The sequence below is a fragment of the Erigeron canadensis genome, chromosome 5 (assembly GCF_010389155.1).
Source record: "Erigeron canadensis isolate Cc75 chromosome 5, C_canadensis_v1, whole genome shotgun sequence".
Classification (NCBI taxonomy): Eukaryota; Viridiplantae; Streptophyta; class Magnoliopsida; order Asterales; family Asteraceae; genus Erigeron; species Erigeron canadensis.
In genome coordinates this window covers 44,499,731-44,571,819 of record NC_057765.1, presented here as the reverse complement: position 1 = coordinate 44,571,819, position 72,089 = coordinate 44,499,731, and the positions used below count along the sequence as shown (strand labels likewise).

At 33.0% G+C, this 72,089-nt stretch overlaps 5 protein-coding genes across 5 annotated transcripts; 3 read left to right on the top strand and 2 right to left on the bottom strand.

The window, feature by feature from the left end:
- Positions 1 to 19,281: 19,281 nt before the first annotated feature.
- Positions 19,282 to 23,223, bottom strand: LOC122599184 (protein FAR1-RELATED SEQUENCE 5-like). The gene is made up of 5 exons (XM_043771645.1): positions 22,797 to 23,223; positions 21,291 to 22,122; positions 20,891 to 21,149; positions 20,127 to 20,708; positions 19,282 to 20,012 (listed from the first exon to the last, which is right to left on the bottom strand). The coding sequence occupies exons 2-4, from the start codon at positions 21,686 to 21,688 to the stop codon at positions 20,355 to 20,357; spliced, it is 1,011 nt and encodes a 336-aa protein (XP_043627580.1). The 5' UTR covers positions 21,689 to 22,122; positions 22,797 to 23,223; the 3' UTR covers positions 19,282 to 20,012; positions 20,127 to 20,354.
- Positions 23,224 to 23,307: 84 nt separating this feature from the next.
- LOC122599183 (pectinesterase 2-like) lies at positions 23,308 to 25,605 on the bottom strand. Its single transcript, XM_043771644.1, has 2 exons — positions 24,592 to 25,605; positions 23,308 to 24,165 (listed from the first exon to the last, which is right to left on the bottom strand). The coding sequence occupies exons 1-2, from the start codon at positions 25,460 to 25,462 to the stop codon at positions 23,477 to 23,479; spliced, it is 1,560 nt and encodes a 519-aa protein (XP_043627579.1). The 5' UTR covers positions 25,463 to 25,605; the 3' UTR covers positions 23,308 to 23,476.
- A 21,525-nt stretch (positions 25,606 to 47,130) lies between these two features.
- LOC122600380 (axial regulator YABBY 1-like) lies at positions 47,131 to 51,784 on the top strand. The gene is made up of 7 exons (XM_043773089.1): positions 47,131 to 47,425; positions 47,822 to 47,995; positions 48,409 to 48,517; positions 49,606 to 49,654; positions 50,643 to 50,718; positions 51,142 to 51,216; positions 51,519 to 51,784. Exons 1-7 carry the CDS (start codon positions 47,312 to 47,314, stop codon positions 51,585 to 51,587), a joined length of 666 nt encoding a protein of 221 aa, XP_043629024.1. The 5' UTR covers positions 47,131 to 47,311; the 3' UTR covers positions 51,588 to 51,784.
- Positions 51,785 to 54,986: 3,202 nt separating this feature from the next.
- On the top strand, positions 54,987 to 58,218 carry LOC122601900 (protein RGF1 INDUCIBLE TRANSCRIPTION FACTOR 1). The gene is made up of 5 exons (XM_043774634.1): positions 54,987 to 54,992; positions 56,781 to 56,966; positions 57,056 to 57,130; positions 57,231 to 57,371; positions 57,961 to 58,218. The coding sequence occupies exons 1-5, from the start codon at positions 54,987 to 54,989 to the stop codon at positions 58,216 to 58,218; spliced, it is 666 nt and encodes a 221-aa protein (XP_043630569.1).
- An 8,671-nt stretch (positions 58,219 to 66,889) lies between these two features.
- Positions 66,890 to 69,267, top strand: LOC122599935 (scarecrow-like protein 6). Its single transcript, XM_043772554.1, has one exon. The coding sequence runs from the start codon at positions 67,011 to 67,013 to the stop codon at positions 69,039 to 69,041; it is 2,031 nt and encodes a 676-aa protein (XP_043628489.1). The 5' UTR covers positions 66,890 to 67,010; the 3' UTR covers positions 69,042 to 69,267.
- Positions 69,268 to 72,089: the final 2,822 nt, after the last annotated feature.

The window sequence follows — 72,089 nt, the reverse complement described above, 5'->3', positions numbered from 1 at the left end:
GTGCCCATATCTCGTGCTAAACGCCGTTTTCGGTACGTCTTCTTCACGAACTCTTAACTGATGATAGCCCGATCGAAGATCGATTTTTGAGAAGTACTTTGCGCCTTGCAATTGATCAAACAAATCATCGATGCGCGGTAAAGGATATCGATTCTTAATGGTTAACTTGTTGAGCTCACGATAATCAATGCACATGCGAAAAGATCCGTCCTTCTTCTTTACAAATAGTATCGGTGCGCCCCATGGCGATGAACTTGGTCGAATGAATCCCTTATCTTGTAACTCTTGCAACTGTGACTCGAGTTCTTGCATTTCAGAAGGTGCTAAACGATATGGTGTCTTTGCTACCGGCATAGCGTCAGGAATGAGATCGATTCGGAATTCGACTTGGCGAGACGGGGGTAATCCCTGGATGTCATCAGGAAAGACATCGGGAATTCACGAACTATTTGTATATCAGCTAGTTTGGTTACTTCAGTTGTAGTGCTCATTAGGATCTGTTTGTGTGACTCGGGTTTCTCGCCTTGAATCTCTAATACCTCTCCCCCACTTAAGGGGATTCTAAGAATTTTTGCACGACATACAATGGTTGCATCTACCCGAGATAACCAATCCATCCCCACTATCACATCAAAGCTGCCCATTTCAAACGGGATTAGATCTATATAGTATGAATGAGTATCTAGTGTTAACACACATTTAGGCACAAATTTGTCAAGTTTAGAGGTTTCTCCACTAGCTACCTCTATTTCATAGCAAGCATGGGTACGGATGGGTTTCACGTTAATAATACCACGAAGTTAGTGGAGATAAAACTATAGTCGGCACCCGTATCGAATAACACAGTAGCTAGATGATTATTTAAGAGAAATGTACCCGTGACAACGTTAGGATCGTTAGCAGCTTCTACCGCGTTCAAGGCAAAGACTCGGCCCTGGCCTGCTGGGCTTGGTTAACTCTGGGAGGATTTGGTGCTGCAATCTGCAATGGATTCTGATTAGCTGCGGTTGGAATGGGTCGTCTAGCAACTCTTGGGCAAACATTCTGGTAGTGATCAGTGCTACCGCACTCATAGCATCCTCCGCGATTGACTGGTGGGTTTCTAGCGTTCAACGGTGCTACATGAGGTGGTGCTGCTGGAGCTCTGGCAATTCTGCAATCTCTAGCCAAATGTCCAAACTTCTGACAATTCTGACAAAATCGGCATGGCACTGCTGTTGAATGATGATAAGTACAAGTAGCACACTGTGGAAATTGGCCAACATACGCCTTCTGTCCCGGCTCAACTGCTGCAAACACCTTCCCAACTCTGGCCCTCTTGTCAGCTCTGAAGTCCCTTCTTTTACTGGGTTCACCAAGGTCTCTCTTCTTCTCTGCAGACCTTGTCAGTGTCCCAGCCCTAACCAAGTCATCAGTCATGGCACTGGTTCTTCGAATTGCTTCTTCAATCGAGTAAGGAGGAATGCCAGTCAGGGTGTTACGGATCTGAGGAATGAGACCATAGATGTATCTCTCAATCAACTTTGACTCAGAACTCACCAAATGTGGTACCAATCTAGCCAATTCTTGAAACTTGCTAGTATACTCTGCATGGCCAGATCCCACCATGGTGTGGTGCCAAAACTCTTGCTCAATCTTCTGCATCTCATTTAGTGGACAAAATCGGTCCTTCATCATCTCTTTAAACTGATCCCATGGTGTCTCGAAAGTAGTAGTTCTTCCACGGGCTCTTAACAAAGTATTCCACCATGACAGTGCATCATCGGTGAATGAACCTCCAGTGAATCTTACCCTCTGATGAGATGGACATTCACTTATGTCCATGACTGCTTCCAACTTCTCCAACCACTTCATAAACACACCAGCTCCTCCTTTCCCGTTATAATCTGGGGGACCACACTTCTTAAACTCGGTGTAACTGCAACCTCTTCTCCCCATAGCATACTCATCATTTCTAGGAATTCTTCTGGGTCCAGGGCCCACATACACACCATCATCAACAAACTCCACTTCGGGGTCAGAGTTCTCTGGTTCTTGATTCACTTGTTGCGGTGCAACTCTTACAGATTCAGCTTCAACTTCAGGTGCTCTTCGGTTCTGGTTCGGGACAACACCCAAGGCAGCAGTCACTTGTTCGATGATAGTAGGCATTGAAGCTGCCAACTGTTCTGCAATGATAGTAGCTAAATCAGGGTTCTCGCCATGACCCATGCCATCACCACGACCACCACGACCTCTACCACGGCCTCTTCCTTGCTGCCCTCCACGACCTCCTCTCGGGTTGCCACGACCACCTCCAGGGTTACCACGACCAACACCATTATCTTGTGCTTCGACATTCGGGTTTGCTCTTGTTCGCACCATTTTTCCTATATTAGGAAAAGACGGGTTCGGCGTTAGAATGAAGGAATATTCGTTCGTGACGTCAATTACGCACTCTCAACACACTCGTGTTAGTTTTCTAGAATCCTAAACATTTTACTTTCAATATCACATGTAATTCAAGAGATTGAGCATTATGTCTGAAAAGTGAACATCATCATCAATATCAATCATGCAGCACAGAGTAATATTACAATAGAATCTTCGTTTCATGAAAGATAGTTTGCAAGATGAATACTACAACCATTTCAACTTAAATGAAAATTTTTAATTCCGATTACTTTTCGACAGCCAAAGTGTGGTCCGGATCTAACACCTACATCCGTTGCACTAGCGGTGTATGTATACAGGGTGTACCAGCGGCTAACCCTCCACACCTCTAGTACATCTAATGCAAGGTCGGCTCACGGTACTGACATGCTCCCTAGATATTGGCAAAGGTATGTATACAGGGTGTACCAGCGGCTAACCCTCCACCCGACCAATACCTATTGAACATGCCAGAGTTGCTGCCACACTCTAACCATCTAAGGCACGATCTATGTTGCCATCAAGTCCATAGTAAATATACCACACGCGAAAAGTTGATCAGGCTTTTCTGTGATGATATATCGCCATACTTCCTTGCTAACAATACTTCATATCGCTAACTTATTATTATTATTTAAATTTAACACATCTCATAGATCGAATACCAATAGTATGAGTACACGTGGTAAGGTAGCATGGTTCTAGGGCCTGCGCATGAATGAGTATAATAGCATGAATATCGCAGATATAGATAAAATCCATAGAGTTTGAATGCACACATAATTCCTATCATGCATGCTACGTGCGGTTCCTAAGTTATAGTCTAGGCTAAACCACCTAATTCACTATAACCACGGCTCTGATACCAATCTGTAACACCCCGACAGCGGCGGAAAACTCGGGATGTAAGATAAAGCACACGCGCACATGGATGTTACATAGGAATACTAAATGAGTGCTTAGAATAAACATAAATAGTCAATTTCACAACCAAACAAGCATAGTAGTAGTTATTACACACAAGTTCAACAAAGATGATCAAATCAAGTATGAAAAGTCCCACGCAGGGGATACGATTGGGCATATTGCCACCAACCACAAATTACAAGCATGCAAACTCCAACCCTAAATCCTGAAGTCTGCTAATAGTCCCATGCTACCACTCCTAGCCACGATTAGCCTGTTTACCTGAAAGGAATACTTAAAAGAGTCAACACAAAGGTTGGTGAGTTCGTAGGTTTGAGTATAAACATGTAGTATAAAAGCATTTTGTACCGCCAGTAGATCTCAAGTATTAAGTAGTATGTAGTGGCTAGTGACCAACTTGCACATAAGTAAGCGAGCACACACAATCCTCGATAGGACCGGCTAATAGTATCAATAGAGCACACACAATCCTCAATAGGACCGGCTAATAGTATCAATAGAGCACACACAATCCTCAATAGGACCGGCTAATAGTATCAATAGAGCACACACAATCCTCAACAGGACCGGCTAATAGTATCAATAGAGCACACACAATCCTCAATAGGACCGGCTAATAGTATCAGTAGAGCACACACAATCCTCAATAGGACCGGCTAATATGTAACAAGTAGTCAAATAGCCAAAGAGTAGTAAAAGTAGTTACGGCATGTGTAAAAGCATGAGCAGTATTCCTTTCACCCCGAAATAAGTAAAGAAAAAAGGGGCTACGAAGACTCACAGTGATCTGCTACAAGCGTAGTTCTACAAGCACAAGGTATAAGCACAGATATAGTAAAATATATCTACTCGAATCCAAGTATGTCTTGATGTCAACCTAATCACAAACCATTGAGCATAGATGGATACATATATTAGTTCTCGTGATTATTTATTTACTAAGTGTCCTTGATGTACTGATGATTTGGTTCACTAAAGATCCTTAAACGTTTGACTCAACAGTGTTTTTCATACACTAGACTCGTAATGAACGTCTTTAAACACGCACTTTGATAAACAAGATCGAATATGTCTTAATTATACCTTAATTAGGGTTTCCTTGTACATGATAGACTTGGATTACAACTAAGTATAAAATCTGATTTCTACAACTAACGAAGATAAACCTTAAATTCGTTAGGTGTATCTGAACGAAGATAAACCTTAAATTCGTTAGGTGTATCTGAACAAGATAAACCTTAAATTCGTTAGGTGTATCTGAACGAAGATAAACCTTAAATTCGTTAGGTGTATCTGAACGAAGATAAACCTTAAATTCGTTAGGTGTATCTGAACGAAGATAAACCTTAAATTCGTTTGAGGACTTAAGTTTGTTTGGAGCTTAAGTTCGTTTTGAAGCTTAACTTCGTTTTGGAAGACTTAAATTCGTTTCTAGGATACTAAATTCGTTTTAAGTGTTTTTAGGACGAATTTGGGACTGTTCTAACAAAAACGAGGGTTTTGAAGATTAAAACATGTTTACGACCCAAATTTGATCACGAAAAGGTTACTAAACACTTTTAGACACAAACCCACTAACTTTTAACACGATTTTTACACCAAAAATGGACCAAATCATCAAGAACATACACTTGAAAAGTAAACTTTTATTTTGATGAAAATCTCAAAATTTGCTGTCATTACCTGAAAATCGATACTAGAAATATGTTTTGATTATCACAAGGAAGCTAAAAATGCAAGAAATCTTGGTTTAACAACTCAAAATCAAATGATGAATTTTTGTGGGTGAAGATGGTGAATGTATGTGTGTTTTTAGAGAGAGAGAGAGGTGAGATGGAAGAAAAAATGGTGAAGAAGTAGAGAAAATGGGGTTTTTCTAACCCTTTTATAGTTTTCCCTTAATTAATGTTTCTAATAATTGTAGGGTCTAAATAAAACATTTTTGGACTAGAATTTCTTGAATACAATCGCTTACGTCTTGAAACCTAACATTCTTATCATAATAGACCATAGACGCGTCTTATAATTTAAGATTTAAGAGTGAATAGACCTTCATGTGAGCACATATTCGAAACTAGAACATATCATGGATTTATTCAAATTATTTCTAAGGCGGTTGTTACAACTTGATTTTGAAGAAAGTATGAAATTATGAAACGATCTAAGTTGGAATGAAATGAAACGATCTGAATTGAAATGAAAATGAAACGATCTGTTTTGAAGTATGAATGAAACGATCTGAATTGGAATTAAAATGAAACGATCTGTTTTGAAGTATGATAGAAACGATCTGAATTTTTAGGAATGAAATGATCTCAATGTGCAGGAATGAAACGATTTCATTTGAAACGATCTAAATTGAATTAAGAATGAAACGATTTAAACTTGAGACGATTTTCTGAAGAAGAAAAATTCTAAGTATTCTGAAATGATTTGGGCAGAGTTTTGGTATGAAATGGAATGAAATGAATTGAGCAAAACCAACCACGAAGATCAGTTACCCAAGATAAGTATGATTCTCAAACACAACTCTTCACAAATTACTCAAACCAGCGAATGTTCAAGTAAAACTTGAAATGATCTAAAAGAGATCGTTCTAGTTTCAAAGAAAATTGAAACGATCTAAAAGAGATCGTTTTGGTTTCTTTTCTGGATTTCTCAACAACTTGTGTAATTTCAAGAAATTGAATTGACCAAAACCAATCCAAAGGATCAGTTAGCCTTAATCAACTCTTCACACTAAAACCACACTTGTCAAAACGATCACAATTTGAATCGTTTTACAAGCCACAATACTGATATAAAAGTATCAAGGGTAGAAAAACTGAAACGATCTAAATAAGATCGTTTTAGTTTCACACTGTCGTCTTCAACCTCTGAACATGAACAACTCCATTGACGATATTTAAAACTTCAATATCTTTTGATTTTCTGAGAATTGGAGCATGAAACCACTTGCAAACAGTTTGTTTTCACCTCAGCAATGATCCGATTAACACAACTTAGCTTATAGCACAACAGAATCAAATCCCAAATTTTAGCGCCAAAAACTCAAAATCTGAACTTTTGATTTAGATCGAATTAGAACATGAAACTTGAGAGGATTATGGTATTAACTATGAGGAATCGAACGGTGAACAAACATCTGTGATTTTATGTGATTTGAGAGGTTAATTTTTTTAATTTTCAGTGAAGAACAAAAACGAACAGAAACAGAAAAAAATAACAGAATTAAAGATGATTTTTGATGAAATGTGATTGAATTCAGTTATGGATCGAGATCAAAACGATGTTTTGCTCTGATACCAAATGTAACAACATGATTTTATCACTCGAATTCACATCAACAATGGTGTTTGGTTAGTGTGTGTGTTCTTGGTGTTTGTGTGTGTGTTGAGAGAGAATTGGGATCAAGTATGTGTTATTCAGGTGTAATTGTATGGAATGTATGTCAAGAGTTATGCTAATGTTATGATTTCTAAGGGATTGAGGGCTATTTATAGTTTAAACATATCAACTATGTTAATTATCACAATTAGCCCCTCAACCTTAGAAATCATCAACTCATGACTTAACTATAAGTAAGTCCATAACTTAAATTACAATGTATCACTATTTTTGGATTTCTAACAAGGTTATTTTTCTGCATTTTTTGCTATATTTCTGACATTATTCTGTATTTTTTGACTGGATTTATACTGTATATGTGTGATGTTAGTTAATTCTGTTATTTAGATCTGTATCTTATAAGAAATTTGTGCTTGATTAGTTTAATGAACCTTATCTAGTTCTGAATTATTGTAATTGGCTAGGTTTTGTATGGAATATCAGTTTAGTTATTTCGTGTTAAAGCGGATAAAAAAATTCAAATAGTTTTTTCACACAACTAATTCAACCTATACAAATATGTGACATGTTTTAGAGAATACATTTGTGTTCACTGATAAAATCTCAAATTACGACGTAGCACATTATACTAAATAGGAACAAGTTATCAATGTCATTTGCTACTTCGATGGACGCATATTTTGATTGTTCCATCGCCAATAGGACCTGCAGAAGCAATTATGTTGTCTTTCGGTTGTCAATTTACAGAAATAACTTGATCAGTATGGCATTCTAAATTCTGCGGCTAGTTTTTCGTCTGTAGATTCCAAATGTACACACATGTTTTGTATAATTCCAAATGTTTTGTTCACATGACTTGTATAATTCTTCAAGAACTTTCAAGTTGAGTAGTTCAAAAGCTTCTGCATTCATGATAATAGAACAGTACAGTCAGGAGCTGAAGTCACTCAAATCACACACTTACTGTCTTTTCATTATTTCATTCATGATTATAAAACACAATGTTTTCTAGAATTAGAAACACCTTGTGTATGGCCATTGTAAGAACTATCTAATTCAAAACACAATGTGTTCTGAATTAGAAACACCTTGTGCATGGCCATTGTAAGAACTATCTAATTCAAAACACAATGTGTTCTGAATTAGAAACACCTTGTGCATGGACATTGTAAGAACTATCTAATTCAAAACACAATGTGTTTAGAATTAGAAACACCTTGCGTATTGGGCCTTTGGCCCACTATTGAATTTAATTTTCAACACATATTTGTAAGAAGTTTTTTTTTGTTAATCTGAATAGTTTGTTGCGTAATTTTTATGTCTTTTGTTTGTTTGTTTTTTTTTTAGACGAAACAAGTCATAAACCAGATTCTAAAAGACTGAAGCAAAACATTGTTAAAATCGAGGATGATAAGGAAGATATCATCCGTAATATTAGATTAAGGACATCACCAGCTCAGTTTTCTGCTGTGATGACTTCTTTGAATCATATTCAACGTCAGTTTGTTGAAGAAATTGGATTCAGTAGTCTTTTAGGTTTTAGTATAGATTCTCTTCCTGGAAAGTTGGTGTATTATGTTGTTGACAACTTTGATAGGAAAGACATGGTTATTAGAACGAGTAAATGGGACATAAAATGCGACAGGCAAGCTGTCCATGATGTTTTTGGACTTCCTATGGGTCCAACAAACATTTTTGACATTGAAGAAAGTTCAAGTGATGCTTTAGAGAAAGAATGGCTAGGACAGTTTAATATAGGTAAAAAAAGTGCGTCATACAAATATTGCTTCACTAATGATTATGAGGTTGGTGACATGTTTAAGATCAACATCGTTATGTTGTTTGTAAGCACGATGGTTGAGTTTGACAGTAACGGGTATATAAAATTGGATTTGTTGAAGCGTCTTTCAAAAGATTCTGATCTACGATCTTTTGATTGGTGTGGCTTCCTTTTAACTACATTGGCGTCCAGTAAAGACAAATGGGATAGAGATCACCCAAATAAAAATCCTTATGCTGGTCCAGCAACATTTCTAAGTGTGAGTTTATGTCTTTTTATATTGTTTTGCTTACTAATAGTTTATCATTTTTTTTTTTTAATAATTGTATATATTTTTTTAATGTTTATAGCTGCTTTATGTTGATCGCACCTCATGTGAGAACGTCCCTGTTTCTTGAAATCGCCCGGTCTTCAAAAACTGGAATGGCCTCCTTCAAGCTCGAGAACGTGTGGAGTGTTACATGGGATCGTTTGGCATGTTGGATATTTTGCCGCCTCAAGAGTATAAGAATGAAGAACTTGATGTTGATGATGATGTTAAGAATGAAGGAGTTGATGTCGCTGACGATGTAAAGGAGGAAGGTCTTGATGTAAAAGAGGTACATTCTGTTATGCCTTTCTTTTAGGTTACACAGTTTTGTATTTACTTGAAGTTTTATGTATAGATTAGATCACATTCTGTTCAACACAATGTGTTTCAGTTTAACCTTTTTAAAGTAATTTATGAGTTCCTATATTTTTAACCTTTTTTTAATTGATACTTAGGATTATTACAAGGTAATTGAAGAAAACTTTGAAAAGTCTTTGGAAATTAAGAATTTTTTACTGAGAACTTTGAAAGATGGTTTATCAAAGTATCCTGAAGATCCTATTCTAAACCGTCATAAACTAAGGTTTCGTGATATATTCTCCATGAACGATTGTGTTCATGATCATGAAGAGGGTGTGAAGAAGACGGGGTCAGGAGGGTTGTCATCTATTATTGATCAATTTGGTGATGAAAATGAAAAGTATGAAGATGAGGATGCGGTTGACGGAATTGAAGTTAACCTTGATTCTGATGAACATGTTTCCGAGCATACATCCTATCATACTGCTGACAAGTCAATTGGTGAATCGAGGGAATTTGAAATGAAGACCGCTGATGATGTTATGGAGGTCCACAATGTTACCAAAGCTGATGAATTTGAGGCTGTGAATGTTGCAGCGTTGTCTGTTGATGTTTCTAACGACAAGGTTGTTGATGATGGTAATAAGGATGAGCTTGTTGATTGCTGGAAGATTATAAGGGACAAATTAGGGTCTGTTGATGTTTCAAACGACAAGGCTGTTGATGTTGTAAATAAGGATGGGCTTGTTGATTGCGGGAAGAATATAGGGGACAAATTAGGGTCTGTTGATGTTTTGAACGACAAGGCTGTTGATGTTGTAAATAAGGATGAGATTGTTGATTGTGGGAAGATTATAGGGGACAAATTAGGGTCTGTTGACAAGGCTGTTCTTGATTTTAATAAGGATAAGATTGTTGATTCCGCCGAGATTATAGGGGACGAATTAGGATGTGTTAAAGAGGGATCCAAAGAATCAATACTATCTGTTGAGGCTGAAATGGTATGTCTTAGCCAGTGGTGGATAGAAAATGGTAAAGCTGTAATTGATCAAATTGACAAGGAAGTTGAAGAATATAATAGGAAAAAGAAACAGTCCAATGAAAAGACAATCTATTTCTTACCCGGTGCTAAGAAGGTTACTTTTCCACGTCCCAAGGTAAGTAATGATGAATTTCCAAGCTTTAAACTTCTATCTCAGGAGGATTTTAGTCCACCATCTTCTTTGGGTCGACAAATGGTTCCCCGTGAAAACTTGGGAGAGTTGTCAAGTGAAGGGACTGGCGAAGCACCACTTGAAAAAAGGAAAGTTATACCATCTGAAGTTCTTAGATCGCCATATATCAATAAGAAGATTTGTGTCTCAGATCGCCTCACAGGTTCTGAGTATGCATTATCAAATCGCATATTCTCTGCCATTGGTAATCGACTGTGAGTTTTTCTCTTAGTTTTTTCTTTACTATATCAAGTTCTGCTTCATTAGCAAATATATATGCATGTTTGTTTAATATCTGTATGGTCATTTTGTGAACTAGTAGAAACCAAGACACAATGTGTTTTAGATTTAAAACATCTTGTGCATGGCAATTGTATGAATATTTGAAACCCAAACACAATGTGGTCTGTACTTGAAACACCTTGTGTATGGCCATGTTAGGAACTACTAGAAACTGCAACACAATGTGTTTTTTAATTGAATGACATTGTAGGAACTACTAGAAACCATTGTTAATCAACTGAGTTTTTCTATAACCTTTAACATTAAGTATTTATGATTCAGTTTGATTGTAAGGAAGCTAATTTTGTGTTTTTTCCTATGTTTTCTTTGTCTTTCTATAGTGATTTTGTGTTTGAAATATCACAAGGAAGTATTCAAGGATATCGTGCAAATTTAGAGTCCGTGTATCCCTTGTCGTATGTTGATGCTATTGTGCTTGACATTTGGGCTTTCATTTTGACTTATGAAGAAAAGTTCAGGAGGCCAACGTCTGTACGTCGATTGTTTATCCCTTGTACTTATATCGTAAGTTGTTAACTCTAATATCAATTAATGTTCTCTTTAATCTGTTTTTTGATTTTTTAGTTTCTAACAAATTATATTTTTCTTTTTTGACCAGCCTTTTGATGTGTATGACACAACAAGTAAGTTGACCAAAGATGAAGCATACACAATATTCTATCATAATCTGTTTCCAATTCAGCAAGAGTTGATTCCTTTAATGACAAAAGAAATTGACCTGGTATAATGTTTTTTCTTCTACTTTTGTTACTTTTTTTGATTATCTTTTGTCAAATACCATCTTTTTTACTCACAAATTACATTTTCTGGAAATCTAAAAACATTGTGTTTTGTGTTTACAATCTTTAATTACTTGTATCTTAATTACTTTTTCTGATTTTTGACAAACAGATTTTCTTCACCATCTGCAAATTGGATCATTTTTTCCTGTTGGTGTTTGATATAAGGGAGAAGAATCCATTGTTGCATATTATCGATAACAGCTTTGCAGGCTCACAATTCAACCAGAAGTATACTAGGGTTCTCAACTTTGTAGTAAGTATAACTCTTTGTTAGTCTGGTTTAATTTATTATATGTATTATGATAACGGCTTCGCAGAAACGCAATCCCTAGTTATTGAATTTTGTTTCTTAAAACTGTGTTGAGCAGAAACATTTTGTTGCAAGGCTGCTTCATAAGTATCATCACCCGGTTGCTACACAAATTGAGTCATTAAAGGCCAGACAAATGAAAATCAGGTGGCATACAAATAACAACCATATTGACTGTGGTATTTTTGCCATGCGTCACATGGAATGCTATATGGGGCAACCTGATGAGAACTGGAGTTGTGATCTGCCAAATGAGTCGGGTGAGCAAGTTGTAAAGCTGAGGAGGCGCAGGCATCGCTATGCAGCAAAGATTTTGTCTCACGAGATGAACATGCATTCTAAAATGAATTTGGAACAAGCAATGAAGTTCATCAATAGTTATGACCCACTTGAAATTAGAAAGCTTGTTATTGAAGCTCAATTAAATAGGGACCAACGTAAATTCTAGTCATATTAGTCTTTGATTCTGTTTAAAATCATCAATAGTTGAGATGTATAGCACGATGACTTAGGAAAATGATGGATGTGAATGTTATAAATTCCTTTATTGCTTGCTTTTAGTTTTTCTTTAATATGTCAACTTCTCTTTCATTAGAAATCATTCTCCTGCAAATTGAATCTTGTTTAAAATGTTTATTGGCAGTGTATGAATTACTTAAAACCAAAACACAACGTGTTTTCGATTTGAAGCATCTTGTGTTTGGCCATTTATGAATTCTCGAAACGAAAATACAATGTGTTTTGGACTTGAAGCATCTTGTGTTGGGCCATTTATGAATTCTCAAAACCAAAACACAATGTGTTTTGGACTTGAAGCATCTTGTGTTTGGCCATTTATGAATTCTCGAAAACAAAACACGATGTGTTTTAGACTTGAAGCATCTTGTGTTGGGCCATTTATGAATTCTCAACACCAAAACACAATGTGTTTTGGACTTGAAGCATCTTGTGTTTGGCCATTTATGAATTCTCGAAACGAAAACACAATGTGTTTTGGACTTGAAGCATCTTGTGTTGGGCCATTTATGAATTCTCAGAACCAAAACACAATGTGTTTTGGACTTGAAGCATCTTGTGTTTGGCCATTTATGAATTCTTGAAACCAAAACATGATGTGTTTTAGACTTGAAACATCTTGTGTATGGCCATTGCAAGAATTACCTGAACCGAAACACAATGTGTTTCGTATTAGAAACACATTAAATAACAATTAATTTCATAATACAAATAAATACAGAAATAGCAAAAGAGCAAATTTCATATATATCAAAACAATGTGTTTTATACAACTACAAGTTGTTTTAAAACTCTAAACTTAACCATAAAAGTAAATTTCTAAAATTAACCATATCAGAGATGATCTAAGTTTTGACAACAAAAAGTTTGATGGTTCATCTGCCTTAATAACTGGATGAAGAGGGATTGGTCTATCCTCTCGGTTGCCAATGCGGTTTTCAGATGCTGCAAGACACCTTGAGCAAGCTTTTGCCAATGCGGTTTTCAGAAATAGCATTCTAGGGTTTAGCATTTAGGGTTTAGATCCTTCAAATCGGTTTTTAATGGGTAGCTTAGGGTTTAGGGTTTGAATCCGTAGGGTTAGCCTGGCTAACCCTACGGCTTCAAACCCTAAACCCTAAGCTACCCATTAAAAACCGATTTGAAGGATCTAAACCCTAAATGCTAAACCCTAGAATGCTAAAGGCTACAAGAAGGGGACGGATGTATACGGTACGCTTAGGGTTTAGGGTTTGAAGTTGTAGGGTTAGCCGGGGTTTAAGGTTTGAAGCCGTAGGGTTAGCCTAACGGCTAAGGCTAACCCTACAGCTTCAAACCCTAAACCCTAAGCTACCCATTAAAAACTGATTAGAAGGATCTAAACCCTAAATGCTAAACCCTAGAATGCTAAAGGCTACAAGAAGGGGACGGATGTATACAGTACGCTTAGGGTTTAGGGTTTGAAGCTGTAGGGTTAGCCGTTCAAACCCTAAACCCTAAGCTACCCATTAAAAACCGATTTGAAGGATCTAAACCCTAAATGCTAAACCCTAGAATGCTAAAGGCTACAAGAAGGGGACGGATGTATACGGTACGCTTAGGGTTTAGGGTTTGGCTAACCTTACAGCTTTAAACCCTAAACCCTAAGCTACCCATTAAAAACCGATTAGAAGGATCTAAACCCTAAATGCTAAACCCTAGAATGCTAAAGGCTACAAGAGGGGGACGGAAGTCACGGTACGCTTAGGGTTTAGGGTTTGAAGCTGTAGGGTTAGCCGTAGGGTTAGCCGGCTACGGCTTTAAACCCTAAACCCTAAGCGTACCGTGACTTCCGTCCCCCTCTTGTAGCCTTTAGCATTATAGGGTTTAGCATTTAGGGTTTAGATCCTTCTAATCGGTTTTTAATGGGTAGCTTAGGGTTTAGGGTTTAAAGCTGTAGGGTTAGGGTTTTTGGGATTCCTATTGGTGATACACCCATAACTGCTGTGAATGTTTCTAAGGAATTCGTGTTTATTAATGGATGGTTGGCATAGTATAAAGTTACACCGAAGGAGGAATCTGAGAACCAAGTTACGGAGGAAACAAGTAAGCCTGGTAAGAAACCAGCAAAGAAGCATGGGCCAAAGCCTTCAAAAAATGTTATACCTTCTGTGCGTCCGGCTGCGATTGCTAGTAAGATTGCGGAAAATATGGGTGAAGTGAATCATTACTTCAAGATGAACTTCGTTATGTTGTTTATCACCTCAGTGATATACTCGGATCATAGTGGGGCTGCAGATTTGGATACCATATATCGTGTTAGCAATGATGCCGACTTTAGAAATTTGGATTGGTGCTCATATGTTCTTCAGTTTCTTGGTAAATGCAAGTTTTGGAAACCAAACTCTCAGAAGCACTATCATGGTCCTGCAACTTTGTTAACCGTGAGTTTCTCTTCTTTTCCTTTCCTTAACAAGGGTATTACATAATTTCTGTTATTATTATTATTATTTTTTTAATTTTACGTTTACTTTTTTGTAGCTTCTGTACTTGGACAGACAGACTTCTGTCAAATGACTATTCCGAGAGTCCGTCCAATCTTTAAAAACTGGAGCCGGTTTCTATTTGCAAGGGAAACCAGGGAAATTCAGTTAAGAGGTTTTGGAAAAACAGGATTAAGGCGATCTTATGAAGTAAGACTATGTTTATTTTTTTTATCTTGTTCCATTTTGGTAGCCTAGATGATAGACATTCAGGGATCGTGGCGATTTCTGTTTCATTTCAAAGTTAGGGAACAGTATTGCAATAAGACCAAAGTTTTATTAATGGTTAATAACTTCTTGTGTATTCTAAACCTAGACCCAATGTGTTATACTTTAGAAAGCACTTTGTGTCTGGTGATTTTAGTAGATATTCTAAACCCAGACACAATGTGTTTTAGAAATTTCTTCCTAACCCAAGGTCAGTATTATTAATGGTTAATAACATCTTGTGTATTCAATCATAAATGGTAGACATATGTATTTATTATATTTTTATTAGTATTTTGCAAGCCTTGATGTACTTAGGATATCTATATTTTGCAGCCTTTGGATGATATTGAATATAAAATGATCGAGATGTCAAATTTAAAGAAGAGTTTGTTCGATGCGTTTGATAAACAAAAACAAACAGATCCAGAGAGCACCAACTTACAATTTTATTATTCAAAGTTCAAAGAGGTGTGTTCAATGAATGATTTGTTTTATACTGGCCAGAAACCAAATGAAGTTTTAAATCATGTTCAGAATGAGGAGGCTAAGGAGGGAACAGATGATGTTGAAAATCAAGACAATCTGGAGGCTAAGGATGGAGAAGGTGATGTTGAAAATCAAGAGAATCTGGAGGTTAAGTATGGAGAAGGTGATCTTCAAAACAAAGACAATCTGGTTTTAGAATCAAATGTGCTTAATGAGTTTCACAGTGAGGTTGAGAATTTGGCTGTCGATCCTAATGTGGTTGTTTCTCAAGTAATCAAAGATTTGCAACATAATGATGCGGTTGATAAGGCTGTTACCGAAGCGGCTGGTGTGCTTGTCATTGATACTGGTTTGGTTGATATAGAGTCCGCTAAAGCTAAAAGAGTTGTTGATGATATTGTTGGCTCTCAATCTGGTAAAGTGTCGGGCATTCCTTATGTTAGCAACAAAATTGAGAAACTCACAGTGTTACGAAAACCACAAGCAACAGCAACTGTTGAGGATGAAGAGTTGTTGACGGGTGAGGCCTCAGGTTCTTGTCTTCGAAGAGAAAAAGATAACACAAAACAGTTGGTTGATATTGGGTCTCATGTAGAAGTTGTTCATAATTCAGAAAAGAAAAAGAAGAAACTTATCAAAAAACACACTGATAAGGTTGAAGATGAACTTGTTGAGAAGGAACGGTTGGTAACTGATCAGGGTCAGGTTAAGAATCAGGCTGCAAAAGATGTTGTTATAGTATTGCCAAAAAAGGGTCGCGAACGTCCCTCAAAGACTAAAGGAGTTGCTGGTGATGATTTGAAGAAAACAAAAGGGAAGGATGTTGCTGTTGAGGGAGAACGGATGGTGAATGATGACGCTGAGGTTGAGAATGAAATTGAAAAAGATGATGATGATGTAGTCTTGTCTAAGTTGGTTCCTAAAAAGGATCGTGGACGTCCTCCCAAGGTTCAAGAAGATGCTGGTGTTGATTTACAGGAAAAGAAAAAAAAGGCTGCTGCTGTTGAAGTTCCGCCAAGGTAAATTCATCTTCCTTATCCATGATCTTCTTGTACATTGTTCAGTTCTTGTACATTGAATTATATTGCATTGGCAGAACCTTTGGAGATGGAGGTTGGTTTTTTTTTTTTTTTTTGTCTTTCATGTTTATAAGATCTTTGGGTGTGTCTTTTAAAAAAGCAGGACAATGTATTTTGGAATTTACACACCTTATATATGGCTTTTTTAATAAATGTCGAAACAAAAACACAATGTGTTCTTGATTAGAAACACCTTGTGTATGGCCATTGTAAGAACTATCGAATTTAAAACACAATGTGTTCTGAATTACAAACACCTTGAGTGTGGACATTGTAAGAACTATCGAATTCAAAACACAATGTGTTCTGAATTAGAAACACCTAGTGTATGTCCATTGGAAGAAATATCTAATTCAAAACACAATGTGTTCCCTTTGTTTGTTCTTGAGTTATAAGGAGACTGTCTCATTTTCTGTTGTCACATTATGGTTCTTGTCTGGCTTTAATGTTCCTGTTTTTTATTCTGCCTGTCTAACCAGCTGTTAGGGTTGGTTATCTTTAGCAATAGGTTGGGTTGTCATGCAAGTATGCCTTTTTGCTTTTCTGATTTCATACGGGAGGTGTGGGTGTTACAGTGTATTTTGTGTCTTGGTGTTTGTTTTTTTTTGTTGTGTGGTCTGTGTTTAGAGTCAAGTCACGTTTTTGGTCTCTCAACTATCATAACCCTAAACAAGTGTTCAGTTCAATTTTCCAATATAAATTAATTATAAAATTTTAGCATTCTAGTAATTGAAATCAGTGATAGGATATCTTGTGTTCTTATTCTTATATTGCGTTTCAAGGGGCATTGACGTAATATTATCTTCAAAGTGATCGGCATATAGCTTAGCATTATATGTCAGTTTGTATATATACATTATATGTCATATAGCTTAGCATTATATGTCAGTTTAAATAATCAAGTTTATTTTTATAATTTTATTATTTGTAATATATTTATCGTAACTTTTTTCTTTTTTGGTGGCACATAGCAGGAAGCATTCTGAGAGGATAACTAGAAACAAGATTTCAGTTAATGTTGTCACCAAGGATGGGAAAGGCTTGGATCCGGAAAAGCCAGTCATATTGAAGTAGATAAACTAAATCCAATGCTTGTTACTTTGTTGCATGAAAATGCAATGCTTGTTACTTTATATATGTTGAATGAAAATGCAATGCTTGTTACTTTGTTGAATAACTTTTATACTAATGTAGATGTTGCTTTAAATATCTTCAATGTAAATGCAAGACTTGTTACTTTGTTTTGTATTCTGTGATAGATGTAGAGTACAAAGACATTTTTTTCGTGTCAAAGGGTTGCATGATGCTAAATTTATTGCCAAATCACAAGGTCTATGTTGCATTTTTTCACAACACGAGGTGTTTAAATTCTTATAATGCTCAGGTGTCTGTTTTTATGGAAATGGGTATGGCCATTTTTCGTGTGTGACCGAAACAAAAGGTTTATGTTGGATTTTTTTCAAAACACAAGGTGTTCATATTTTTATAATGCACGAAACACAAGGTGTCTTGTTTTGTAGAAATTGGTATGGGGCATTTTATGAATTCTTGAAACCAAAACACAATGTGTTTTTCATTTGAAGCATCCAGTGTATGGCCATTTTATGAATTCTTGAAACCAAAACTGTGAGTCCCTCGATAGCTACAGATCGCTCTTGAGATCGTCTATGATTATGTCGTGAGTGCGGAATCCTCACGAGATAACTAGTTTGATTAGTAAACGGGTATATCGCTAATTATCAAGTAAATAATCAGCCGTATGATGCTATATTCGTTTCTATAAGCTATAGAACGAACTTAGATGTCTGGAGTACGTATCTGTCGAATGTTATTATTTATTTTAGGGTATTCATTCGTATATATATGTTTCAGGTCGAACTGGGCTTGCTGGGCTTTGTTCTTACGAACTTAGCTGCCCAGCCCATGTAACGAAGTTTATCTTCGTTTGTACCAAACGAAGTTTATCTTCGTTTGCCTCTAACGAAGATATACCTTATCTTCGTTAGATATAAGACTTAGTTATATTCCTAAGTGTTATTAAGGAATCCTAACACATATTATGTTTGCACTTGTATATCACACAACAAACATCATACATAACACATATATATAACACCAAAACATGTAATCGATCATTACCAAAACATAAAGTCCATAATCTATCAATTACATATATAGATACGACATAAATTAACATAATGTCTCAATCTAAATGACATATCAAATCTAAGTTGCTGTTGTCACATCAACGTACATCAACAAAAACACGTTTGAAGCATCTTGTGTATGACCATTTATGAGTTCTCGAAACCAAAACACAATGTGTTTTGGATTTGAAGCATCTTGTGTATGACCATTTATGAGTTCTCGAATCCAAAACACAATGTGTTTTGGATTTGAAGCATCTTGTGTATGACCATTTATGAGTTCTCGAAACTAAAACACAATGTGTTCTTGTATTCAAAGCATTTTGTGTATGACCATTTATGAGTTCTCGAAACCAAAACACAATGTGTTTTTGTATTCGAAGCATCTTGTGTATGACCATTTATGAGTTCTCCAAACCAAAACACAATGTGTTTTTGTATTTGAAGCAGCCTATGTAAATGACCTGTAAACAACTGATAATAACCTCATACTAACCTCGACAAACAACTGAAACCAAAAAAACATTATTTGAAAAATGATCATAACATGTTAATAACCTGGACAAACAACTGTAAACCCATAATTACAATGTAAATGACTTTGAAACAACTGGAAATCCATAATTGTTTTTCAATTTCATTGATAATAACCTGGACAAACAAATTAAATGATCATAATGGTGACAAACAAAATTATTGAAAAATTAAGAAAGTATGAAAATAGAAAAATCCATCATGGATTGTTGACATAAGCCTCGTTTGAATTGTTTTATTTTGCAGCATCAGTTGAAGTGCATTGTTTCTTTGTAACTTTTTCTTTACCGCACGTTCTTGCATTGTGGTTTGTACCTCCACAGTTTCTGCACATCGCCTTTCTCTTCTGGCTTTCTTTTATTCCCAACTCTTTGCCGCCCATTAATCTTGTCTTTTTCGCACACCCTTTATATGATCCTACCGGTGGGTTACTTACAAGGATTTCGCCAGGCCTCCTGGTCCCAGTCAAATCTGCCATAGTATCTTCTTTCTTCTTTGGTGTCTTTTGCACATTCTTCTCAACATCAATCTTCAATGCTTTAATCTTGTCAAGAAATTCTTGGAGCATTTTCTCATCGGGTACAAGGTTATCAATGCAATCTTCTACAACTGTATTTATCTCATGAACATACTTTTGAACACCATTATTTGCATTACCGTATTTGTTTCTTCGTGATCTCAGATCTGGTGGTATGATATCTCTCCTCCAACGTCTGTTGATGTATCTTTCTGGAATCTCATTGATGTTCCAGATGAAATTTAAGATCCAAAAACAATGTCGACACAAAAGACCATATCTCAGGTAGTGTCTACATGTACATGTTACCAAACCATCCTTACGGTTATGAAGTACCTTCACCAACAACAGAAATGAATATTGTAGTGATTGTAATAATGGTTTTATATATATATAATTAATCTACAGAAATGAATATTGTAGTGATTGTAATATTGTAGTTTCATCTACCTTGTATTGCACAGTCTTTGAATCTTGCCTATCCTCTTGTATGACAGCAACTTGCCCAGACTCCTCTGTAGTCATCCCTGCCAATGAACACAAATATATAGCGGCCTCAATCTCCTTTTGAATCACCTCAAACATCGTGTGTGTATACACGTTTGCAGCATGCCTTTCTATATCGAGCTTTGTGCAATACTCTCTGGTGGTTTTAATTGTCTTGGCATCCAAATCCTCCTACTTTGACCTTTGCTTCAGCATCGCTGATTTGAACCCACTCATAAAGTTGATCAAGTTTGAACCCGATCTTGTGAAATGGGAGAAGAAGGCATTCTCACTTTCAGACCTTGAGGTCGTTCGCATGAGCCCAAACATTGAGGTGTCGATAAAATAAGCTGGTATCCAAGAAGTCCTGATCTGGAACATGAATTTAAACCACTTATCATTTGTCAGTGAGAAGTCGATCATCAACTGTCCCCATTTTTCTTCAAACTCTTTCGGTTCCATGTGCATGTTCCATACAATACTGTCGAATCTCTGCTTGAAATCTCTTTCTGCTTCATCTTCAATGCTTGGAATCGCGTCCTTAACCTGTGATAGGAAGTTGTGTTTATATTTTTGAAAACGATACACAATGTGCTTTGGATTTGAAAACGATACACAATGTGTTTTGGATTTGAAGCATCTTGTGTATGGCCATTTATGAATTGTCGAATCCAAAACACAATGTGTTTTTTATTTGAAGCATAGTCAAATAGTCAATGGAATCATACCTTGGTTGGTAGCTTCTGTGTAATGTGCCACATGCACAACCTGTGTTTGGCTGTTTTGAATACATTCCTTATGGCTATTTCCATTGATTTGTCTTGATCAGTCACCACCATAATCGACTCCTTACCGAACGCATCCATGAAACTTTTAAGCAACCAAGTGTATGTTTCTGCCTTTTCATCCCTTATGAGCCCCGCTGCAAATGTCACACATTTACCGTGGTTATCTATGCCGGTGAAAGGCACAAACATCATGTTGTACCTGTCGACAAAAAGATCATGTGAATGTTGCTATTGTTATACAACTGAACAGTCTAATCATTAGCCACTGATAACTTGATCACAATGTGTTTTCTTCTATATTCAAGAAATAAAAATAAAAAACAAAAAGAGAAAACAAAACCTGTTCGTTTGGTATGTGGCATCAAATGACATAATGTCACTGAACTCCTTGTAGTTGCACTTAGCAACTTCATCTGCCCAAAACAACGAGTGCAACAAGCTATCTTCAGCCTTGTAGTAGAATGAAAAACTAGGAAAATACTCTTTCTTTTCTTCCATTTTGTTTATCAGCATTTGCGAATCGCTTTCACTGATATAAACATTGAGATCCCTTGACCAATTCCTGAAATCAGTTACAGTTCCATTCACATTTTCATCACAACCTTTTATGGTACTATAAAGCTGGTGTGCCTTGGTTGGTCCTATATTGCATACTGATGCTTTGTAGACAAACAATTGTTCGGCATATTTGAGCTGCCTTTCATGCTTTGATAGGTGTCTGTATTGAGGTGGAACCATTAGGTGGTTGTGTATTTCTTCGAAAACAGCGAGCCTGAAACATCATTTCTCACCTACGGCATCAAATCTCACCATAGCCCTGCATCCTGTACGCTGTATATTGCTTTTCCTAATTTGCCTTCCACAATTTTCTAACGTGTCCACTTTCATCTTTGGTGGAGTGCCAGCTCTGCTGCAAATATACCACTTCTGGTATATCCTCCCACTATTAGTCTTTTTGTTATTTGACTTTCTAACATCAAATCCCGCCCTATACGCATATTCATGGTACATTTTTTGGCACTGTTCCAGGCTTCTGTAGATAGTTCCTAAAACTGGCCTATACTTTATATCTACACCGGGCTCCTGAAACACGGACCCTTCTGGTGTTGTATGCTTGATCGTTATACTAGTTTTTGGTGTAATGTTTGAACTGCCAACACCTATGTCATAACCTGTGACACGCAATTCCTATCAGTCATTTTCATCAAACACTTTATGACCAAAGACAAATTAATCAGTTAAATACAACTCTTCAATCAATAATAACGTGAATCCAAACAATCCTTCTTTCATCGAACACATTAAGCTATACAAACATCCTGTGTTTCACCCTCTAATCATATTGATGATCAACCAGTTTTATTCGAAACTTCAAATAATTACATTTTCACTAAAACTAACTGTCATTAACCAATAAAATACGATAATTCGGTACAATCCTTCTTTCACTAATACATACAAACACCTTGTGTTTCACATTCTAAGCATATCAAACATCAAACAATTTGAATTAAACCTGCAAATAATCAGAATTACATGAAATCTAAGTGTCATTAATCAACAGAAACTTATAAACACCTTGTGTTTTACATTCAAAGCATATGAGAGTTTCAAACAGTTTGAATCAAACCTAAAAAATATCAAAATTACATGAAATCTAACTGTAATTAAGCGAAACAAACACTTAGTGATTCAGATTGTTCATCAATTTTGAAATTCTATAAACTGAATCTAAACAAAAAGCTTATCAGATCGTCTCCGTGTTCTTCATCGATTATAAACAGGTATAAAAAGTTTAACAGATACAAAAAGCTTAACAGAAACAAACACTTAGTGATTCACTTACTTTTTGATATCTCTTCGAGTTCCTAATCGCTTATCAGATCTTCTTCCTCCATTGATAAACAATCGGAATTAGTTACTGATTTAATTGGCGTCGGCGAGTTCAATTGAACTTGAATTTTCCGGCGACGATTACAAAATAGAACGAAGGACTGAGATTACGGCGACGTTGAAGGTAGATGAAGATGAATATGATGTCGTTGAGAGTGAGATTACGGCGTGGAGTTTGTCAAAGAGGACGTCCGGCGGTGTTTTCCGACGAGTTAGGTATTTTATCGGCGGAAGGAAGGGGGAGTGGGGTGTTATTTACGGTTTATATACTTCGTGCAAAATGACTCTTTTGTCCCTCCATGTTTGTTTTAAAAAAATGATCCTGGCCTTAGATTAGATCTGATCCAACGGTCCAGATCTATTTCCTGGTTTTCACCAAATTCTTTGTTTTTATATGAATACAACTCATATATCTTTACATCCAAATTTCAGTCGGTTAATCCGTACGGATGACATCTTATATATATATAAAGAATTCTATTCAAAAGTAATACAGTACGTACAAAAGAATACAACCGACGTTAAATATACCATTGGACCTTTGATGTACCAACCCCTTTATTCTTAGCTTTAATAATGTATTTGAGAATCAATTCAAAGTATATAAAAGTATCTAGTGATTTAGTAAATTAATTATAGGCCAGATGTGAAGGGTACGTTGGTAGACGGCAACCATGATCCACCCGCAATGAAGTTTGAAACCGTGAACTTTGATGCCTCCGTGGCACTAGTGATCACCCGGTAGCCCTTCCAACTGACACGTTTGGCGGTTGATGAACCAGGGCCCGTGTTCGCGTATTCTCCATAATACAAGGTATCAAGCGCAAAATTGCCACTCCAAGGCAACCACCCTGCGGGGTCCACTAGACTATCGAGGAATGTTTTCATAAAAACAGTCCTCGAATATTGCTTCCATGGCCTACCAAGATATGTCTTAACGGACCCTGTGGATCCTTTTAGGTCCGAGGCGGCCATTACACGGCAATTTTGGATGGAGATTCCCGTGTTTTGGTTTGGGTCAGTCCGGCCTTGTGCTGTCACGGTATTTGTCTTGTTAGGAGGGTTACGGGCATAAATGTTGCAGTTTTGAAATACCACGGCAGCGTTGCCAAAAATGAAATCAACCGTCCCGTATATGTCACATTCCCTATAAAATTGTCTATCTGAGTGAACGTAGAGCGTGTCTTGGTAGCCTTCGAAGCTGCATTTGTAGAACACCGAGAGATCAGACCCACTTCGGAGTGCAACCGCCTGGTGGTTTTGTGGTCCTGCCGTGTTTCTAAACGTAATGTCACGACCTATAAATCCGTCTCCTACAACAGCTGATTTTTCATACATACATACAAATTAAAAAGTAGTGTTAGCTAGCTAGCTAGCGTGAAATATAAGCAATATATGATTAATAATCTCACTAGCTTAATTAAAGGAAAAATTAAGGTATCGATCGATATCTTTGATAATTAAATATGATATCTTTATATGCGTAGTACGTAACAACATCAATAATTCAATATCATAAAATTAAAATATATGTTAATTATTAAACTGTTTCTTGGTGACAAAAAGTGACAATGATCGATTAATACGTAGTTTTGAAAAACATATATAGCATGATAAAAGTCAGCTTTAATTAGTTTAATATTCAATTCAGATAACTTGTATAGATAGAAAAGAAACGAATATGGTCACTAGTCAACTAGTTTATTTCAATTAGTTACATTTAACTGTATCAAAATATATATACTTACCAACAGTAGCAGAGTTGAAAGTTGTGGCACCTCCCCCGACACTTTTACTACCGGTTATGATGGTCTTTCCGATACCATCTCCTAGTAGCATTATATTTTTCAACTTCGTTCCGATTTCGATATTCTCCTTGTAAGTACCTGCCTTCACATATATGACGTACCTCCCGCTGCCAGGCCGTTTTCCAGCAGCGGCTATAGCCTCGGCTATTGTCTTGTAGTTGCCCGAACCATCTTGGGCCACCACGACATTAGCTTGAGAAGCTGGGCTCGAAGATTGTAATAGCTTTCGATCACCTGGTTTCACCCAACTAGGGAACCCTTTTTGGTAACTAGTTGGAGGTGATCCTCCTTTGTTCATTGCCAAGGTGTTGCTAATTAAAGCAGATACATTATTGTTCATGAGTGGCAAAATGTGGCCACCAACACCTAGCTCTTGAAACCCAGCCCTACACGTCTCGAGATTTGTGAGGGCTGTGCTGAGCCAGGTTTGCATCTCATACTGGCTACACGGCTTACGAGGATCAATAGTCATATTGATCCTCTCAACTGTGTTTTCGTAAAGCTCAAGGCAATCTTCCCAAGCTTCCTTTTCAAGCTTGTTACTACATTTTGGGCCAAGCCCACGAGTACTCGACTCAGCCTTTCGTGCTCGCTCTAAGGTCACCTTGATTAGCGCCTTGATGAAATCCGGTTTATGCTTCACTGGACCAGCTAAACCTTTGTTCTCGGACAAAAAATACTCACACGAATCCGGGTGAGGTGTTTGAGCGCACCATGAACCGATCTCCGTGTTTGTGTAGCCATATACCAAAGGAGATATAAGAAGGAACAGACATAAAACTAAGGTTGCTAAAGATGGAAAGTTTGACATCTTAAAATAAAAGAGCAATTAGAGACTTGTTTGTTTTAATTTTGTTGTGGTGATTTGTTTGCATGCAAAGGGTTGATTTATATAGAAGTAGAATCCAACGAATTGTCTACACCGGGCCTATTCAAGTCGCCGGTTTCCTCCAAATCAAGTGGTGCCAACTTTTCAATTTCTAACAAAAAAGCTAGTTATATTTAAAGAGGGGAAAAGTGGAATTTGAACATTATAAATTTACATTATTGATTACGAGAGCAAGTATCCGCGCGTTGCGGCGATGAGATAGTGATGGTGATAGGTTATAGAGTATGATAGTTCATAGGAGGTGATATGTCTTAGACTTTTTATACACTTTAAATTTTGTTAAGTTTGGCTTCATTACATTTATTGGTGAATTCAAATCCATCTCATGAATTTCAAAAGTTCTGTCCTATATTTAAAAAAATAGACCCTTTAATTATCATATAGAACATTTGAATGTCTAAAAATAAAACTAAAAATTGTTCATTATATTATAGTTCCATATGAAAGTTGTTATTTTATCTTCATGTCTCGTTAAAAATATTACATTTTGAATATTCAATTTCTTTTATTAGCTTTGACTTTCAATTATATATTGTGCTATATGATATTTGATGAAAATCATACTTAATGAAATTTATCTAAAATTTAACTAATTCATATAATTTTTATCAAGTAGTATATAAAGTCTTTAAAAATTCAAAACATGATAATGTTAATGAGAATGGAAAGAATATCACAAAATAATCTTAGAGATCGAACGAATATATTTAAAAAGTATAAGTAACAAATTTTCCATTAACTAGCCAATTGAAAGTCTGTTGGTTTGTGACAAAATAATGGTATTTCTAAAAATTTAGTAGTTTTTTTTTTTTAACTTTTTTATTTTAACACATAACTTTTTAATTTTTTACTTTTACCATAGATTTTCATCTTATTTGATTTTTACCTTGCTTTGACTTTTTACAATTTTTCTTTTACTCTATATTTAAGTTTAAAGAATTATGTTAATGTTTTGAAACAATTATATCTTCATTTGAATAATTATGTATTGTTTTCCGACAGCTATGTTTAATTTTCAAGTTTCCTAGATATATTTAATATTCTATTACATATAAATTCATAAGTTATTACTTTTATATATAAATTCACCTATCTGATATCTCCCTGATTTTTGAAAAACTCCTCACTACAACAAATATGTTATATCTTAACACTCATTTTTTCACACCTTTTAAAAATGTTTAAAAAATTGTTAATTTGTTCACACTTATAAATGTGTGAAAAAAACTCATATTTAAAAGTGTAAATAAAGTTAAAGAATCAAAATTTTTTCATAATTATATATGTAGAAACAAAAAGTACACATTTAATTTCAAGTGTGTAAAAATATATAATTGTTCACACTTAAAGTGTGGAAGTAACTTGTGACACCAAATTTTCTCACACAAGAAGAAGTACGAGGAATTTGAGTGTGACAAATTAGTTCTCACACTTTTAAGTATGAACATTTTGTTTATACATTTATAATTGAGAAAAAAAATATGTTTTTATTAATTTTTTCACACTTCTGAGTGTGAATTTTTTTTTTATACAAATTTTAAATGTGAAAAAATTAACATATTTTTTCACACTTTTTAGAAATGCGAGAAAATAATTGTTAGCAATTAACATTTTTATTATAGTGCCGCTCTCCCCATCTTGTCGATCCGATCTCAATCCACGAGTTCTATAACCTTGCTCACGGAACATGTATATGCGTTATATATAGAAAGAGATTCTCTATACCTAAAATTTCTTTTAACCAACTTTAATCGTAGCCTAAAAAAAAAAAACAGGTCAATCCAAGAATCGAATATTCACCTCATGGATAAAATGTGAGTGTCTTAATTACCAAATGAATCATGATGACTTACAACAATAATTTGATTCTATTGGAAATTATATATGCACACAACTGAAAAAGACCTTGACTTTTAAGTTTCAAAGCAAAAATTGAATACCAAAGAAGGAAAAGATATCGAATAAATTATAATATCTTGATAACTAAAAGGTATCCCATTTCGTTTGTACCATAAGTTATATATTACGAGTATTTTATATATGTAACAAAATATTTCTGCAGTTCTAATCCTAGAGGGACACATTATATTAAATCTATGAAGATCATTATATCTTCCGTCTTAGAAATGTTTTGTCTTATGTTAAGATCTGAACCCAAAAATTTTCATTATATTGTTAGCTTCTTCGAGCGAGTGTCAATCCATCTTTTAATGGTTGGTATAATTGTAACCGTTTAAGCCTCATACTCTAGATCTTGTTTCGATCTATATACGAACAATTAAAAACTAGTTTCTCTAATTTAAGATAAAAACTTAACTTTTATTTTATCTTGATTTATCTTTTATGTCTTATTAATTAGTTATACATATTTGTAACCTGTGTTCCTTTTAATTAATCGTTTTGTGAACCATATAAAAAGGATCGATGATAAATGTTTGCAGACATAGCTAGACGTACATAGCATTGTTTAACTAACTAGATTAGTATCTATTAGATTAAATAAATATTTTCAATGCATATAGGGAGCTGTTTATTAATTATATCTAGTTTACTCAGAAAAAAAAAAAAAATTCCGATCCGTTGTCTTTTCAAATTTTCATTTTGTGTTTCAAAGTTTGTATGGAAAAAGCATGCATATTTAATGCATGTTGTTTAGTTGATGACAATCGATCGAGAAGCAAAGCACGTAATTTCGCAAGTCGTCAATGTGGTGCCAATATATATTCTGTTGGAGCTAGCTAGCTAGGAGGGATGTTTTTGAATAACTTTTTGCATGGCTACTTTATTATGTCCAATGGATTTAATAAATTAAGCGGAAAACCAAAGCAAATAAATATCTATATCCAAATATAATAATGTTTTATATTAATCAACTGTGAACCATTATTTTCTGTCTATCTTTCGGTCAATATACATAGCAGCTTGAGACTCGAGATAACTTAATTATTAGTATATCAATTTATTTGACTCTCTTTACATATGGATGAGGACCAATTACGTAGCTACATTAATCAAATCTAATACGATGTTAAATTTTCGAATGATAGAAAACAAAATTCTAGCTAATATTTGAGACACATGTGATACTTGTATTACATGCTTTACAGGTTGTACTATATGTCGAAAGTCAAAAGATTGGCTTAAGTTATTCCACAGCTCATTATTATTCTAGAATATACAATTTATCATAACCAGTTTGAAACATTCAAGAACGACCTTTACTTTATGATTTATCGTATCGTATTATTATGATAGAAATATATAGCTAGAGATTTTTATTTTTATTTTTGCAAAGCTTTAATAAAGAATTAAGAATAAATTGCAATTAAAGAAAATAAATGGAAATAATTCTTCATGCATATCATTTCATAGAATGAATTTCTAGTTAACATGTCTCGATCGACCACTGGTGCTGTCGGCTTACTTTTATCAAATCAACGTAATTCCGGATTTATATATATATCGGGGTCTCTTAAAAAAAAAACTTAAGAACCATTCTGGACCACACATTATTTTCTTTTTTTTTTCTCTTTTAATTAAATAATAAAATTCACCCAAATCATTCAAAATGTTCTAACTCACAAACCGTAAATCGTTAGACAAAACAAAAAACATGGGTAGTCTTAAAATTTCGTCCTCTTTCATTAGAGATCCAATTCGATATAGTTTTGACGACTTTTTAATTTACGTTTTCTTTTTGGTAGTTACACATAACTTACACATGTGTAGGTTGAAATTACACATGTGTAAGTTGAACAAAAATTATGATTTGAAACGGGCTTCGCCTTTAAGGATATTCATAAACCAAAGCTAGTGGGGGTGATAAGTCATAGAGGGTAATAGGTCATAGAGGGTGATAGGTCATAGGGGGTGACCAGTGAGGGGTGATCTACCTAACGGGCTTCACCCTTAGCCGCTATTTCTCCGCCATGGACTGACGACTCCGTCCTTGGCTACCATGGCTCTGCCATGGATTAACGGGATCCGCCCTTGACCTTCATTGTTGTGTACATATGTTCATTTACTAATTTACATGTGAAAACAATGATCTTACACATGTGTAGGATGAACCTACACATGTGTAGGATGAACGCGATGAGGAAAAAAAACAAAAATTAAAAAGTCGTCAAAATTATATCGAATTGGATCTCTAATGAAAGAGGACGAAATTTTAAGACTACCCATGTTTTTTGTTTCGTCTAACGATTTACGGTTTGTGAGATAAAGCATTTTAAATCATTTGGATGAATTTTCTTATTTAATGTAAGAGAGAGAAAATATAAGAAAACCGGTGGTCCAGAATTGTTTTCGCGTTTTTTTTTATTTGTGAGTTCTCAAATAACCCTTCCTCTATATATATAGGAGGACAATCAAATAAGAACAGTTTTAAAATAAGAACGGTGAGAACACCTTAAAATCATCATTTTGATGCATTAAAAGTCCATAAAACTGACATAGTGCATAACTAATTATCATTATCTAAGTGTTTAACAACACATTGATAAGTCAAAATTGGAAAATTACGATTTTTGTTGAATGCATCATTTTGATGAATATGCATCCAAGATGGATGAACAAAACAAAAAACATGACTTTCTCGATTTTGACAGACCAATATGTTGTTAAACACTTAAATAATGATAATTAGTTTTACACTATATTAGTTTTATGGACTTTTAATTCATCAAACTGAAGTTTTTAAGTGTTCTCACTGTGTTTTTATTTTAAGGGTGTTATTATTTGATTTGTCGCCTATATAAAGATATATATATATACACGTACACAATTACTATTAAAATATTTGTAAAATTTATACTCATAATAAATAAATTAAAAATATAGAAACCTAAATTGATCACCTCATTCGTCCTTTAACATTAACTAAGTGGTTGAAAGGGCATCCATCTATTCAAGAGGTCTCATGTTCAAGTCTTATGGTGGATATATGATGTCCTTTTTATGAGAGTTTAGTTTGAGTATAGTTATATACCCAGGTTCAAGTCTGGAGGCAATGTTTAACTCTATTAATCGTTGTGTCTTCGAGTGAATTAGCAGGGGGTTTTCCCCCAATTGAGTATTTGAAATAGGCATATTGTACTTCAAGTTAGCTCTCTAACGTGAACCCGATTAAGTCAACGTATGCTAAACCCTGCACTAGCGAATTACGACGAATTTCACCTTTCAAAGAAAAAATTTTTGATCACCCCATTATTATTATTGTTTTTTGACATGAAAAATTTTAAATTGCAACTTTTTTTTAACGGCAAATTTGGGATTAGCGGCATGTCTTTTTATATACCAACTCCAATTTCAGAGGAAACCCATGTCTCCATTCTTGAAAGCATTTTACTCACACCAAGATTTGAACCCAAGACCTCCCAATCTCAAGTTTCATCATATACCAATCCATCTATTAATACATAAAATAATAATGAGCTTCTAATAATCTCTTAAAATATTGTAAGTTGAATTGCCAATAATTTTCACTTAAATTGAAGTTTTTTATTGTTCGATATATATTTTTCTTGTATTATGTTTGTTTTCGTTGTAATAACATTAAGATATGTTTGGAAAACATGTGGTCGCATAATTATTTTTTTAATTTGACAATATTTTAAGTTACGTACGTTACTTGTTTTTGCATGGTGGATTTCGTTTTCAAAATCGAGTTTGGTAAATAAAGATAAGGTTTGCGGCTGAAGTCAAATACTCGTTAGATTGGATTTGAAAATTGTCAATGAAGAAGAGCAACCAAAGACGATTAAGAAAATTCATATAGTCAGAATAAAAAAATAAATAAAACAAGATGTATGTCTTTGATCGAGGATATTATTTACAAGGTAAGTTATTGAGTTAATAACAGTGAAGAATCTGGATAAATATTGTAGTAAAAGTAATTGCGGATGTTTTCAATTTTGAGGTCCCGATTTATACAAAAATTACAAATAAAAAAGAAATAAACTGCTCAGTGCCGCCTTTCGTGGGTTTTTAGCCCCAATACCTCGACGGTGTATGGGGGAGGTGAAGATGTAGGCAGACATTACCTCTATCTAAGTGGTAGAGCGGCTGCTTCCGTTTCTACCTAAATGGTAGAAAAGGTCATCCAACCTTTGCATGTGATGGGGATCGAACCTATGACCTCTGTCTCCAGAGACGAGGGTGTTTACCACTGATCTAATCATGCTGCTTACAAAAATTACAAATACATAGTTGTAATTTAGATATTTATTTATGAAAATTCATCGTTTTTATTAAGAGATGCATAAATATAAAAACTAAAATATACTCGTAACATTTTAAATGTAGAAGACTTTTATAAAAGAGCAAAACTTGCACGAGGAAGCAAGCAATATAACTAAAATATACGTACTTTTAAAAATAGTACGTATTAAAAATATAGCACGTTTTAATTTAAATTTTATAAAATAAATTAGTAAATTACTATATAGCTTTTTGATATATTTGCGCTATTGTTAATTTATCTTGCTCGGTTCTCGAAATTCATTTGCTAACATTACATAGTGATGAGACAAACTAATATTTTCACAAGATATTTGAAGATCGAACCTTTTTAGGTACTATCTGAAGGTCGACAGAAAATTAAGGGTCGGATAAATGTGACGTGATACTTTGATGAGTACTCCGCAATATGAAAAATTCAATATGATGATTAGAAGTTGATTTATGGTTCATTTTTGTCATGTAATTTTTACCAATGGTTTTCTACAAGGTACATGCATGCAATTCGATAGATGATATATTTTTACCAATGTTTGGCATTTTTTTAGAATCTGAAATCATGAACTTTATTTGGTGAGCCAGTTTACATTCCGTTGGATTTGAAGCATTTTATTTGTTTGAACTATTTATTATTGGGTTTTGCTAAATGAAGCCTTAAGCGTTTTTGTTATGGTGCATTAAATAGTTGTACACTTATCATAAAATTTAGGGGACGAACTTTTAATATGGAAAGATACAATCATTTTATGTACGTTAAGTGAAGCTTCATTTATCATTTTCCTTTTATTCTTTATTGCAATTTTCTTTAGCAAGTTGCAACAATAATGCCATAATAGCTGGCAAATCATGATGAGCACTTAAGAACATGTTCAACAGTTAAGTGTTGCTTCTAAAGGCCTGGCCCTTTGGTTACAAAATATGATCAGTCATCAGTTCTTCGAATCATGGGCCTCTTAGAGATCTGCTTACTTTGAAGTCTGAAGACCACTTAAATATAAGAATCGCTTTAAAAACTAGTAATAGAACGGCCCATTTAGAGACCAGTACTAATAACTCGGCCCAATTAAATATCAACATAATAAAATTGGAAAATAAAACTATAAATGCAAGAAATAATAGTAGCCTAACGAGGGTGAATGTAAAATATGTAATTCACCAATTAACTAATAGTAATAAAATGCTGGCAGATTTTTACTATTAAATTGATGTTGTTGACACTTGACAGCATGTGATTTGGATACAGTAAAGGCCAATTACATGCAAATTATCCCTTCTTTTACTCTAACAGTACACAAGTTTGTGCAAGCTTGTGTGTTATTGACTGCACATAAGGTTGTCCCATAAAGAAATATGGTTATAAAATAAGGGGAAAGGTTAGATAAAGCATGCAGTATCTATCTTAGGTAAAGCAGAGGGTGATTATGTAAAACTCAGGAGGAGTTTATGTAAAATTCAGGGAGGTTATATATGTTTATTAAATTCAAAGGTTTAATATGTAATTTTTTTTAATGTAACAGTACCTAAACTTAGGTAAAGTCTGCAGTACGGATCATTTTCCCATAAAATAACTATAAATAACGCTAAGTTTAAGTAAAAGGAACTATGGGTTGAAATCTGAAGAACTGAATCAGGCTAGGATGAATTTTGATCATTATCCATATTCGAGTATAATTTATTCAGGTTGGTAGCTTCGATCCATTTTTAACTTTTTAACAATCTTTCAAAAGAAAAGTACTATTAGTTTGAATAGTAATTAACTTATTTATTTATAATTAATATACAACTAGTTATTGACCCCACGCGTTGCCGCGGGGTACGTTTTTAATATAACAAGTTTTTAGCAAATTTATATCAAATATTCGAACATAAACTTTAAAAATGACAACTAACCATCTAGCAATAACATTAAAAATATTGTAAAGGAATAATAAGTCGTATGAAAACACAAACAATAACTATATTAATGTTTTAAATGTTTCATGTGTAATCATTATGAAAATTATTATATATTAAAAACATTATATATATATATATATGTATAAAAACAGAAGAAAATAATCAAAAAACAAATCTTTAAAAGTAAAACCATAACTGTGTGCAGATTGTATGATGAAAACCTTGAAACTCAAAAGTTTAGTGTCAATAAAAATGAAAACGAAAACTTTGATGTGGATACAAGTTAAAAGAAAAAAAACTTTTACTAAAAAAACAACTAAACATGTAACAATACAATAAAAATAATGTAAAAGAATATTAAGATGTATAAAACATAAACGAAAGCCGGTACTAATCTAGCACAGTTTAGCCCTATGATTGAATTGCGATAGTTGGATTCCCAATAACTATATTAATGTTTTAAATGTAACATAAACGTAAGACGTAATGATGATAAAAGTTATTGTATAATGAAAACGATATATGTATAAAAAGACAAATGAAAATAATCAAACACCAAATATTTAAATATAAAATCGTAACTATGTGAAAGTTGTTTGATGAAAATATGAGAACCTAAAAGTTTCGTGTCACGAAAATAAAAGTGAAAACTTTGATATGAGATAAAAGTTTAAAAAATAAAAATTTAGCGGGTTAAAACGAAATTTTGTTAAAATTTAGAGGGCTAAAACAAAATTTAGTTAAAATTAATATGTGTTTTAAAAGCTTGTACATTCCACGCATAAAATACTTGTATATTTACATAGGTTTTTAATATATATATATAATGAGTTCACTAGTTAGATTACACATTTAGCATGTGACTTGAGAATATATATATACATATATATATATAGAGAGAGACAAAATGAAGTATGTAGTTGTTAGACACCCAAGTTTTGTTATAGAACCTCTCACATATTAATTTTTAATACATCTATAAATGTTTGGCACCCATGCTTTTTATGGATTAAAAAAACAAGATGTTAAGTGACTACACCCAAGCTTGGATGTCTAACAATCACATAAACCCTAACCTTATATATATATATATATATATATATATATTTTAGGTAAAACATACAGTACTTATCTTAGGTAAAACAGGAGGATTATGTAAAATTTAGGGGGGTTTATGTTAAATTCAGTGGGGGTTATGTATGTTTATCAAATTCAAAGGTCTAATATGTAACTTTTTTTTAATGTGACAGTACCTAAGCTTAAGTAAAGTCTGCAGTACAGATCATTATATATATATATATATATATATATATGGGGGATGGGAATATAAGGTTGTCGGGTATCTAAGCTTAGGTGTGGAACAATCACATATTATTTTTTTAATCCATAAAAATCATGGGAGTCCATGCATTTATTCATTAAACAAAAAATAATAAAATATTAGTATGTGAGGGGTTCCACGCTTAAGCTTAGATGTCAGACAACCTTATATTCCCTTTTTTCTATATATATATATATATATACCAAATCTTACAACAGGATTCCGAGAGTTCTTAAACAACACATGACGGGATTATTAGTTGAAACGTATTTTTTTAAATCTGTTTGTTAATTAGATTTTTTATTAATTTATGAGATATATAATGTTTACCTAATGTAATTAATATAACAGTAATATTGTTAAAAAAATATTTATATTTAGCTATATAAATATACATAATCAAACTATGTTTCTAATTATTTTTATTATTTACATGTTGTCCTACCACGGTGTTAAATAGAACTCAACAAACCATTGGGTTAAATCTCAGTGGACATGGGTGTTTTACTAAACTTGCTATGCGAGGCCTCGGTGGAGTTTACTCCAAGATCTCGACTTCGAACCTTGGTAGGTTCTCCTCGATGGTATTTTCCAATTAAGGAGGTGATATGGTAAGAAAGACTATTTAAGATCCGCTTAGTGTGAGACTCATTTATTGTGCGATTAACACACATCATACGCGTTTGAAGTAAAATTCACTTGTAAAAAAAAAATAAATAGAACTCAACAAGTAAAAAAGGAAAAAAAGTTATATGCTCAAAATTGGTATATGTAAGCCTTAAAGTTGAATTCTTTGGGAGCCATTCACATTTGGTGGCTTCAGAGGGTACTGTCTAGCCCACTATCATTCTTGGGCCGACTTTGTGTCAGCTAAAGGCCTAAAGCATGTACTTAATATTGGAGATAAGTGGAGCAACTTTTCAATTTTTACACTTCATTGTTAGACTTTTTTTTTTTATAAAGAATAGGAAAAAGAAAGATTAGAAAATTCTTTCATTTTGTATTTTTGAGTTTTTTTTTAAGAGAAAAAAAAGGGGAAGAAAAGAAAACAAAGGTATTTTGGATGTAAAAACTTTCCTCCCATTTTTTGGAGGATTTGGATAGAAAACTTTTAACTTAAGTGTATAATTACCAATTTACTCTTATTACTTAAAGACAACCTTAAGGATGAAAGGACATAATTGTAAAGTTATTACTTTTTTCTCTTTCTTTTCTTTTTAACTCAATAATGCTATTAACTTTATATTTTCTTTTCTTTTCATTAGTTTTCAAGTAACTCGAGAATACCTTTTTTGATATATAATTTTTTTTCTTTTCTTTCTCTATCCAATCTTTCCTTTTCTTATCATTTAAAAGAAACTCGAGAATACAGTGTTAGTGTTTAGACTAAAAATCTTTGAACACAATCTTTTTAACATATTACACAAGTACACACATCTAAATTCTATGTATTTGCGCCTTACATACATACATTACATGTAAGTCAAACCTAGCTATATATGTGTGTATGTTTGTATGTATGTATAGGTGCTAGCTGGAGGAAGGAACGGGTATAGGCATTTATACAGAAGTAGATATACACCTTGTAGACTTGTACCTATGGCTGACTTAACTGAATTCCAAAACTGTGCTCTCTCTTGTCCCTTTTAAACAACATACCAAGATTTAGCCCTTTCCAATGCTCTCCGTATATATTCGCTTTTCTTCCGTATATATATATATATATATATATATATATATCAAGATGATGCTAAAGTTATAGGAGAAAAGAAAACCTTTTCAAATTTGTGTTTTAAAATTAGACAAATTTTGAAACAACTTGAAGTTGCTTTATATTAAAACAATACGTTTTACTTGTTTGATACTATACCATTATCTACATCTATACTATATTATAAAGCAAATTTACTTTTGATTTTCAACAATAAACTTAAAATTTCAATATAGATTTTAAGTTTCAACAATGTTCACATTCTAATGCATGATGTACCATACATCATAGCCACATTATATGCATCAATAACTTCCACTACACACTGACGCCGCCACCATCAATTTCCGCCGCCACTGCCGCTCGCCGTCATCACCAACCATCACCGCCACCACATCACCGCCACCGTCGTCACCTCCATCACCGTCGCAACGCGCGGCTACCGTTCTTGTGTCTCTTTAACTCGTTTTTAACGTCAAGTTTTAACAATATGTTTCATATGATCAAGTTTCTAGACTTTTACTGCGTTTTAAATTAAATTTTTGTTAAAAAAAATTTAAAATTTTGTTTTTTTAAAAAAACATGTTTAAATTTGTTTTTTCACATTGAGTTTCCCTATAAAAAAACACATTATTTATATATATACAACCTTTATGTTTTTTGATTATTTGTTATAAATACAATTATTAAAGTTAATATTTTGTATAATAAAATTTTTAAAAGAAGTTCTTTTCTACATTAAATTTAATATGAATGTTGATATATATTTACAATGAATATATTTAAAATTAAGATAAGCAAACAACACCTAATTTATAATGGGAAAAGGGAATATAAGGTTGTCTGACACCTAAGCTTAGGTGTGGAACCCCTCACATACTAATATTTTATTATTTCTTGTTTAATGAATAAATGCATGGACCCCATGATTTTTATGGATTAAAAAAACAATATGTGAGTATTCCACGTACACCTAAGCTTAGATACCCGACAACCTTATATTCTCATCCTCTATTTATAATTCAAGTTAATGTTGAAAACATATATATTCTGAAAAAATAAAAAAAAGTTTAAAAAAAAAAAAAGAGACGGTGATATATAGTTGCGTGTTTCCTATTGAAGGGACATGGCCGCTGAATTCTACAGTGAGCCAACTAATTAATTTTACCATTTTAGGCATGTTTTTAGCAAACACTAAAATTATTACAGCTATCAGGATTAGTAGTAGAAGTTAAAAAGGGGGATATATGTTTTTGATGTGATGGTACCTCATTATTATATATTGAAAAGTACATGATTGCCCTTGCAGCATTAAAACTTTCTTTTAGTTTCACATAAAAATTTCTTAACGAAACTTAATACTCTATTTTAATGGGGGACTCGACGAATACAGCAGTGGATGACGCAGGCTAGCTAGGGACTTCGATGCATGATGAAAAAGATTAATGAAAAAGAGATTTTTTTTTTTTTATCACGGGTAATCATATAAAGATACCATATAAAATGGTAAATGAGTCATAATGTACATGCTAATTAATTTACAACATAGGATATACTAAATATGTAATGTAATTAAAGTTGTGGTTTATTCATTGACCATTAATTAATTGATCGATGTAATATATATCAGTTCCTTTTATTATTATTTTAGGTGTGATGTGTGAACGGAATTGGGAAAAAGAAATAATACGAGCAATAACAAACTGCAGGCTTAAAAAGAATTATATTTGGCAGACGTAAAGGACAAAAAGGTGGCGAATGAGGAGTGAAATTGATTAACCCGCGCGCCAGCTGATACTACTCGACTGACCAATCTTGTTTGGTGTATATTGTGGTGGGATCGAGACCAAATTGAGTCGTCAAATCATCATGAAATTATATAATTAATATATACTACTAGCTGCTAGCAATTCGTATAATAATTTTTATTTTTCTGTTGTACTTTTTGCCTTCATATCTGATACATGGGGTACAAATGTTTTCTGGAATTTTCGCATTATATAAAAGATGTTTCAGTCTACGGATCTTAATGTACAAATTAAGGCAACTACATGCCAAGTGATCATACCAATATATATAAACATTAATTAGATCCTTTTTTTCAAATTTTAACGGCTTGTGATCAGTTTCATCCAACGGCTATAGCAAGTCGACACATCAAATTTCAAGTACAACAGAATTCACCGATATCTATACTACATTATAAAACATGTATAAGCAGTCATTTTTTTTTGCTAGGTAACTTGTGCAGAAAATCAAATTTAATTACTCTATATCAGATACGTACACAAGATCTAGCTAGAACATGATCACGTTATTCACATAGACAATGAAAATTGTGGAATTGAAATATCAGATGATGGATCTTATTCCATGGTTAGGTTAGATTGCAGAAGGTTGTTTTCACATGGGGTTAATTATATGGAGTATATCTTTCAATTCCATGAGCCGATCGATCACATGCCTCAGAAGTATTTATTGCTAAAATTTGCACATTATTATTTGCCCATCAATTGACAAATGATGGATGGTACGTACTATGGTAGTATATATAGATTCCATTCACAAAGCTATATATCCTTAGATTTTAAGAAACAATTGAAAAAAATACTCAATAGTTATCCTTTTTTCTAATCAAGTTAAGCAGATTATTGATAAACATAAAACATATGTACATGGTAAAAAATTGAAGTACTACCATAGCTTGTAAAAACGAACGACGACTTCTAATTAATTGTATATACTTATAACAAATTAATCATGCGTTAAGATTGGATAGCGCGAGTTTCATTCGATATCTGGCATGGTTTTTGGTGTTTCGAAGAGAAACAAAAGGCACATTTATATCGCAACCACAAGATATCAAAACCAATATATTATCTTTGTCTTTGTCGATGACATTCTAATAAAGAAGTGGGGTGGAAGAAGTGACCATGACATAGTGGTGGCCATGTGTAGAAGATTACGATAATGTCCTATACATTATTGCAATACATATATATGCTAACTACAATACAAGGACATCCTTTCTCCAAACATAGTAGGGTTGTTATGATCCTTTCTCTTTGTGGTGGGCAAAAGAGAGAGACTTTTTAGATAGTGTCAACTCAAAATCAAGACACCACACGATTTAGGGTTCTGATTGAACACTTGATGAAATACATGGGTAGTGGGGCAAGCATAGACATATATTAAAGGAGACGACATTATATAGTTATACAAATTAAATAACATATTGGTAGTTAAACACATGTACCCACGTTCGAATTCCTGCAAAAGCACATTCATCCTAACCAAGGGTTTCATCATCAGGCAACGTTGCAGGACAACAAGCTAGGTCGCTAGCCTGAGAGACAAAATTCTTTTACCAGACTAATTAATGGGTTCAATTGCGATTACCCTTTTTTAATTGTATACTGTATATGTTATTTTGTATAAATATATACGAGTATATAATAAGCATTTGTAGTTAATCAAATTGATATGATCCTTACATCTACATATAACCCCATAAGATATGTATTACTTATCACATATATTTGAGGTGGATAGTTGACTCTTACACCCCTTCGTAATGAATCGATCACTACAATAAATATTTAGAAGCTATTATATATGGCATGCATAAAATCGACATTTCTATAGAGCAATTTGGTGGTCATTTTAATGATTTATGGTTTCAATTGAATGCATTGTACTTGCCGGCAAAGGGAGAAGATAAAGAAATTAATTAACGGAGTAATTGAACTAGCTAGTGAGACCACCGTACGTAAATGGTTTATTTATATTTGGTTCTATTTGTTATAAGAATGATACAAGTAATTAAAATCAACCATGTAAAGGATAAGAAGCTCAAAACCTGTAAAGGAGACCAAAAGGAACAAATTAATGGGATATTGATTATAATATTGATCTCTTTTGAGCGATAAAATTTATTTAATATATAGAAATTTATCTCATATACATAGGTTTCTATAATTATACTGTTACGTCAGCCTTCATTTCTATTTTTTGGCGAACATAACAACATAAACTAATAAAAGTTACCAACCAAATATGAGGATCCAAAGAACATGCAAATGACCGCACAGGGAATATTTTCTGGTTAATTGGAAGCTCTTACTTTTTACCCAGATTAAAGATGGGCCTATCCTTTTTTCTAACATAATTTTTATTTTATTTTTGAAAGATAGTAAACTTATATATAAACTGTTCATCTTAATGGAAAAATGAGTTACAAGACCCAGCTGATAACGAATACTGGTCTATGAGTAAAAATCTCTCATGCCTTTGCACTATCTCTAAGACAATTCACGGTTGATCTAAGTTTTATTGGTAACATCCATAATAAATTATTATTGTATAAAAAGTTTTAGAGGTTTTATTTTTCTTTATCCTATTTTAAGTGTCATAGTTTGAATTTTAAAGTTTTTTGTTTGAACTTTGAACGTAATTCTTTTTTACCGTGTTATATAATACTTGATATAATAAAATATATAAATTAATTAGATTTTTAATGTATTATTCAGTGATATAAGTTTTATCAAGTATTTATAAAATATATATAAAATATTTAAAATCAAAGTTAAAAGAATAAAACCCTAAAAGTCAAAGTATGATATTTAAAATGGACAGAAAGAATATTATTTTTGATATTTCACAAAACTAAAACTTTGAAAGGTCCAAAATATATAACACATGCATATTAAACTTCTATCCTTCATGCTTTATAATACTCACAATACTCTATTTCTAAGATATGGAGTATCAATTGAAATTGAAATACTTACTCTTCCCGTCCTAATTAAATTTCCTATTTCGACTTTTGAAGTCTTATTTCGTAACTTTGACCGTATTTTTGTTTTCTTTTGTGCTATACAATACTCTATATAAAATATATAGATATATTGATTTTTAGATGTATCTTTCATTGATATAATTTTCATTAGTTAGGTATTATACTATACAAACAAATATACTTACGGTCAAAACTAGAAAAATAAAATACCCAACAAGGCAAATTTAATTGGGACGGAGAAGGTATAATATTTTCATTCTCTAAAAAGACATGCCATACTCTCATGCATCCTGTCGCCATCGTCACTCGCACCTCAACTCATCTCATACATTGTCGCCGACGACTCTACCAAATCGTCACCAGATTGCGCGGATATATATATATATATATATATATATATATATATATATAACCACCCAGTTTTACTTAAATCAAGTTTTAATATGTTTGACTATTTTGAGTAAGACCATAGTTAAATAGGCTTGCATTGGGAGACTCATACTGAAAGAGACGGTGCGAATTGGCCAGCAGTACATCCACCCATCGATCTCAAACCCCACAACAAATGCAGTATATATGATTCGTCCAGATTTTAGTCTAGCCAATTACGATCTTAATGTGCAGAAAAAGATGGCAAAAAGCCTTTCCGACGCTCAGTTCTTGTACGAACATATATATATATAATGTAACATTTATATATATATATTTTTGAACGGCATGTACCATTTATATATGGCTCAAGTTTTGTAGATACCATAAATCGAGAAAACAAGCTCCCTCGTGATCAGTTCATGCAGCTAGTCGTGACATTAATGTAGAGTACAGTCTAAAGTTGCGGGATCTGCCAAAATGGGCCGGGTCAGAGCAACAGCGGATAGAAAAATATCAAATGTTACAATTTTGCCAACATGCTATATATTTTGAAAATTCCGTAAAGTTTTATTGATTGTATTCATTACTATGATATTTCATATTTATACTCGTACTTTATAGTGAGCACTCTATACCTCCATTTTTATTGTCATGAAGAAAGATCGAAAAACATATAGACATATGGTTGAACCATAAAAGTTCTTAACTTTCACACATTCTCTCATTATGATCCAACAGTTTTATCAACTTGACCACATATATAGTTACGATGCGATTCATTAAAATTAATTAGTGTATTCAATCTTTGAACCAACTTAAAACCAAATCTAAAACTGACTTGAGGAAAACCGGGTTAAATTAAAGTTGTAAAATCTTCACCTGTCGATCCACCAATCCACTAGCCTGATTCTTTTTAGAGCTAGTTCGAGATGGCCACTCGGAGTAACATGTCAACCAACCAATCTAAAAACATCTTAAAATAATACTCGTATAACTTTTTTAGCTCACTAACCAATTTGAACCAAGAACCTTACAATTCACGACCTACGTAGTTGACCTGAAAGCCACCCACCAATCCAAAACTCATATGACATGTTTGACCTGAAATCAACACATCAATCCTCCAACCCATTTGACCTGCTAACTAAAAACCAACTGCCAACCTGATTGTTACCAAGTAGCTAGTGAGTTGGTTTCGGGTTAACGTATTAATAGGTTCGGGTCAGATTGGTATGTTCAGGTTGAAATTTCAACCCGATTTTGTTATCATGTTAGGTTCAAGCTAGGTATTTTCAATCCACCAACCTGAACCCATTAACCCTCATAATTGAAATCAAATGTTACCCACTATTTAGCTATTATAGGATACTGGAAAACCATTATTAAGATAGTTTAGCGATTAGATACCATATTTTATTTTTATAAGAGGTTTAGATTATTTGAATTATTTTAAATCAACATTTTAAAATGATTTGAAAAACAACGGAAATGGTCATGTAAATATCCCGATCAGATAACGTATATCCGAGCAAAAGACAAGCCATTCGAGGTACCCAAAGAAGAAAAAGTCGTTAGGTTGTAGTCAAGCTGAGATAAATAGCTATACATTTAATATAAAATTCAAGGGTACATGGAATATTTACATGAAAGGTATATTTTTTTATATATATATATACACGTTAAAAGAAACTTAATTTCATTTAGCATATTCCTAAAAATATTTGTCGTTATAATGTGTCGAAGAATGAAAAAAATCAGAAATGATCTAGCGAGTTGAATTTGTATAAACATAAGTGCTTAACAATATAATTATTAAACAAGTATAATACTCGATGTACCATTTATTGAAAGAATTTTCGAAAAATTAAGTACATAAAAGCTATAAATGGAAATACGATTTGTTAAGAAGCATTGTCACTAGACTAAAATGTTTACAATATCTCTAAATGCTAAAACCTTAAATGCAATCATAAAGACGTTCAAAGTTTTATATGGTTATTGCTAAATATTTGCATATATATGTACATAATCGTAGGTTGCAGGCCGCTCGATAGCAAAATGACAAGCTGGTAATCCTTAGACAGTAGGGTGGTGGTGATATTTAAAAAAGTAGGACATAGCAATTTGCAGAAATAGGTGCCCGCTATTTATGGCTTTATCGATCATTTCATTTTATTTACCGTTTTGATCGAGATTATTTATAGACAAGAAGTTTGGTTAATTAAGGTAAGCCCGAAACATCACATTAGTTTCATCATTTCATTCATTTTTGGACATTATGATTGCAGATAAAATATATCGCAGAATTGAACATCATTCTTTTAATGCGCGCATTATCTAAATTAGTAACTTCTTTGTGACGACAGTGGAAGATCTTGGCATGTGCAATGTAGGCTAGCGCACAGGGCCCTCGATTTTTAAAAAATTGTTATATTTATTATTAAATTATTATTCTCAGTATTTATAGATATTTAAAATAAAGCAATGCAGAAAGAAAGTTTTCAAAAGTTAAGCTATTAAAGTCATACTTGTCATCGATAATGTCACAAAAGAGGTTGAATGGATTGACAATGATAGCAATTGAGAATGATTTATAGATAGTATTGATTATAAAAGTTTGATCAATGATTTTGCTTCAAAAACCGTTTTAAGAAAGACATTATTCAACCAAAAATGAAATCAGTAGTAAGTTCTAACTAACTTTATGATATGAACATTTCGTGTTTAAGAAATCTTATAAGCAGTTAGTAATTTTTTGTATATAGGCCCTATTTTTGAAATTGATCTCGCACATAGAGATTGAAATTCACTTGCCGCCCTGTGTGACGAACACATTACTGACTACTGTACGTACCATTTATTTTAGACGGAACAAGTTGTGTTATGTACTTAATTAGTAAAACATTGCCCGCGCTTAGATTTGTGTTTATAAAATTAGTAAAAAACCACCTTTATCTGCTTATCTTTATGGTACTTACTATTAAAATTGAAAAGAACAATACATAAGAAAACGTTAAGTTATTGTAGACCAATATTGTGTACTTCTATTTCTCCCAACAACGTGCATCTTACTTTAATAATTGCCACAATGTGTAACTTTGACCTCCTGAAAAGAATTGTACTGGCCTCTAGAAATTTTGCATGGAAGAATATACTCGTCACATGTTATTACTATAAATTATTTAGTCTAGTTAATTTAGAGTATTCCAAATTTAATTAGTTACCTCAGATCCTAATTAACTTTTATGAATGAAAAATTCTTCCAATTTTGCCACGTCACTGCAACTTTCTTAGCACGATGTGTAATTTATAAGAACCCAAGGGATTAATATATCGATGAACATCTTCAAAAACACGTTAGTTGGATGGAACATGACTTACTTTGAAAGATTAATCTACTCTTTTGGGTGGCAACATCTGATTTTAATTTCCATAGAGTTTGTTTCCTCACCTTTATTTAGAAATTAGTTTACTTAAACGTTTATTAACGTACCCTTATTAGTAAGGTTCACAAAAGGTGTCAAAAATCAAAAATAGATTGAAAAAAGAAAACATCTCGAAATTAAAGGCTTAATTACAAAAAGCTCATAAGTATTGAAAACAACAGCTGAATGTGGGAAAGCTAATCACTCCATGCAAACGTCCCTTTCTCGTTCCTCTCCCCCACCTCTGCCGCTCTCTGATCTGCCTTGCCCTACAAACATATATGCATTCATCGGGAATGCCAACCATACAATTTTCCTTCAATTCTCCTCTTTATTTCGATCCACACCACCAAGTTGGTTAAAAAAGAAAGCAACAAGATTTGGTTAAAAAATAACTTTTTCTCGATCTCTTCCATACATACTTCTGTAATTACTTGTTGCATATGGATTGTCAAGATTTAACATATATATATGCTAGCTATACCAAATGTTTGTAGCTAGCTTTAGACACTGTCAAACTAAAAAAATACAATTCAACATTGTACATGAGATTTATTGATAGCTACAAACATAAATAATATAAGGTATCCCTAATGTAAATGCAACATCATTTTGTAAACTTTTTGCAAGAGTATACTTTCTCAATGATAGATACGCTAATTAATTAATAAAATCACTAAGGTGTTTAAGTCTTGTTAATAAAAATTAGAGTGGTTGTTTGTCATTTGTCAAAGATGGAAATTAGACGTGACTCTTCGATGAGGGTACATTTAATTTAAAAAAAAGGTGCAGCCAATGGAGTAGCAAGAGACGATATCAACCAACACAAAAGCACAATACCGGTTTGAAGACTCACAATATGGTTCAATTTAACTATTAAGTTTAGTAGTATAAATAGTTAGTTTCGTGTCAAATTGTGTGTCAAGTGTCAATAATAACACGTAAACGGTTGTATGTTATAGTAAGAAATCAATATTCTTATCAATCTAGCTTGTATATTTTCGATCTTGTGGACAAATTAAGGAATCTCGATTCCTAAAAAGTTAATTAGACTGATTAGATTGGAATATTTCGAGCTTATTTTTATCATTTCATACATAGATCGAGCTAGGCATATATATATATATATATATATATATATGGAGCTACAGATATGCAACGAAAATAATATGAAGCTAGCGAGTTGAAAAATGCTTTTCGAAGCGATCATAGAAGAGAGCTAAAGAGGTTATATTTGTCACACCATTTTGGAATGACCAACTATTATTGAGGCCGAATAAAGTTGAAAATAATGTTGCGTGTTCAAATCCAATTTATGTAAATGTATTTTCAAAACTATGTTTTTTTTTTATTTTTATGTTAATCACTTTTTTATCCAAACACTTGTATATATTATCTGTGATATACAAAACGTAATAATCAGATAATGCTTTAAAAACATAATCCCTAACACCCTCAAATAAACTTAGTGGACTTGTACTCGTCATATCCTTAACATTAATTCTTTGTGTATGAATTAATTATGTCGTTCAACAAACAATTATATATATATGATAAAAACTTGGTCACTAATTTCTCTATTTTGTCATGTATTATTAGAATGGATCAATCAAAGTATTCAACATACCTAACCAAAGTACAAGCATGTGTTAGGGTTAGAGAACAGCATTCATTTATTCATAAACGAAATTCTATTTTTTTTATAAAATATATATATATCAAGAAAAACAAAAACAAAGAGAGAAGTGTGGGGTTTGATTTATACAAGTGCTAGCTAGTAGTATTAGCATTACGGAGTACTACTATATAGTGGGTCTCCTTTTTTTCCTTGCTCTTTTCTCTCTTGCATTATATTGTTACTTCCTTCTCACTTGTCTCTGAGAACACCCACACACACAAAGGCCAGATCCCAAACACAATCAATCAATCACATCAATCTCTGAAACAACAACAATCAAAAACAACAGAAGATAGAAAATTTTAACAGACTAATTATATAAGAAAAAACATGTCATCTTCAGGTTCTTTCTCACCGGACCACCACCACCATTACCACCTGTCTCCTCCTCCCAACGAGCAACTCCGCTATGTCCAGTGCAATTTCTGTCACACCATACTCGTGGTATGTGCCATTTGCATGACCAGATCTGCATGTTAATTAATTAATTTATAAGCATATACTCAAAAGATGCATTAATTAATTTGCAAGATTACATTATATATTTTCTCATCTCAAAGAAAACTTATATATAAGTTTTGGTCAAAATAAACAAATATTAAATTAAAACAAATAAACAATCTTTTTCTATTAGCTGAAAATCACTGTGCATAATGAAAATATCCGTGTATGAATGTATAAACTTGTGTTTTGATGAATCTTTGTGCATCAATAATTGTCTCGTCATCTAATCGCCAGGATCTTATCCTAGCTAGGCAGCTCTCTCTACATGTACGTACGTACGTGTTTTGTTAAATATGTGTCATCGTACGTATGTAATGTTTTTTCCATGTGTTGTAGGTGTGTGTTCCTAGCAGCAGTTTGTACGCAACAGTTACGGTTCGATGTGGCCACTGCGCGGAGGTGTTGCCTGTCAACATGCGTGCAAGTCTTCCTGCTGCTGCTCCAAATCAGTTCCAGCAGCAGCAGCAGCTGGCGGGCCATAATTTCTTTTCTCATCAAAACATTATCTTGGTACAATTGATTAATCACAGAGACTAATTAATTTGCTACCAAATTAGAAAAAAAGTACAAATTATCCGCCGAACTTTATTTTGATATATATGCATGCGAATTTTAAAAGATCCAGAAGAACAAATTTGTGCATATCTCCAAAGCATATCAAATTTGTGCAATATGTTATCAGATAGCTAGACACAGCATGTAGCAGATGACCTAATTACTATCTCTACATATACGTGTCATCTTTAATTTCCTAGACATTTTTAAGCTAGGTTTCTTGCATATATAGTTAGGGTTAATATTTAATTAGTGAAAGCTTTGAATTGTCATCAAGTTTACATATGTTATTAGCTCCGCAAAAATGTATATATACATTTCACAAGGTGATTTGAACAAGTTTATATAATAATCGATGGATGATGCAGGAGGAAATGAGAAACAACCCCTCCAGCCTGTTGATGAATCAGCATATTCCAGAGCCGTTCGGGCCTGTTCGAGTCGATGAGCTTCTCAAACCTCCTGTGGTCAATAGACGTACGTAATTAAGCAGCTTGAGTTTTCTTTTTTATATTACTATATATTGATCAAGATCTCGACTCTTTCGTTTTATAATTACATCTTAATTAATTAATCGCTAAGTGAAATCTAGCTAGCTAGCTAGCTAGCTTAATTTATGGATTGAAGATTATACTAATTAATAGTAAAGTAATTCTTTGTTTGATTTTTATTTTTGGGATATATAAAGGGCAGAAATCGGTTAGTTTTTCAGTGAATGAATGAACGAAAGTGATAAAAATAGTTCAGTGTTTGTACTGTCAGAAGCTTTACATATAAATGGTGCCTTAAAGCATTTATTGGATGTGCTGTAGGAACTCTATCTCTTTCTTTAGCTTTTACAGTATTTCAATTCACTACTCTCTTTATTAGAGTATTGTATATTATAAACAAATGTCATTCAATCTTGTACAACCAAAAAGGCAATTTTCTTTCTGCAAAATATAGACTGGCTTTCATTACTCTTCAACCATTAAAACAACCAACTAGGAAACCCTAATATATTTATCTACATTTTACATTTCTCTTAATGGATGTTTTTTTCTTTTTTGTTGAATTTCCTAGACATTTAAAGAAATTGACCTAAGTTTGGTTATATGTGAATGTTGTGCTTTTTTTCTTTCTTTCTTAAGATTTTTTTAGAATTAAAACCACACTAAATTAAAACTTGCTACAATCAAATGAGCTCACAACCCTTGCATAGCAGATATGCATGGTTTATCAACATGTTTTTTATACCAAATGTTGTAAAACATATTTTATCCACTATCTATTAATTTCTCCTTTCTGTGTGTAGTAGCTTGCTAGTGAGATATTGCATGTGTGTGAAATCAAAAAAGGGTATATCTATATCTATATCTATATATATATATCTCCCCCGGAAATTAAGATGGGTGAGAATTCCTTGATAGGTAGAGATATAATGATGAAGTTATGATAAGAGAGAGACAGAGGTCACGCCAAATAAAATTAAAAAAAAAAACAGTCAGAATAAATAAAGATTTTGAATGTCAAATCTACTTACTTTTGTCTTTATGTTTGTCTTCTACATCTATATATGTTTGCAGCTCCAGAAAAGCGCCAGAGAGTTCCTTCTGCTTACAACAGGTTCATCAAGTATGTATAATTTTCATTTGGTGTTATTTCTTCAATATCTCTCTTTAGTATTTTACTTAATATGTATTTAATTAATCTGATTAACAAAACTCACTTTATACCGTTAAAAATTAATTAATAATTACCTGACCCTTTGACATCTCTTCATCTCCCCATCATTCTCGATCTGAAACCACAGAGACCATTGTAGCTAGCTAGATTAGTCATATACATTGTTGCACAGAAAATGGTTTTTGCTTGATCACTACAACAAATTAATGAATTCTACACACTTTATTCTACGCAATTTTGAAAAGTGCGTAAAATATTATTGAATCGTTCATACTTATAAATGTATACAAAATGTATACATTAATAAGTGCGTACAAATTTAAAAGTGTGAAAAAAATGTTCATACTAATAAGTGTGTACAAATTTTAATATTATGCACTTATAAGTGTGAAGATCAATTTTTCACGGGCGATTTCTTCGCACTTGTGTAAAAATCTACCGCGAATAAATGATTTTTATAGTGCGTAGAAATCACCCGCGAAAAAATGATCTTTATATTTTAAAGTGCGTACAAATCTAATATTTTACACACTTATTAGTGTGTACAAATTTTCTTCGCACTTTTAAATGTGAAACTTGTAATTTTTTCCACACTTTTTAATGTAGACTATTTGTACACATTTTTAAGTATATGAACAACTTAGCAAATTTTTTCGCATTTTTAAAAAGTGGTACGTACAAACGATAAATTTTTTGTAGTGGATAATTAACAGCAAATGTATGCATATACAGCATGTTACCGTATATATAAAGTAAACTCCGTTGTGCATAATGTCTAGAGCACAATACCATGGAGTTCGCATGTGTATCCTTTAAGTGGGGTACCTAGGAAAGCTAGTAATTAGCTAGACGTACGTGATGCAGCCGAGTCAACAGAAAGCGAGTCATTAATGTAGCTGGCTTAGTTCGAAAATGAAAATGGAATTGAATATTGCAGGGAGGAGATCCAACGTATCAAAGCAGGAAACCCAGACATAAGTCATAGGGAAGCCTTCAGTGCAGCTGCAAAGAATGTAAGATATGCATGATCGATCGACACAAGCTTCCTATTTTAAATATTAAAGTGATGAAATTAATGAACTCCTTCAATCCGGCTCTTATAGAATTGAATTTAGTTAGATTATACTTTTAAACTTTGTACTTAAAATTGGATTTTTACAAAAATTGGTTATCAAACAGTCACATTTTTTTTTTAAGGATTTAAAAGATGTACAATAGTTATAGTACACTTTCAATTAAGCACTTTCCACGTTTGATAATATACAGTTCTACTCGAATTAGCAATTCGCTGGTTTACCTTACGATTGAAAAATGACTCGTTATCTTTTGGTAGAGTTTTCTAATTAGTACGTTCATTTTAATAGTTAGCTAGATAGGATAATTACTTATTTTAATTTTGTGAACTAATTTTATTTAATTTCGGTGTATTATTTCAGTGGGCACATTTTCCTCACATCCACTTTGGTCTTATGCCTGATCAGCCCCTTAAGAAAACCAATGTTTGCCAACAGGTAATAATTAAATCATGCATATATATTGTTAGTTTTTAATAAAATAACAATGTTCAAAACATTACAAAAAGCTTCGTTTGGTAAACAATCTTGTTTCTAGCTAGTGGATCATGTGATAATGTTCATATGTTTATTTTCTTTGTGTAGGTAACAAAAAAAAATAAAAATGGAAACACATTTCTCCCAAGATTATCAAACTTTTAGTTGTCACTAATTAACAACTATTTGTGTTCAATGGATACTATCTCTAGCTAATGGTATTTCTGGTTTGCCATCGACAATTTTGATTTGTGACTGTGTAGGAAGGAGGTGATCTTCGCATCAAAGAGACTTTATTGACCGCAGGCAACGTGGGTGTTTCACCGTACTAAGAAAAGCCGGTCGGGTTTTTATAAATAGCTAACTAGGGTGTTATTATGTTCATTCTCTGCGTTTGTATGCACTCTTTCCAGCTTGCTGTATTGAGTTAATGTTTGAAACTGACGGTATTATTATTAATTAGGGATGTTCTTGTTTACTGTTGTGTATGAATCGAAGTCTTTAAACAATTACTAAAGTTGGTTTTTGAGTGCAGTGTGAATTTATCCTTGGAATTTAAATACCTTTGATCGATGTTATGTTTCATCTCATAGCAGATCGAGTCATATAAGGGTGTTGAAAATAACCAAACCCAAATAATTCGATCCAACCCGAATGGGTTTGGGTGAAATGGGTTGGGTTATTCGGGTTAACCCAAATGACGACCCGTAAACCGAATAACCCAAAGCTTAATCGGTTTGAGTTACGGTAAAAATTCAATAATTTGGCCGGGTCAACCCAAATAACCCGAATAAGATGTTTGTTTCTTTTATATAAAATTATATATTCGATCCTAATCCAATATGGAAAAGGCTATATCCAATAAAAAATTATCATTATTTAGTTATTAGATAAACATATGTAATCCATATGGAAAAGGATATATCCGTGTATTTCTTCTAATTTTCTCAAATTAACATTTACTTGTGGTATAGTCTATTACTGATGAATACGTAACGTTGACCAATCAAACAATTATATTTAATCAAATTTAAATATATTTATGCCATATTTAATCAGTTAAATGTCTTAGTAAAAGTTATAAAAAAAACTATAAAAAAAGTTAATCTTTATGTTATGATATATATGGTGACAATTTACAACTTTGATATATTATGATTTTGTTATGCTGATATATTGCTATTCATGTCACAGTAAACAACTCCGATGAAAAAATATTATTTCAATATCTATATTATCTTATAATAATTATCACTTTCTCTCTCATAAAAATGTTAAATGTAAAATTACCATTTTACCCTTAATAAATTAATTTACACAATCAATCTCTTATCTTCTAGATTATCTCCATTACCCATTTACATAAATTACATTTATAGTTACACCCACCACCACCAACACCACAACGGCCGCCGTTACTACTGCCAGTCGTTGTCACCATCAAACCGCCGCAACACACGGGTACAATGCTAGTATATACTAATATATAACACATCAAATTTGTTTAAAGTATATATTCTTGAATATTAACGATAAAACAACTATCTTTTCATTCAAGAATTCAAAAAACTTAAAATTATATGTTTTCAACCGTTTTGGATATAAAAGTTTGTTAATTTAAATAAATATCAATATTATTTAAGTTTTTGAAATTGAATTTACATTGTTGCAATGTTGCATAACTAACAAATCTTTTTAAGTTGCACGTAAATTCATCAATCACGTTTATATGGGTCACCCAAAACCAGACCAAAAAAAACCCGAACCCGAACAATCCAAACCCATATAACCCAAAGCTTATTTGGTTTGGGTTACGGGTTGATTTATAATGTTTCAAAACCCGAATAACCCGACCCAAATAACCCAAAACCCAAATAACCCGACCCATCAACACCCCTAGAGTCATATATAGTATAGTTTTTGGTACATATATATCGGTTTGCTTAATTTGTTAATCATACTCCACATTTAAATTTAAATATTGAACTGATCAATGTTGTATTAGCTTAAATTAATCAAAATTATTGTATCGGCTTATGATATGCGCAAAGTCAATTTTGTTTTCGCTATAGAAGTCTATATAGTACCACTGGTACTATAGAGTATAGATACAAGGAAATTGCTAGTAACATTTTTTTCTTTTAGGATTGGCATGAATTAATGGCCTCAATTGCATACAACACAACACGTAGAAGCCCAAAATGCATGTATGGGCTACTTATTTCAGTAGCCTTTTAAATAATACGGACTTACCGAGTAAAGGTTAATTAATACTATGACAAAAAATAACTCAAATAACCATTAGGGAAAATGATCCGTACTACAAACTTATCTAAGCTTAGAGGTACTGTCACATTAAGAAAAGTTACATATTAAACCTTTGAATTTGATAAACATACATAACTCTCCTGAATTTTACATAAACCCCCTTGAATTTTACATAATCTCTCTTGTTTTACCTAAGTAAGTACTGCATGTTTTACCAAACTTTTCCCCATAACATTAAGATCATAAAATCTTGAAACAAGTTGTGTGTCAAAACAGATCCAACACTATCTAATATTCGGTTGTCAATTTCTTATAAATATGTTACTCGTATAATTATGAATTTATGATATTAGTGTCGGGTTATAATCATTTGAAAACTAGAAAACTAGTCAAAATACATTGTGATCTGAATTTAACAATGTGTTTTTAATGTGTTTTAAGAAATGACATTGTGTTAAGTTCATATCACAATGTATTTAAACAACTTTCTAATTTTCACGTGCTATCAAAAACACACTGTGATTTAGAACTTAAAACAATGTGTTCTTAGGTTACACAATTTATAAAACACAATTAAAACACATTGTGTCAAATTGCCAATTTTCAAATTTTTCATAAAAGTTTTAGTTTAAAATGAACATTCTACTAGTGTCTTGCTATCTAATATGCTTAGAATGTTATAATTATGATACTAACGTCTTGCTAGAGTGGTTTTTAAAAGTCCCAACGTTTGCAGGATTATTGTAATCTACTAACTAATGTAAACTACTTAAAACAAGAGCAAGAAGGAAAGAAAGTTTAGTTATATGTATTATAAACTAAACAGTGAATACATGGTCGGTTGGTTTTACAATAAGAACAAAGAAAAGATTGTTAAGTTTTTCGACGCACCAAAAACTTAACAATGATATACAAAGAAAAACTCTAAGTATAAAAGATGCAAAGACCAACAGAATGGAGGCTAGGTCAAGTGATTCTTTATATAGGCAGAGTTGAGAATCACATGACAACCCGATAGATGTTGACACGTGAAGGTTGTCAACCATCTATTGGAGGATGGTTCAGATCTGCAGAGTTCTTCTTTCTTCATCTTGTTTGTTTCCTAAAACTGCATGAAAGAGATAACTCTTTGGTACTAGACTGGTACAAGGTCACATGACTTCATCTTGATTTTGCATCACGTGTCTTTGGGACCATCCTCCTTATCTTCATTTTCCCGTCCATATTTGACTTACAAAATATGACGATGAGTCATTTAACTTATCCTTTAACTCGAAAATAATATAGGTCGCTGAGAGCTCACTGGTGAAGTATCTCGCTGAGTCTCTCAGCAAATCCATGACTCAACAGTTTTAATTAATAAAACTTGTTATTAAAAATAAATGTTACGAGTATCAATTTGCCATAAAATAACGGTGTTTATCATGGTTTGGCTACCAAATGGCGGGTATTAACATTTGAAGATGGATGTAAATAAAGGTCTAAAAATATTTTATACCATATATATCTTTTATTGTTTTCATATTATGTTAAGCTTAACCAGGCCGGAGATATTGCCAAACAATCTATATAGGAGCAGGCTCATATTTATGTATCAGGATACGTAGAAATGAGCCCAAATTAATAAGACTGGTAGAAGCAGAACAGATTCTGCAAAGGTAGAGCTCTAGGAGTCTAGGGGCATTCAATCTGGCTTTCGAGTGGCTATATATACTTTTACAGTTTTACGTATATTGGCATGACAAGCTATAAATAAATAAATATATATTGATTCATATCACTCCAATTTAGCACCATGTAGTACCAAAATAAAGCAAGTTGACTCACATCAGCAGACGAGCCGATGGCTTTACTGTTAAATTTAATTGCTTGTCGACCAAAATTATTTCACGACCACGCATAAATATATACGCTAGTATAAGTTTTACAAAATACTCATTATAAATTTAAGTTTAGCATCTTTAATCGTTATATACAAATTATACTATATCAGCTCAAGTGCTTTGTTTTGTTATGAGATTAAATTTTACGTGTCTTTCTTTTTGGAAAATGCTAAACAAAACTCTTAGGGCTTCATTTAACGTGTATAAAAGAGTTGTATGTTTCTACATCAAAAGCTCACCCTGAATTTTATGGTAAATGTACAATTATTTAATGCACCTTAACGAAACCCCTTAGGCTCGTTTAGGCTTCGTTTAGCACTTCTAAATTTCAACATATATAATATAGTAGTTGAATAACTAATTATTTAGTCAACTAATAATTAGATTGCTATATCGTTTATTGGAATTAAAACTTACATACTTTGATATATTTTTCGTAAAGTACGTACTTTTATATATCGTACACACATCAAATGCCTATCAAAGTAAAATTACCATAAGCCGATACTTGTCATGTCTTTAAAAAGCAATCAACTAAACCATTACATGCATATAGCTAGTTGAGTTATCTAGTTTTCAACCTTTAAATGGGATTCAAATCATGTTATGTGTAAATTCGGCTTCCATTAATCCTACTTATTACAAATAGCTAAGCTAAGATTTTTCTTTATTGGATCTTCTAATTAGTTAGAGTGCAACAAAACCCGGTTAAAAATATTGTTTGTCATCATCTTTGGATAGTTGGGAGCGATTAATGCTATTCAAAAATCGTAATTCCAAGAAAAAATAAATCGATACAATAGATATATTCCGTATCGTTTTGCTTTTACTTGATTTCCATTTGACTAAGATTTATAGCGCGACCGTAAATACAGTCGTATATTTTACTAAAATCTGGTATTAAATAAGTTTTTTAACTTATTACCAAATATATATAGTAATAAAATATACTAAAGTAAATTACGGAGTAACTTTTTATCCAAAAAGAACTATTTAAAACAATGCGAAAACCCAAAATACAACAATATTAATCAAACGTCATTTATATTTTCGAAAAAATTAAACAATTTCTATAAATCCACCGTACAAATTAGTGTCACCACTCCCCTGCAAAATTGCATCCCACTATACATACAAATGTCCCTTCAATAGTACAATTCTTTGCCGCCACCGGTAAATCTTTTCGGCAACAATGGTGGGATAGCTCCATACTTCATCTGCTCATCTCAATACAAAATCCACAAAAATTTCAAACCAGAATTCTTCAAGAAAAATGGTGGGTTTTTCTCCAAATTCAAAATCGATCAATCTTGGATTTTCAAGTTTGAATCTTGATCAAGAACTACTAACCTTTTTTGATCCTTTTTTTTGCAGGTGACGTCATCTCCTTCAACAAATTTACCAACATGGCTTGAATCTTTACTGACTGAAAAATTCTTTGAAGCTTGCATTGTTCATGAAGATGCAAAAAAGAATGAGAAAAATATTTTTTGTATTGATTGTTGTGGCACTATTTGCCCTCATTGTATCTATCTTCATAATTCTCATCGTTTGTTACAGGTTCAATTTAATTCACATTTTAATTTATTGATTTGTAAATTTAACAATTTTATATGTATAAAAAATAGTTGTTTGATCTTTTGTGGCAGATAAGGAAGTATGTGTATCATAATGTTATAAGAGTTGAAGATGCTGAAAAGCTAATGGATTGTGCTTATGTTCAAGTGAGTTTTAAATTCATGGAATTTTTTATGTATATGATGATAATTATATATGGAAGTTTCTTAATGATATTTTTTAATTAATGTTTTTGAAATATTGTAGGCTTATGTAGCAAATAAAGCAAAATGTGTATTCTTGAATCCAAGGCCACAAACAAAACCATGTAGAAACTCAAGTAGCATTTGCATAAGTTGTGATAGAAGCTTGCAATATCCATATGTTTTCTGCTCTATTTCTTGCAAGGTATATTACTTGTCTCCAATTCTATTTGTGTGCATATATCTATTTTTGTCAAGTATAATATTTTTCTTCAAGATTTTAATTTATTGTTACAAGTTCCTTTTAATGGTATTCCTTTGCATAATATAATCCTCAAATATATATTTGCATTGATTTTTTAAGATTTGATGGGGTGTTGCTTGGTAAATTGTGTTTTCTTGATTGGGTTTCCTCGGAGGTGGCACATTTTCCAGAGGTCAAACTTTTTAGAGCAATGTGCATTTTTCACTCAAAATTTTCTTTATATTATTATACAAATTTATTTTCCTTTTTTTTGGAAAACCCATTTATATAACTTGTTTATAAAGTTGATAAATTTTAAAGAAATCGTAATGTAAAAATTGCACATTACTATAAAATTTTCCTTGTGAACTTTTACAAATAATAAATCTTTTTTTCCACAAAATATTTATACTTTACCAATCCTAATATAGATAGTCTCATTTTTTTTCAATTCAAAGTTGTAATTTTCCACACAAATTCATTATTTTAACAAAAACCATTTCATATATAATCATTTTCTCAAGTGGGTATGCATTATTTTCTTCAACAGATTAACCAAATTCTAAGAGATAAAGAAATGATGTCAAAATATCTTCACGAATGCAAGGTTCTCACATTGCCTGAACCGGGTTCAGAAGACGGTTTTATGACCCCTGAATCCGTTCATGAACCAGTCCTTTTATTCGGTTCAACAGAAATTGTTAGAAAGAAAAGGTCTTCAAAGTATGAAGTACCCACGGCGGAGCTTATGACGGAAACCACCGTGAACCGCCGCAAGAGTATGCCTTGCCGGTCGCCAATTAATTAATGAATATTCCGTACGGTTTCTAGTACAGATGAGCAGGGTGTCACAAATGGATGGTGGGGGTTCAATTAATATTATTTATATAAATAGGTCCTTTTAGAAGTATTGATTTCTATTTGAGTGCCTCCCAGTTTTGGTTTATGTTCCATGCACCCTGCTCATAATTTGTTTAGTTATTCTAGCGATGATATTGATATTGGTTTAAAACATTTGGCTTGTTCATTGAAAGTTTTATAGTATCTACAAATTGATACATATTGTTTTCATGAATCTTATTTTAATTATGTTGATATTATGTTAATATTTGTTGTATATAAAAGAAAGTTGGTCATAAGAATAGGTGCTATCTGGTTGAAATATACCATTTGTTTTTCAATAACTATTATTTATATTGATTTACGACATGTTTTTCAATAACTATTATTCCATTTATCCCATTAAAAGTGTTTTATTTGAGTTTTCAGAATCTTTGTTTTTTAACCTTGACTTTAAATATTTTTGTATGTGTTATATAATAATTGATAAAACTTATATGTATTATTTGAGTTTTACAAGATTTATACAATAAACGCAAAAAGGAAGCATGGAAAAATATGTAATTGCAGAAAAATAAAGGGTTGATTCAGTTTGTTACAAAAGACCCCACAACGTGTTTCTCTTGTAGCCACTAAAAAACACACACACATGTAAAGTGAAAATTTTAAAGTGGTAAAATAAAAAAAAAACGGATCAACATCGGCCCATTTATCAGCTCCGGCCTCCCGAATAACCCAAGGATCAAATGGTTATGAAGTTTGAATAGGCCATCCAAATTAAAATACGAGTAAAATAACATATATCATATCTTTAAGGATTCATAGAACATGTAAAACAGGATCTATAAACACAAAGTCGGAAACAAAACAAGCCATGAAATATTGAAACTGGAGGGTTAAGAGTGGTCCTTATGCCCTCTTTACGGTGAAGTTACTAAATAAATGGGTCTTTAATCTTTATAGTTTATAAGTAGACTTTTCTCTTTTGTGTTCTTATTTTAGTTTTCAGTATCAAAGTTACTAAATGGGTCTTTATAGTATATTTTAATTTGAATACCTTGCCCTTTTCTAATCGGGCCGTTTCTTTCAAACTTGAATTAAAAGTCAAACAATATACTAGACATTCATAGGTTCGCTAAAGTCAAACAATATACTAGAACTAAAAGAGCTTTTAGTTCAAAAACAATCACAAATAGAAGGTCCAGACACAAAAACAAACTTTTAGTTCAAAAACAATTACAAAACGGAGAATCAGACACAATAAGAAAGACAAACGAAGGTTCTTACAATCCTTCCTACCTTCTCAAAGGACTTACTAAAATCCTTTCATACTCTTTGTTTATCACAAGAGTTATAGATGTGGGTCTACAGCCCAATGGCATTGGAATCTTTTGATGAAGGCTTTGGATCTTGTGAGACCAAGGTTCGAATTCTAAAATAGCAGGGTTTACCTCAATTTAAATGTTGTGTCTTTGGGCGTTTTAATTGGGGTCCCCCCCCCCCCACACGTGGTCATGGTGCAGCGGTTCTGAGGTGTCCTAGCGCGGGTACACTGAAGACAATGTATGTCTAGACCCTTAGAAAATCGTCTTTCAAAAAAAAAAGTACTTATAGATGAAGTTTTTTTCTTTTTCCTGAATTGGTAGGCTACATCCTCTTTCCTCCTGGTCGGTTAGAGTGAAATTTTTCCTTGCGAGCGTCATCGAAGTCTTGGTCTTGCAGACATTTCATCCATAAAATTTTTAAAGATGCCATGATTCCATCAAAGGTTAGATGTTCACTAAAAATTGCATAGTTCTTCTCATTCCATAGTTTTTGTAACGATTCCAATTTAAGTTTTCTAGAGTTAGAGTCGTTTGGTTAGCATCATTAGTTCCATTTAGAGAACTTATACCAATGATGAAAATGTTTTCATGAACTCATCACCCGTATTTTCAATTACAATTATTTATTTCATGACAACATCTGTCTTATCAGCCACCCACTGATTTCAGGCTGCTTCCGCCATCAAGACAATGAAGATTTCCATGGAATTTTTGACGGATTGTTTCTCGATCAGAAAATCCATGGCTAAAGGTTCAAGAGAAACGATCTATCAAAATTTCCATGGAAAGTTTCTTTGTTATTGGTAGCGGAAGCAGCTCGAAACAGATGGGTAGCTGGTAAGATGAATGTTCTCAAGAAAAGGACAGCTGTAATTTAAAACACGCGTTCAGTTCATACCGAAAAACATAATTCAAGTTAAGAGTATATACTTTCGACACATAGCATAACATCTTCATCAAATTTAACCTGCGATGGGACTAACAATGAAATGAACAGATAATAATGCAAAAGTTTGCTTAATAGTTATCACATCCTTTTCATTGGTAAGTATACATAATTTGAATCTTTTTTAGGCATATATCTTTGTATTTTTCATCCTCTTCTGGCTTGAAAGTTTTTTTACACGATCATTATTCACTTTCGGGGGATCAACACCGGATTATTTCCATTTTTTATACCCCATCTTGTAGGGAAGTCATTTGGGTGTACCTGAAAACTCTTAGGTCCCAGCCCCCTTTTGTATAATGAGCGTCATTCTATCACGGATAAATCGTGTGTTAGTGCCTCACTGCCTTGACTACAACATCGATGTGATGTACACTTTTCATCCCCAATTGTAGAAGATTTACAAATGGCCAATTAAATGAGGGTAGCCTCTATAAAATCTATTTAATATCGCATGATGAAGTTTATCTAGAGTACATTCTATGTAGGTTCTGTTAACCTTTACGCGGCCCCCATCGATTTACTTTTCTGCCTCATTTCTTTGTATAACTTGTTGCAATCCGGTTTTGATAGTCCCCTATGCTCCCTTTAAATTAAATATTTTTAACATGTTAAGACCAACTTTTCTTCTCTATTTTGATTTTGATGATGTCAAAATAGAAAGTAAATATGATTTAAATATAGTTAAAACACTTCCGGAAATGTGTTCCACATATTAGGTGGCCTTTTTCATCACCCAAAAGGATCTTGTTTTTGTTTAGATATATGCCATGACTTATTGAATTACTATTTCCAAATTCTTTGATTGACAATAAGTTATGTCATATATCAACAAGAACAAGATCCTTCAAAAAAAGATGTTATACAAAGAAAAGAGACAAACATACAATGAAAGTGAATCGGTGGTAGTAGTAAAGGTTAACATAATCTACATAATGTGTTCTCTAGCTAAATTTCGTGAGATCTTTAGTATGCTACCAAATAGTAAAAGAAACATTATACATGCTACCTATTCTCGTTGTTGTTGTGTGTGTGTGCAGTTTTTATTAACAATTAGATTGGTTCAACGGGGCAAAAGGGAGCTTATATGTATTTGTCATTTGCGCATAATGTTCCAAATGGTTAAGAGTATTAATTTTTTTTATTTAATCTTTTTCTAATTTCTAACAATGTATATAGTTCTTCTATTTTAATCATATTTAAGAAAATAATATCTGGTAGGTCGGCCTTAAGCATCTAGACTCCCTAAAGCACACATCCAATGAGTATCTAGTTTCAAATATAAGCCATTTCGATTAATCGATTACCATGGCCTCGTAAAAGCATGAAATACCAAAGGTAAGCATTAAAGTAGTAACGAACATGACCAATAAAAACATTATGTTTAATAAGTGATCAAGAGTAGAGTAAGCATACCATAAAGAATAACACTAATTGAACCTACCATTGTGTTTAAGTACATTCTCAATAAGTAATTTTCATTACCGTTTAATTTTCTATTATCGAGGAAAGGTTAAGAAAACCTCTCACATCATCGTTCACTATGGGCAGATGGAAGAAGAAAAAGTTTATTATGATGGTTCATGCCTCTTTATAATTATGGAAAAATACTTTTCAATTCATATGGGTAGAAAGGATCGGAAATGAAATTTGAAAAAGTGAATGTTGTAGAAGGAAGTGATAAAAGATTGTCTTATATATTCAACAAAAATAAAGGGTATGTAGCCAGAAATGCTCCCCATCACAACTTTGCCTAAAAGTGAAATAGTGAATACTAATATGGGTGATATATAGGTGAATTGCAAATATAAATACTCCTTATTCTCACCTTCACACTGTAAAACTTTAATAACCCAACTACTAACTTCTAATCATACAATGCAAACATTTAAAGCATTAGCTCCACATACACAAGATGAATCTTTACACCATTATTGATACCACCATTCTTGAATTTTATTTTTTTTTAATACTGACGTCTATATCACCAGCTTTGAAAGAAAAAGGTATAGAAAAAATTAAGACAAAGTGTTCAAACCGTCGACCCTTAACCTTTCACAAAGCCACTACTTGGACAAAGCTACAAATTGTGAAGCCACATAAGCAAAAACCGAAGTTGGCATTGTCGGGCGTGGGTGATTCATCGAATACTAGTGTTGGCAACGAGGTCATCTCTGGAAATTTATGGGTATAGGCCGAACACAAAAAAATGCCCATAATCTAGGGCCAACAAACTATATTATATAATAATACATGTTATATCGATAATTATAACAAAAGTTATTGGTAAAAAAAAATTTTAAAATGTAAATTCATAGTATTCAAATAACATATTTTATGTGGGTTAAATGATAGCGATTAGTACTTTATAATATAAATAACTTTGCACGAATTGTCATGGTGTGTATCGAACTTGAATCATATGCATTGTATGTAATTAATTTTTAAATCATGTGTATTGTATATATTCGACTAATCAAAAACTTACAATTGACAGCTTATGTGATTGTCACATATACCCGAATATATACAATGCACAGAATTTGAAAGTTTGTTACATACAATGCATAAGATTCAAGTCTTATACATACGATGACAATTCATGTAAATTTATTTACATTTTATAATATTATTATATATACTAAACAGCCTGAATCGGTATGCGTGCGCCACATATTTTCAACACTTTTAGTCCATGTCGTTAAATTTGTTGCAGCAATGGTCCTCATCAGCTAACGGTTGTTAATTTTTTCCTGCAATTATAGTCCCTGTCGTTAAATTTGTTACAACAATGGTCCCTATCAGCTAACTCTAACCTTTTAACTTTAGGTTTCTTAATATTTGCCACGTAACTTTAACCTTTTAACTTTTGTCACATAACTTTAATTTCTTTTACTTTTAGCACAAAAGTTTGCTTTTATTTAGTTTTTAAACATATGTTTTTTTAACTTTTGCCACGAAAGTTTCATTTTTTTACTTTTCATGACGGAAACTTTTAATTTTATTTCACTTAAATTTAATTTCTTTTATTTTTGACACGAAAGCTTTGTTTTATTTAGTTTTTAAACTTTTATTTTTCTAATTTCTTCGACGAAAAATCATTCTTTTTACTTTTTATCACAGAAACTTTTAAACTTTTACTTTTTGTCACATAACTTTTATTTCTTTTATTTCTTGCACGAAAATTGTGTGTTATTTACTTTTTAACCTTTGTCACGAAAGTTTCATTCTCTTTACTTTTTATCACATAAATTTACGAAGTTTTCGTCATTTTACTTTTTGCCACATCACTTTTATTTTTTCTACTTTTCACACAAAGTTTTGTTCTATTTACTTTTTATACTTTTATTTTTTTAACTTCAGCCACCAACGTTTCATTTTTCTTTACTTTTTATCAAATAACTTTTTTACTTTTTAACTTTTGTCACGAAAATTTCATTTTATATAATTTTTCACATGTTTACATGTCACGTAATGTCTCCCGGGACAACGCCCGAAGACAAAAAACTAGTTAATTCCTAAATTATATGGTTTTATTTCTAAATGATTGCTATAATGCGTCTAGTTTCATAGCTAGAGGAGTAGGAGCCACTAATTTCTTGTAAATCCTATTAATTTCTAATGAAAGTGATGATTTTAATAAAAATAAAAAAAAATAAATATAAATAAATAAATAATAATTTTAATAATAATAATAATAAATAATTAAAAAAATCAAACCCACTAGAAAATCGGTCTCGGCCCATCCATTTTATCTTTGAATCGGCCTTTGGCAACGCCGTCTCTACTATTTCTAAAATAAAAATTTGACAAACATACCAAAAACAACATGAATTAAAAAATCTTACAATCCGTATATATTTTTTTTGTATCTTAATACATACCCTTGTCATATGCTTGAGTGGTTGACCTCCAATGACCAACCAAAATGAGTAAAAACAAGATAAAATAACTTTATTAGCATACAAAGTGTTGTATCTTAAACGATAATTTCGACCACTGGAGATAAAGGTGCCAAAACTGCAATGTGTAATGTGTTAAACCTCCTACTAATACATTACAAGAGACGTAACAAAAAAGAAAAAGTCTTCGGTCTTCTAACGTTTTAAGTTTGGTACAATCAGTACGCATAGCTCTAGTTGTCTGGTGGAGAATCTGTAGCACACTTTTTAATTATGTTTGATCAAAACCATTTTGAAATGACAAGTTTTTCAAATGATCCTTTTACTAGAGAACAATGCCGGATCCGAGCAAATGCAATGTGTGCAACCGAACATGGACCAAGTTTTATTAAGGGCTCAAATCTAAATTTTTAGTATATATATATAGATGAAAGATAGGAGTGAAAATGTTAATGCTACATATTCTAGGCTACTTTTTAGTTTATTTTATAATTTAATTAAATCGTTACTTTATATATTTAATATTACTACTATTATGAGGAGTAAAACTGATAATCCAATGCTAGAGATAATATTCCATGATGTGCAATATCATTTTATTTTATTTTGTTTATTATTATTACTATTAGTCTTTATATTTACCACTTTTAATTAATAATTACTAAATTCTTTTGTTCCGTAAAACTGGAGTGTCACTAAAAGTAACTTTTTACATTATACTTCGTATATAATGTACGGGATTAAAGGCTCAATTACTTACGACACCGTGCCTCTAAAAACCATGAGACGGCCCTGCCAGAGAAATCAATCCCATGTGTGACACAAACCATATAGACGGGGCTTATATACAATGGAAGCCATATCACATGTTTGCGCAATTACTTGCAAGATTGACTAATTAGTTGCTCATTCGGTTGTCCTCTAAGATATATTTGGTATTTAGAACTTCCGACTTGGGACCCGTATGAATCAAGTAACAAATGTCATCTGCATCCAAAGATACACATTATAGATTAATTTGTGTTAGTTGCTGAAGGTAGTACAATCGGAATACCAACTTCCGCCATGGACTGAAATTCCATATACCTTATATTCAGAGGAAGTTTGAAACCAACATACTCCTCTTGGGCATGAACTGTGAATCCATACAACTTAAGGTAGAAATAAGGGTAAGAGTGTAAGACCGTATACATCTCGCCTTCTCATAAGACGGGATTGGATATGGTTGTGACTGTTGAGTGGGCAAAGAGAATGGAATAGGTATACGGATCTAATACAATAAGAATTGAAGAGTTCTCTTTGTGAATTAGGTATCTAAAAGAGTATGTTTATAGGTTCAATATCTATGAATTAGGCACATACAAAAGTATGTTTATAGGGATTTAAGATAATATCAGTTGAAGAATTTTCTTTTTTAATTTGAGTGGATTCCCTGAGAGATTGAACTACATCCCCATATCCGTCCCTATCCCAAGTCAACTCGGGAATTCCCCGGTCAAACCGGGTTCGAGTATTGAACTCCCCATCGGGTGCGGGTATTTTTTTTCCATCTCTACTCGATATTCTTGAAAAAACCCTAATAACCCACCCATACATAAGTAAAAAGTAAGATCTGAACTCTAGTGAGTTTTTCTAAAGTCTAACACCTTCTCATTCACTCATTGGATTACCAACCCATTGGCACTTTTGATAGTTTTTCTTTTTCTTTTTATCATTTAGTAGTATAGTTAGATCATTATAAGTTTTATTGATAGGAAAGTCTTTCGAAAGTTTATAATTTGTTACATTAGTTGATACCTATATATATTTTACCCATAACATCAATAAAAAAATACATTTTTTTTTCCAAAACACTTGAACTACATGGATTGAGTGGATCTGTAGCCCGCGTAATCTCTTATATATATGTGTTTTTATATGTGGTTCCATCCCTGAAGATAGCATTTGACATTAAATGGGTCGATTGTTTGGTTAAAAATTGAGATTGACTCATTAGAAAATTTAGTGAAATTTTATACTAAGGTTGTATTGATTGGAAGAGGCCAAACATAGATTAAAACTGAAATATACGAGTATGTATCTATCCAACAACATGTGAACTCTACGCGATACGAATAAGTTTAAGCGTAAACCAAGTAGAAAATCATGAGTAACTTTTGAAAGGACTCTAGATACAATATTTAAAACATCATGAACTAAAACTATCTATCAACACATAATCAAAGGACAACCTTGTAACTTTCATATACGAAAATCACAAGTGTAGGGGACTAGCCTAGGGGTAAGGGGGTCCAGGATGTGTCCAGGGGTAACTTTACCACTTTTTTATGTTGCACGCATCCATGCCACAAAACAGAACAAGCAACAACACAAACACAGTTTCAAAATCACACATTGAATAAAAACTACCAAAACACAAAACACAAAAATACAACAAGTTGTTACTTTTTATTTATTTATATTTACTGATATGGGCTTTCAATTCTACATGCATTTATCAACTTTTTAGTAATTCTTGTTTCCAAAAATTTGTGATTTTTTTCTTTCTAAATTTTCAATGGGTGTTTCTTGTTCTTGAAATACTTAGATGAAGGGGATGCCCTTAGCCTTTGAAATTGAAAGGAAGAGGGTGGTTGTACCTTGTGCAAAGAAAGTTGTGCATTTTAAAGATTTTGTAATAAACAAGCAAAAACTCAAGTACATTGAACAAGAACCAAAATCTGTGCTGGATATTGTTAATAGTAGTCCAAGCCCTCCAACTTCCACTTCCACTTCCACCGTCAACGGTGGTGGTGGTTTGACGGCGGTTTCCGGTGACCAATTTACAAAATGGTCAATGCCGGAAAATCAAGAAACTTGTAGCTCAAATGTGGGTTTTTTCGACCCACATCAGCGGTTGCCGGAAAAGTGTCTAGATATCACCGTCGGTGAAGAAAAATGCGGTGAAATGGAGGATTGGGAGAGTGTGTTGTCGGAATCCGGTCAAGGTCAGTCTATTCTTCGGTGGGCTATGGGTGACGTTGACGACCCTTCTATGGGTTTACACAAAATGCTTCACGGTGGCGGTACGGTGGATTCCGGCGAACTTTCAGGTGAGTTTGGTATTGTAGATCAAGGCTGTTTTGGGTTTGATTCCAATAACCCCGTTGGTCAATTTGGTAATTTCTTTCAAATTCCTCATAAATTTACTCATGAAAAAATTGGGTTATCTCAGTCGCCGGCGCCGGAGACGGCACCGGCGGCGGATATGGTCACCGACCACTGTCACAGAACTTCAGACCTAGAAAACCCTTTTGCCCAAAACCATCAAATTGATGTAAAACCATATAAAGATCCAACCTTTTTTGGACACGTTGAACATCAAACCCTAGTTCCATCACAACCCAATAGGTACAATTCAGGAAGCATAGAGTACAACATGAGCCAAATGCCTAAAACTCCTTTTCTTGGTACACCTCAAAACACTATTCAAATGCCATTATCAATCAAGAAAATGTCAGGCATTGATGAAATAGGTCATCAAGGGATCATTGATCAGCTATATAAAGCTGCAGAAATGATACAATGTGGGAACAATCCAATACTCGCCCAATCGATATTGGCGCGGCTCAATCATCAGCTTTCTCCGATAGGTAAGCCTCCTTTCGAACGGGCTGCTTTTTATTTTAAGGAAGCTCTTATGTTACTAATACATTCACTTGTTAACAATATGAATCCTGTTAGTTCACCTTTTAGTTTGATATTCAAGATTGGTGCTTATAAGTCATTCTCTGAGGTTTCGCCATTAGTTCAGTTCACCAATTTCACTTGTAATCAAGCAATACTCGAATCTTTAGATGGGTTTGAACACGTTCATATTATTGACTTTGATATCGGGTATGGTGATCAATGGGCTTCGTTTATGCAAGAACTTGCATTACGAAGCAATAACAATAACATCCCCTCACTAAAAATCACAGCTTTTGCCTCACACTCGAATGACCATCTTGAGCTTAGCCTAACTAGGGACAATTTGGTTCATTTTGCTAATGATTTGAAGATTGGATTTGACTTTGAGATAGTCAACATTGATGTTGTTGCTTCGGTTTCTTGGTCTTTACCTGTTCGTGCATCCAATAAGGAAGCCATTGCTGTGAATCTACCTGTTAATGTGTTTTCAAATTACCAAGTCCTGTTCTCGTTGGTACTGCGTTTTGTCAAGAATCTTTCTCCCAAAATTGTGGTTTCAGTCGACAGAGGATGTGATAGGACGGATTTACCCTTTCCTAACCATCTCATTCACGCCCTTCAATCTTTCACAAACCTACTTGAGTCTCTTGATGCGGTGAATATGAACCTAGAAACGTCACAAAAGATAGAGCGGTTCTTGATTCAACCAAGTGTCGAAAAGATCACAACAGGTAGGTTTTCTTTCCCAGAAAAGACTCAACATTGGAGATCACAGTTATTATCAAGTGGGTTTTCCCCTTTGATCTTTAGTAACTTCACGGAAAGTCAAGCCGTATGTGTGATCAAGAGGATTCCCGTTCAAGGATTTCACATCGAGAGGAGGCAATCATCACTCGTACTTTGCTGGCAGAATCGGGAGCTTGTTTCAGCTTCAGCTTGGAGATGTTAAAACCGAATAGTACTATCTGAAGAGAGACTCCTGAAGATGGATTGTGAATTTGTGTTGTAACACTTAGTTTATGAGTCCTTTTATTTTGTATCATTTAACTTGTATTGTAATGTTTAATTTTGCTTTTAAGAAAACAAACAGAACCAGACATTTTAGGGATGGATGGATTGTTCTTAGTTTAAATATGATGTCTTATTGGTTGCTTTTGGCAGCAAGATTCATCAAATGTCTACTCTTGTTGAACCCCTCTCTTTTTCTTGATTTTCTGTTGACTCCAATTTTATTCTAATGTATGTATCAATTAAGTGGTTTGCAGATTAAGTCTCTCAAACACAGTGTTTATGTGCAAGTGTTATTCTTGCAACTTTTGGTCCGTAAATTGTGGCTAAGAGTTTGTATTAAGTGGATGATTTGAATGAATGGTGCTCCAAGAACTCTTTTCGCATTCAAGCCTGTGTTTGATGGATGGGGCTCTCAAGCTCGATGATAATGTGCCTCTGTCCGTGTTGAGTCATTAAAACGTTTTGATTAGAGTTATTCTTAAGAAAGTGAGTGGTAGTAAACAATATCATTCTGGTATATGGTCGTGAGTGCATTCTTTCAAATCTCATTGTTCGTTTTGACAAGTACTCGCATGATTTTCCCATTTTAACTTGTCATTCATCTAAGAAGAGTGAAGATAGACATGCAATATTCAAATCATATCTTGCAAACTTAATAAAAAAAAAAAAGCACTATCAAAATAGATCACTATATGGCTATATGCCAAGGAGCAATGAAGTTAGGTCTAATGGGTCGAATAGTTTATAATTCAAGTGTGTGTTTGTTAAGAGCCTATTACCTTTGTACTAAATTGATACATAAACATGTAGTACTTTAAATATAAAGTTTTATAAATATTGTGGATAATCACGATTACCTTTCACCTCTATATATGTTTTGTTAGGAGGCTAATTAACTTTAGACTAAATTTGATACAAAGTTTTATATAAAGTTTTAGGAAAATGATTATTATGCCTAAATTGGTATACCTAAAGATAGATTTAAAATGGAGATTAAGCCATGTGACAATATCAAAGGTAAAAATAATAAAAAGGAAATAGTAAAAGACAAGTTTTATGTAATGTATGGAGTAAGCCTATTTTTAGGCCTATGAATTAGATATATATTTCATGGAATCATGTGAATGAGTATTGTAAAATAAGTATTAAAGTAAAACAAAAAAGATTATATCCTGACCTTTAGATCATGGTTAAATTGGTACACGAAGATTTACGAAACAATTGATGCACGGTAATTTTTATGATACACAATAATTTTCAATGAAGAGAAACCTATTATTTTACTTTAATAGTTATTTTATTTTACTTAAAACCTATATATTATTATCCAAAGTTTTATATGCGTTGTGGTGATCGTTGGTGTCTTCATATAACTTGGCCACTGCCAAGCAGCCATGTGAAACAAAGTAGTGAAGTGTCGTCTCAATCGTACGTACCCACCAAGGATCCAACCAAATGTACGTTAGGAAATGATGTGGCTTGTCTTTACAAAAGTGAGTCGACAATATATGGCATAGACACACACACAGCACACATGCAGCTGATTAACCGCAAAATAGTTACTGATGGTGAGTTCTCATGGATCAGTGACGTGGCCCACTTTTTTGCTGAACCTGTGGGGGGTGGGTGCCAAAATTCAGAGAATCCTGGTCCCTTGTAGTATTCATTCGATCAAAGCCTCTCACTATTCCAACTTGGTCTATATATATTCTTCTTCTAGTCCTTGTAGTTTTTGACTTTGTAAAGTGGTGCTAATACTATATCAAATTAAAACTGTTTTGGATGTATAATTGTAACAAGTCTACATAGAAAAGGAAAAACAAAGCTGCCCACCACTACAAGATTTTTGGTTTTTCGCAACAAAATATTTCGACGTGAAATCTACCGATTTTCATCCGATGGGAAAATAAAAATAAAAAAGGTTTAGAAAAATATATTGCAACTGAAAAATTCGTCGCAAGAAATCGTTTTTAAAAAAAATAAAAAATATAATATTTCGTCGCGAAGCTTATTGTTTGACTACGAAAGTCAAAAAGTAGATTATTTTGTTGTTTAGTGGGTTTTTTACGTCGAAATTGGTTTCGTCGCAAAATACCAGATTTTATGTAGCGCAACACAGTCTTCTACAGGTTTTGGGTCTCAATATCTCGGACTCTTGGTGGTGTATGTGAGAAATTAAGATGTAGACAGACTTTACCTCTATCTTAGTGAGACTGCTTTCAAATTTTACCTAAATAGTATTAAAAAAAAAGGATATCCAGCTTTCGTATGAGATCATAATTGAACCTTTTAACTGTAAGTCTACCTCATAGCCAAATACGGAGTAAAATTGTTTATGGAACTTTATAAGCATTGCATATATGCTTTGATACTGAATTTGGATTTATGTATTATGTACGTAGTAAGCTAGGTACAAATGTACAATATGGTTGAATTTGTAAATCATAATAATGTATCTTTCATTTAAGCTTGTTCTTAAAATGGCTCGACACATTAAGGGATTAGCCCTCTCGATAAATGAGTTGGATTAGGATTCACATTCCAGAAAAATTAATCAACTAAACTGGTAGAGTTAAAGGTTACAAGAGATCGAGCTTAGTTTATATATTTTATGATTGGAAAATTACAAGCCACATTTCGATTGTTAAAATATTAAAAATGTAATACACTAATGCATGCACCGTGATACTTTTGGTAGTTTGGTGCTTTCCATTGTTGTGGTATAAATAGATATGGCTAGAAGAATATACTTTGGAAAGAGTAACACCCAAATTAAATTGACAGATTTCGCACTTTTGGTAGTGAATGCAAACACAACCCATTAATTATCACTCTATCATTTTGGTCTTCAATCGATTGACTGATCAAAGGGCCCAACCATGCAGTACTAAACCCCACAAAACCTCATTCATATTTCATTGTTCATATTATGTCTTTGAATGGACTCGGTGAGTGGTGTTAATTCTCTAGTTGTATTAATTAATGG

Bases quoted from the DNA above. Each gene is read 5' to 3' on its own strand.
- LOC122599184 (XM_043771645.1), bottom strand. From the start codon at position 21,688: ATGGTTCCACCTCAATACAGACACCTATCAAAGCATGAAAGGCAGCTC. The intron at 21,150-21,290 runs GTTTTGTTTTCT...TTTTGTCGACAG, and splicing joins GCCACATACCAAACGAACAG to GTACAACATGATGTTTGTGC. The intron at 20,709-20,890 runs GTATGATTCCAT...TTCCTATCACAG, and splicing joins CACAGAAGCTACCAACCAAG to GTTAAGGACGCGATTCCAAG.
- LOC122599183 (XM_043771644.1), bottom strand. From the start codon at position 25,462: ATGTCAAACTTTCCATCTTTAGCAACCTTAGTTTTATGTCTGTTCCTT. The intron at 24,166-24,591 runs GTAAGTATATAT...ATGAAAAATCAG, and splicing joins TTTCAACTCTGCTACTGTTG to CTGTTGTAGGAGACGGATTT.
- LOC122600380 (XM_043773089.1), top strand. From the start codon at position 47,312: ATGTCATCTTCAGGTTCTTTCTCACCGGACCACCACCACCATTACCAC. The intron at 48,518-49,605 runs GTACGTAATTAA...ATATGTTTGCAG, and splicing joins ACCTCCTGTGGTCAATAGAC to CTCCAGAAAAGCGCCAGAGA. The intron at 50,719-51,141 runs GTAAGATATGCA...GTATTATTTCAG, and splicing joins TCAGTGCAGCTGCAAAGAAT to TGGGCACATTTTCCTCACAT.
- LOC122601900 (XM_043774634.1), top strand. The intron at 56,967-57,055 runs GTTCAATTTAAT...CTTTTGTGGCAG, and splicing joins ATTCTCATCGTTTGTTACAG to ATAAGGAAGTATGTGTATCA. The intron at 57,372-57,960 runs GTATATTACTTG...TTTCTTCAACAG, and splicing joins TCTGCTCTATTTCTTGCAAG to ATTAACCAAATTCTAAGAGA.
- LOC122599935 (XM_043772554.1), top strand. From the start codon at position 67,011: ATGAAGGGGATGCCCTTAGCCTTTGAAATTGAAAGGAAGAGGGTGGTT.